At 41.8% G+C, this 72,089-nt stretch overlaps 4 protein-coding genes and 4 pseudogenes across 4 annotated transcripts; 5 read left to right on the top strand and 3 right to left on the bottom strand.

Annotated features, from left to right (window-relative positions):
* Positions 1 to 1,454: 1,454 nt before the first annotated feature.
* LOC113916092 (olfactory receptor-like protein OLF4) lies at positions 1,455 to 2,413 on the top strand. Its single transcript, XM_035726495.1, is given in 3 exon segments — positions 1,455 to 1,792; positions 1,794 to 1,814; positions 1,816 to 2,413. Coding segments are annotated over 3 exon segments (864 nt in total). The 5' UTR covers positions 1,455 to 1,547.
* Positions 2,414 to 3,375: 962 nt separating this feature from the next.
* On the bottom strand, positions 3,376 to 4,301 carry LOC113916093 (annotated as a pseudogene).
* A 5,349-nt stretch (positions 4,302 to 9,650) lies between these two features.
* On the top strand, positions 9,651 to 10,582 carry LOC113933903 (annotated as a pseudogene).
* Positions 10,583 to 25,285: 14,703 nt separating this feature from the next.
* LOC113917153 (olfactory receptor 7A17-like) lies at positions 25,286 to 26,218 on the top strand. The gene has a single exon (XM_027584764.2). It carries the CDS (start codon positions 25,286 to 25,288, stop codon positions 26,216 to 26,218), a length of 933 nt encoding a protein of 310 aa, XP_027440565.2.
* Positions 26,219 to 42,034: 15,816 nt separating this feature from the next.
* LOC113917110 (olfactory receptor 7A17-like) lies at positions 42,035 to 42,967 on the bottom strand. The gene has a single exon (XM_027584653.2). It carries the CDS (start codon positions 42,965 to 42,967, stop codon positions 42,035 to 42,037), a length of 933 nt encoding a protein of 310 aa, XP_027440454.1.
* A 1,542-nt stretch (positions 42,968 to 44,509) lies between these two features.
* Positions 44,510 to 46,603, top strand: LOC113916094 (annotated as a pseudogene).
* A 4,777-nt stretch (positions 46,604 to 51,380) lies between these two features.
* LOC113917261 lies at positions 51,381 to 56,328 on the top strand (annotated as a pseudogene).
* Positions 56,329 to 67,604: 11,276 nt separating this feature from the next.
* On the bottom strand, positions 67,605 to 68,438 carry LOC118356781 (olfactory receptor-like protein OLF4). The gene is made up of 2 exons (XM_035726439.1): positions 68,091 to 68,438; positions 67,605 to 67,805 (listed from the first exon to the last, which is right to left on the bottom strand). Exons 1-2 carry the CDS (start codon positions 68,436 to 68,438, stop codon positions 67,605 to 67,607), a joined length of 549 nt encoding a protein of 182 aa, XP_035582332.1.
* Between the last annotated feature and the right edge of the window lie 3,651 nt (positions 68,439 to 72,089).

Here is a 72,089-nt window from a genome sequence, read left to right as displayed (position 1 = left end):
CCTCAGATGAAGCGTAGAACGGGGCTTCTTGTGCACTGCATTACTGCATGGCCAATTTTCAAAGGCCAGCTCTTCCCAGTCAAACGAAGACAGAAGCTGAAGGTGGATACAGTCAATGGGAAAATCGGGACCCTCTCCCTTATTTTCCCTGTGAATGTAGTTTCAATATCAATAGTTTTACAGTCTCGTTTCAGAAAGCAAAATGAAAATGAATCTGATGCATTCTTTTTAGTTCACTTCTTACCAACAACATCCGATTTAAAGGATTTTATATGTTGACTCTATGGCCACTAACATTTAATAAAAATGTTTAACCTCATTAGTAATCAAAGAAATGAAAATTAGAATAGCCTTTATTTTTATTTATTTTAATTTTTTAATTTAGATTCAATTAGCCAACATAGAGTACATCATTAGTTTCAGATGCAGAGTTCAACAATTCATCAGTTGTGTAACACCCAGTGCTCCTCACCCTATGTGCCCTCCTTAATGTCCATTACCTGGTTATGGCATCCCCCCACCCACTGCCCCTCCAGCAACCCTCAGTTTGTTTCCTATAATTAAGAGTGTCTCATGATTTGTCTCTCTCTTTGATGTATGGGAACTGACCAGGGAACTTGGTAAATCTCTTGTCAATATCATGGAGGATTTGAGAATATCGGGTCTCTATTTAGAACAAAATGGTGGACTTGTAACTATCATCAGAACAAACAAGGTGCTTTTGTAAATATCAAGTCTATTTTTCCACATCTGGGAATCTTTGTGAGCCTGATTATATAGACCCCTGGGTGACCCTAGTCATGTAGCTCCCTGCCTAACCTCACCTGTCCTTACTCAAAAGCACCGTTAAGTTTGTACCCCAGGCTGTTGGGTGAAAGAGACATTTCTTTTTGTTTTCTCGAACTATATCGCAGTATTAGCAAACTTCATATTTGCGATGACCACTTTGATTGGCCTTTATTATTATTAAATGCCCATATATTACTCCCCTTCCACTGCCTTTTAATTCTTTTTCTTTCCTTTCCTTTCCTGTCCTTTTTCTTTCTTTCTTTTTCTTTCTCTTTCTTTCTTTTCTTTATTTCCTTTCTTTTCTTTCTTTCTCTCTCTTTCCTTCTCTCTCTCAATCTCTCCCTTCCTTCCTTCCTTCCTCAGGTCCCAATGCCTAAAACATGGCCCACACTCAATTTATATTTTGGAAATTTGGAAACATTTTTAAATGAAAATTATAGAACACATGGCCTTTTGGGCAAAAAAATGGTTGGAACAAAAATTCCATCACTATGGTGGTACATGGGATTCCCTGAAGGAGACCAGATGCATACCCCACATATTAAAATGAATTTCTAGACTACAAAATACAAAGTAACATTTCAAATCTGTGAGTAATGCAACTTTGTGTGAAAATCAGTCATGTTGTTTCTCTCTTTCCCAGAAATCACCTCCACCACCTGGGACCAGGCAATGATACACAAATTTCAAAGTTTCTTCTTCTGGGATTTTCAGAGGAACCACAACTGCAGCCCCTCATATTTGGGCTTTTTCTCTCCATGTACCTGATCACTGTGTTTGGGAACCTGCTCATCGTCTTGGCTGTTGGCTCAGACTCCCATCTCCACATGCCCATGTACTTCTTCCTCTCCAACCTGTCCTTTGTAGACATCTGCTTCACCTCTACCACCATCCCCAAGATGCTGATGAATATACAGACAGAGAGCAAAGTCATCATGTATGCAGGCTGCGTTACTCAGATTTATTTCTTCATACTCTTTGCTGTGTTGGACGTCTTTTTACTGAGTGATGGCCTATGACCAGTTTGGCCATCTGTCACCCCCTGCACTACATGATCATCATGAACCCTGGGCTCTGTGGACTGCTGGTTCTGGTGTCCTGGGTCATGTGTATCCTGAATTCCTTATTACAAAGTTTAATGCTGTTGTGGTTTTCCTTCTCTACACACTTCCAGATCCCCCACTTTTTTTGTGAATTCCATCAGATGATCCAACTTGCTTGTTCTGACACCTTTCTAAATAACTTGGTGATGTATTTTGCAGCTGTCCTGCTGGGTGGAGGTCCTTTTGCTGGGATCCTTTACTCTTATTCTAAGATAGTTTCCTCCATACTTGGGATCTCATCAGCTCACGGCAAGTATAATGCATTTTCCACCTGTGCATCTCACCTCTTTGTTGTCTCCTTATTTTATTGTACGAGCCTAGGAGTGTACCTTAGCTCTGCTGCTCCCCAGAGCTCCCACTCAAGTGCAGTAGCCTCGGTGATGTACATGGTGGTGACGCCCATGCTGAACCCCTTCATCTACAGCCCGAGGAACAGAGACATAAAGAGGGCTCTGAAAGGAATCATTGGGGTTCCAGTGATGCGAGGGCCAATCTTGCTGGGGCAGAAGAAGTGCCCATGATTGCAGGGCTCAGAGCCTCAGAGCCAGAAACTGCTATTCTTCTATCAAATTGGAAGTAAAATTTCCTCCTTCTATTTATTTCCTAGAATTTCCGTTTGTTTGAATTCAACTTCTCCATACATTTAAGTAATTCACTTTATTAATCTTCTGCTCTGAGAAACTTCAATAGCAGCGTAATCATGAATTCTGTTCCCAAATATCAATACAAATGCCTAGAATGGGAAGAAGCAGGTTTTTATAATTTCTCTCAGTTCTGATTGCTTTTATAAGTGTATCTGTTCACTAGGACTGTATAAAAAGCCATTCTGAAAACACGTGTCTTCATATAATGCTTTTATAATCGAATGACATTGTCTGGTGGGGAGTTGTTCTGATGTATTGTGTACTAGTCAGTCTCTACTTTGTATTTCTAAAGGTCATCCACGATGTTTTGTGGAGCTGTAGTTCACATCTTTCTTCAACTGCTACATGATATTTATGCCATTTAAATATGTAGGTTCGTCTTACAGTTTATTCAAAAAGTAATTTACCAAATATAAATTGTCTTAATTGAATTTTGCCATTTCTATATACATATGTGACACTTTGCCTTCTTCCCAGTTATAACACATTTCTCCCACCTCTGTCAAGTGTGACTCAGCTACAGGTGCTTTTGATCCGGTGTGAGACATACACCATTAGAATTTTAAATTCTAACTGAACTATTGGAGTTTAATTACATACAATAAGCTACATGTATGGTAAAGGTACAGTTTTCTGAATTAAAGGCATTATACTTGAACATATATACTGTATGGGACCATTTGTAACAACTCAAGAAGATGCACAGGAAGTCTAATCTGCATTTTTTTTAAATTACCATGCTACAAAAATATTTAATAAAATCTTTAAGAAACTTAGAAATGACTGATGATTGATAATTCTCTTAAGTAAACAGACTACAATAACATTATAGTCACTGGCTAAGTTCCATCATTTTTTTTAATTCTCTTTGATTTTTTCTCTTGGTCTTCTGTTATCCTTTCTGCAGGTCGCTTCTTCAACCCCTTCATTTGCCTGGTTTGTAGTTTGCTTAGGTCTTGCTTCCTCATATGAATCCTTCCATAAGTTGTACCAAAAGTATCATGGGAGACATTTTTCTTCTTCTTTGCCTTGAGCGCTTTTGGCATTTTCATAGATAATTTATAAAGATCATCTGATGCCAGATGTGTCCTCCTCAGAACCAGATCCAATGAGGGCCCTATGTCTTCCAATTCAATCCTTGGTGTTCTACAACCAGATTTCTTCAACAGCAACTTATAGCTTCGAAAGTAAATCTTCCCATTCAATGCAGTGAAGTGCAGAACATACTCTAAACCAGCCAGGCGGATATTTGGTACTGTGGGGCCTCTGAAGAAATCACTAAGACTTTTTAGCCTTCTGTAGTCTTCTGTTACATCAAAATCTCACCAGCAAAGATTAACATGGGTTTTGTTCCCTCGGGACATTTACTATTCTTAATATCTTTTAGAGAGACAATCTTCTCGATACCCAACTCAATCATAGCCAGCACATGGTAGTCATACATACGACCTATTACTAGATTATTTGGCCGCGTCTTATTATGGGAGCCAAACATAAGTAAAGAACAATCTGACTTCTTTGAAAAGAATTCCAATGATGTCTCATCCTCAAATGGTCTTGTAATGTTTTTCTTTTTATACAGAACTCCATACGGTTTTTTCAGTGCATACACATCTTTAAGTACTTGTGTCACCATGGAATTTGCATTTCCCCCTTTAATCAGCATAGCATTTTTAATATTTTCACTGAGTTTCAGTTCTCTCTTCTCAAGGAATCTCTTGGCTCTTTTCGTTTTGGGCTTTACAACTCGATCCAAAGCGTCCATGGCTACCGCAACGCGAATCCCGGGAACGCACGTGCACTTAATCTGCATTTTTATGTTGTTAAAAATGTAATTCACCTGGACATCTGTTTCCTCATTGCTGAAGGTAATGTGGAAATTGAAATGCATGTTGTGAGGAATAAAGGGTTGGATACACTTTGTCATGTCCAAAGAAAACATTTGAGGGTGTGGAGTGTGGGTATGTATGTAAGTGTGTGCACTCATGCACATCTTTCTTTCAAATAAACATGCTTACACAAATGTGTGCAAACATACACACACTGGTTTATAATTCCATCTATTATGTTGAAAGAAAATCTGGGAGAAATTTGCAGAATATTGAAATGAAAAGGAATGTTTGCATGAACGTGAAATAGGAAGAATCTAGTAATTTTTTTTTTTTATTTGAGAGAGAGAGAATGAGAGAGAGAGAGCACGAGAGGGAAGAGGGTCAGAGGGAGAAGCAGACTCCCTGCCGAGCAGGGAGCCCGATGTGGGACTCGATCCCGGGACTCCAGGATCATGACCTGAGCCAAAGGCAGTCGCTTAACCAACTGAGCCACCCAGGCGCCCAGAATCTAGTAATTTTGACACAAGTTAGTTGAACATAATATAAAATAAAATTTAAAGTAGAATGAGTGACTTAATGTAAAAAAAAAAATTAGGGTGGGGCGCCTGGGTGGCACAGTCCTTTGAGTGCCATACTCTATGTTTAGGCTCAGGTCACGACCTCAGGGTCATGAGATCCAACCTTGTGTCAGGCCCTGTGCTCAGTGTGGAGTCTGCTTGAGTTTCCCTCTCCCTCTCTCTGCCCGTTCCCTCCCCCCATCAAATAAATAAATAAATCTTTTTTTAAATTTTATTTTATTATGTTATGTTAGTCACCATACAATCATCACCAGTTTTCAATGCAGTGATCCATGATTCATTGTTTTCGTACAACCCCCAGTGCTCCATGCAGTACGTGCCTTCCTTAATACCCATCACTGGGCTAACCCATCCTCCCACCCCCTCCCCTCTGAAACCCACAGATTGTTTCCCTGAGTCCATAGTCTTTCAGGGTTTGTCTCCCCTGCTGATTCCCCCCCTTCAGTTTTCCCTTCCTTCTCCTAATGTCCTCTGTGCTATTCCTTATGTTCCACAAATAAGTGAAACCATATGGTAATTGACTTTCTCTGCTTGACTTATTTCACTTAGCATCATCTCCTCCAGTTTGATCCATGTAAATGCAAATGGTGGCTATTCATCCTTTCTGACGGCTGAGTAATATTCCACTGTCTATATGGACCACATCTTCTTTATCCATTCATCTGATGAAGGGCTTCTCGGCTCTTTCCACAGTTTGGCTATTGCGGACATTGCTGCTATGAACATTGGGGTGAATATGGCCCTTCTTTTCACTACATCTGTGTCTTTGGGGTAAATACCCAGTAGTGCAATTGCTGGGTCATAGGGTAGCCCTATTTTTAGTTTTTTGAGGAACCTCCATACTGTTTTCCAAAGTGGCTATATCAACTTGCTTTCCCACCAACAGTGTAAGAGGGTTCTCCTTTTTCCACAACCTCTCCAACATTTGTTGTTTTCTGCCTTGTCCATTTTTGTCATTCTAACTTGTGTAAGGTCATATCTCAAAGTGGTTTTGATTTGAATTTCCCTGATGGCTAATGATGTTGAAATATTTTCATGTGTTTGTAAGCCATTTGTATATCTTCTTTGGAGAAGTGTCTGTTCATGCCTTCTGCCCATTTTTTGACTTAATTATTTGTTTTTTGGGTGTTGAGTTTGAGAACTTCTTTATAAATCTTGGAAATCAATGCTTTGTCTGTAGTGTCATTTGCAAATATCTTCTTCCATTCTATGGGTTGCCTTTTAGTTGTGTTGACTGTTTGCTTTGCTGTGCAGAAGTTTTTTACCTTGATGAAGTCCCAAAAGTTCATTTTTGCTTTTGTTCCCCTTGCCTTTGGAGATGTGTTTTGAAAGAAGTTGCTGTAGTCAATGTCGAGAAGGTTACTGTCTATGTTATCCTCTAGATTTTCATGGATTCCTGTCTCACACTGAATTCTTTCATCCCTTTAGAGTTTATCTTTGGGTATGGGGTAAGTAAATGGTAGCGTTTCATTCTTCTGTATATAGCTGTCCAATTTTCCTAGCACCATTTATTGAAGAGGCTGTCTTTTTTACATTGCATGTTTTTCCTGCTTTGTCGAAATTTAGTTGACCACAGAGTTGAGGGTCCATAGCTGGGCACTCTATTCTGTTCCATTGATCTATGTGTCTGTTTTTGTGCCAATACCATGCTGTCTTGGTGATCACAGCTTTGTAATATAGCATGAAATCAGGCAACGTGATGCCCCCAGCTTTGTTTTTCTTTTTCAACATTTCCTTGATGATTCGGGGTCTTTTCTGGTTCCATACAAAATTTAGCATTGTTTGTTCCAGCTCTTTGAAAAATGCCATTGGCATTTTGATTGGGATGGTGTTGAAACTGTAGATTGCTCTGGGCAGCATAGACATTTTAACAATGTTTATTTTTCTAATCCATGAGCATGGGATATTTTTCCATCTTTTTGCATCTTCTGCAAATTCTTTCATAAGTGTTCTGTAGTTTCTAGAGTACAGACCTTTTACCTCTTCGGTTAGGTTTATTCCTAGGTATCTTATGGTTTTTTTGTGCTATTGTAAATGGAATTGATTTCCTGATTTCTCTTTCTACGTTTACATTGTTCTTTGCATTGATTTTATATCCTGCCACATTACAGAATTGCTGTATGAGTTCTAGTAATTTGGGGGTGGAGTCTTTTGGATTTTCCACATAAAGTATCATGTCATCTGCAAAGAGAGAGAGTTTTACTTCTTCTTTGCCAGTTTGAATACCTCTTATTTCTTTTTGTTGTCTGATTGCTGATGCTAAGACTTCTAGTACCATGTTGAGCAATAGTGGCGAGAGTGGGCCTCCTTGTCGTGTTCCTGATCTTAAGGGAAAAGCTCTCAGCTTTTCTCCATTGAGAATGATATTCGCTGTGGGCTTTTCATAGATGGTTTTTATGAGCTTGAAGAATGTTCCTCTATCCCTATACTCTGAAGAGTTTTAATCTGGAAAGAATGCTGTATTTTGTCAAATGCTTTTTCTGCATCAGTTGAGAAGACCATATGGTTCTTCTCTCTCCTCTTGTTAATTATTCTGCCGACTAAAGTGTTTTTCCGAGGTATATTTAATGTCAACTCAGGGGCCCTTCTTTGGAGAATCAAACACAACTGATCTCAACTCTAGGGTGAGTACTGAGTCTTTCTCTCCAAACCACACAGGAAGAGGATCACATGGCTTATTTACTAAAATCACCCTAAAGCTGTAAATGGTAAAGTAAACCATCAACAAAAGAAATTCAGTATCATCTCAAAGTTAAGGTAAAGTCAAGGAGGTTAGAACTCTGGAAGACAGGTAAATTCATGAGAAAGAGGATTAAAAAAAAATGGATTCACTTGACTTCTACTCTGGCTCCCAGGAACCAAGTATCAGCAGGAAAAGTTGCCTTTCTGTCCAGACCAGTTGCCCACAGGGAATGGAGTGCTCTGAAGTGGGAGTAACAATGGAAACAGTGCCTAATGAGCAGACACAGAGCTGTAAATATCGTATCTCCTCTGCTGCAGAGCTTCAGCATGTGAAACCTTGGACTGGCCACAACATGGTTGTTATTTCTGGGTTCCTAAGTCTGGCTGGGGGACCCATGCCTCTCTGCTTCCTGCTGTCCTGTCTGGGAACAGAGCTGCGGTCTCGAGCATCAACCATCCGGGGAGGAATTCAGACCTCCACATGGAGACTTTCATCTTAGAGACCCCAAACAGGTGAGCCTGAGAGCTCAGCAGGTATTTCAGGAAAGGAGCAGAGAGAATGGAAGCTGAGAACTTTGACCTGAGGTCACCTGAGACTAGGTACACTCATTTATAATTAATTTACGTAGTGTGTTAAAGAGAAGTGTCCATAGGACCCAGCAATACAGGCATCGTTGATGATACATGGTGGGAATGGAAGTCCAGTTGGATGAGACAGGGGAAGGAATGGGGGACCTAAAATGGTTCCAGTGGAATTAGAACATATCCGAGGAGTTTTGCAGCTAAGGGGAGCAGGAAATCAGAGTATTTGGCTTGGAGCACGGGTGGTGAACTGTTTAGGGTGTGGTGGGTTTTGAACATGTTCTGTATTTATTGAAAGACCCAGACCCATGCAGGTAACTATTCCCTTGCGACAGCAGTTCCTGAGATGCACATTTCTCAGAACCTTCTCTCACACTGAGTATTCACATGGAAAAGTGTGTTTCATATGCAACAAGGGGTATGCTAACTAGCTTTACTTTGTAATGTTTCATGACCAAAAAGTGTGTAAACGATGGAGGCATTTGTGAAACGTAGAGAAAACGCTCCCAAATCTGTTCAATGGTGAAAATAACTCATTTACTCACAGGAAGGAACGGTGCTATAAGCATCCTACATGTGGTGACCAATGCTGTATCCACCCTAGGACGATGGGTACTGCTGTCCCCACTCTCTGAGTGAGGATATTCCCATTTGGAATGAATTGATTGTTCCTCCCATGTTCCAACATTGTATATGTGGTAGATCTGATGTTCAAACCTGGTTTTCTGATTCAAAAATTTGGCACTTAAAATCATTTGGAAAAGTCTTTTTTTATTTCATCTTTAAAAATCCCCTTCTATTGTCCTACATTGAGTACTACAGTGTGTATTTTCTGTTGTAAATTGCAGGTTTATTCCCTTTGCACATTTTTCTAGAGGGATATTCAATCAGTAAAATGTCTGACATCATAAAAAGCCCACTCTTTTCTTGTTTGAATACATTGTTCTTTTTCTGCTTTGTTAATTTTCTGGGCAGCAAGGGCATGTGGCAGGGGCTGGAAGGCTGCCAGAACCTGGGAAGCTTTCTGCTCATCACAGTCTCTCAGGAATCCCCTGAGTTTATTAGATCTCCTTTACCACTCATGTCCATTTCTTTCCTGCATTTTATGAACCTCCTTTTTGTTTTTTTAAACATTGTATTTATTTATTTGACATAGAGAGACACAGCGAGAGAGGGAACACAAGCAGGGGGAATGGGAGAGGGAGAAGCAGGCTTCCCGCCAAGCAGGGAGCCCGATGCGGGGCTCGAACCAAGGACCCTGGGCTCATGACCTGAGTCAAAGGCAGACGCTTGATGACTGAACCACCCAGGCGCCCCAATAACTGACATTTAAAGAAAAACTTTAAAAAAAGAAAAAAAAGTATTAAATAAATAAATGAAGCCCATAAAATTCAACACTTTTATGCTTTTTTTTTCTTTCCTTGTAGGCAGCACCACCACATGGAATCAGACAATGACACAGGAATTTCAGAGTTTCTTCTTTGGGGATTATCAGAGGAACCAGAATTACAGCCCATCATATTTGGGCTTTTCCTCTGCATGTACCTAATCACTGTACTGGGGAACCTGCTCATCGTCCTGGCCGTCAGCTCAGACTCCCATCTCCACACCCCCATGTACTTCTTCCTCGCCAGCCTGTCCTTTGCAGACATCTGCTTCACCTCCACCACCATCCCCATGATGCTGTGGAACATCCAGACTCAGAGCCAAGTCATCACCTATGCTGGCTGCCTCACACAGATGTACTTTTTCATACTCTTTGGAAGTTGGGACGACTTTCTCCTGACTGTGATGGCCTATGACCACTTCGTGGCCATCTGTCACCCCCTGCACTACACGGTCATCATGAACCCTCGGCTCTGTGGACTGCTGGTTCTGGTGTCCTGGGTCATCAGTGTTCTCAATTCCTTGTTACAGAGTTTAAAGGTGTTGCGGCTGTCCTTCCATACAAAGGTGGAAATCCCCCATTTTTTCTGTGAATTCAATCAAGTAGTTGGGCAGGCCTGTTCCGACACTTTCCTTAATGATATGGTTATGTATTTCGGGATTGTGCTGCTTGGTGGCGCTCCCCTGGCTGGGATTCTTTATTCCTACTCGAAGATTGTTTCCTCCATACGTAGGATATCCTCAGCTCAGGGCAAGTATAAAGCATTTTCCACCTGTGCATCTCACCTCTCCGTTGTCTCCTTGTTTATTGTACAATTCTAGGAGTGTACCTTAGCTCTGCTGCTCCCCAGAGCTCCCACTCAAGTGCAGTAGCCTCGGTGATGTACAAGGTGGTGACGCCCATGCTGAACCCCTTCATCTACAGCCCGAGGAACAGAGACATAAAGAGGGCTCTGAAAAGAATCACTGGGGTTCCAGTGATGTAAATGCCAATGGTCCTGCGGTTGAAGAGGTGCCCATGATTGCAGGGCTCAGAGTCTGAGAGCCTGGAACTGCCGTTCTTAGATCAGGCTGTGGAACTAGAACCTGCTCCTTCCACATGTTTCCTTGAATTTTCATTTCTTTGAATAATTCCACTTCTCAATACATTTAAGTAACTCACTTTACTAAGCTTTGCCTCTGGCTGATATACAGACAGCTTCCCCTTTGTCCATTGCATACACTCCCTAAATTTTCCCCAACCTTGGACACAAATGCCTGGAAATTTCTGTATCTTACATGGGGCAAGGTGGATTTCTTAAAAATAAATTTATTTCATAGACTTCTACCATGCCAAGTAAATTTTTCATAGCTTTTCCAGAAGAATAGTGTTGAGTTGTGTTCTCCATTTGGGAGTAAATACACTTGGCCACTAAACCCTTCACCTAATTTTATTGTAGATGAAAATAGAAAAGCCCAGGGTTCACCTAGAGTCTGTGTATCTTTTTACATCGCTTCCTTCACTCCTCTTCCTGATGATGTGGACTCTAACATTGTTCTATTGAAGTCTCAGGTTGTGACAGGGATGCTCAGGCTAGGAAAGCCTGGGCACTCCCCTGCACCCCTGTGCTTCTGGACATTCCCACAGATGCTTCTCTGACCAGAGCCTCTGCTGGGGCTACACTGGCCCTTGGGTTCTTACTGTGATTGCAAGACACACCTCAGCAATGCCCATCAGGGAACTGTAACAAAACCAGGTTTATCCTCACAGGTCCTGGCGAGCACCTGGGATCCCAAAGCCATTCAGGGAGCTGTCAGAGAGGGAGAGTGGCATTGAGAGGGAGACAGAATTCCCCTGAGGGATCTGCCTTTACTAGGGCCCATGGCCAGAGTGGTTAGGGGTTTGTGGGTTCACACTTTATTGGAGATTTTTAAATGATTAGAATTTGGGTGCTCAATGAGAAAATCAGCGTCACTCTTGTGTCAGTATGGAGGTTACCCAGGATTTTTTGAAGAGGTACTTCATAGGTGGGGCAGCCTGAGCGCTTATCTGGTAATTGTGTCCCTCACCCAATTGTGTGTTTACTCAACCTGACTACCTTAGAAATGCATGCCTCAGAGATCAAAAGCTTAATGTCAGGTCATTACATTACAATCAAAATGCTTAATGTCAGGCAGTTACTCTGGAAACATGCTCCTGTGTTTCTGAACTGGTCTCCTGCTTTTATTCTGTGATGCAGCTCCCTGTCCAGAAAGCCTACCATAGCCACTGGCAAACACTGAGTAGCAAACCTGTACCTCCCAGTGCAGTCTACATGGAAAGACAAATTTGAACAAATAGATTGACCAGGTATATTCTTCGTGTCAGGATAATCACAAATATGATGATGCAAAATTTCAAAAATTTTATTCCTATACAAAATGTTTCTTTTTTATGATTTCCTTTGTTCTACTCACTTTGGGCCTTCTTTTTTCATTAGGAAAGAGTACTTTTAATATAAAATCAGTACCAGGGACTGATTTAGAGCAGGCATACCAAATGTGAATTACCTTAATTTAATTTCTTTTTCCCATATCCCTAGAGACACTGCTTTCTTCCTAGTTAGGAGTGATATCTTCCATCCCTGTTCATTGTGAATCAGCTACACCAGTGCGCTAGATCTTACCCTCAGCTATGGTCCACTAGACTTTTTCCATCAACTATATCCCTGAAGTATAATTATATTTAATAAACTGCACCTATTTAAACTACATAGCTTCACATTTGTGGTGAGCCCAGCATAGCCTAAAGAGTTGGCGGTTGAACCACTATGTTGCACACTGGAAACTAAAGAACTTTGTGTGTCAACTACACTTTGAAAAAATTTTTAAATAAACTATACAGTTTGATGCATAGAGCAGTTGGGCAATATTTAGGAGGACATTCTGAATGATTCTGTTTCTATAAATTCCAGAAAGTGCACAATAAGCTTTAACTAATTTGTTCTGTAAATTATTAAATTTTCATGCCCCTGACCCTCAGTTTTCTTTTTTTTTTTTTTTGGAATCTTTTTTATAATTTTTTATTGTTATGTTAATCTCCATACATTACATCATTTCTTTTGGATGTAGTGTTCCATGATTCATTGTTAGTGCATAACACCCAGTACTTCATGCAGAATGGGCCCTCTTTAATATCCATCACCAGGCTAACAAATCCACCGATGCTCCTCCCCTCTAGAACCCTCAGTTTGTTTTTCAGAGTCCATCATCTCTCATGGTTCATCTCCCCCTCCATTTTCCTGCTTCAGTCTTCCCCTCCTGCTGTCTTCTACTTTTTTTGTTTTTTTTTTTTTTTTGAACATGTATTGCATCATTTGTTTCAGAGGTACAGATCGGGGTGATTCAACAGTCTTGCACAATTCACAGCACTCGCCATAGCACATACCCTCCCCAAATTCTATCACCCAGCCACCCCATCCCTCCCAAACCCACCACTCCAGCAACACTCAGTTTGTTTCCTGAGATTAAGAATTCCTCATATTGGGGGCGGAGCAAGATGGCAGAGGAGTAGGAGACTTAGATTTCGTCTGGTCTCAGGAATTCAGCTGAATAGGGATCAAACCATTCTGAACACCTACGAACTCAACAGGAGATCAAAGAGGAGAGTAGCAACAACTCTCTGAACAGAGAAGCGACCACTTTCTGGAAGGTAGGACGTGCGGAGAAGTGAATCCGAGGCGATATTCGGGAGGATAGACGGCGAGGGAGGGGCCTCCGCCGGCCGCTTCTGGCAAGTGCTAGAGCCACGGACCACAAAAGCGGAAATGTTATAAGTCGGCTCCGCTGAGGGACGTCGCTGCAGTGGCTAAGCAGGGGGTGGAATCCTCCTGGGACAGTGTGGTCTCAGGACCCTTGGGGTCACAGAAAGACTGGGGGTGCCTGAGTGCGGCAGAGCTCCCAGGGATCGGAGTGGGGAAGCCGGCTGCAGAGACGGAGCCGAGGCGCGGGCTCTCAGCTTGGGGTTGCAATAAACTGTGATCCGCGGCCCAGTTGGGGCACTGCTCCTGCAGCAGGGACCCAACAGGCGGCAGATCCGGGGGCACTCCCCTTCCTTCCTGGGGAGGAGCAGCGCGGGAACGCACCGCAGGGATCTGCTGGGTTTGGAGACTCCACACGGGGTCAGGTGCCACAGATAGCAATGCTCGGTCACAGGCCGGTTGAGCAGGGAGTGCGGCCGGAGACCGGGGACAAGGGAGTGACTGCTTTTGTCTGGGGGCACACTGAGGAGTGGGGCCCCGAGTTCTCAGCTCCTCTGGGAGGAGATTGGGAGGCCACCATTTTTGCCATGGTCCTCCAAGGCTGTATGGAGAGCTTGCAGGGAACAAAAGCTCCTGAGATCAAACCCGAGCAGCTTGCTTAGCCCGGAGCGACAAGGGCGGGGCAATTCAGCCTCCGGCAAAGACATTTGGAAACCACAGCAACAGGTCCCTCCCCCAGAAGATCAGCACGAACAGCCAGCAAGCCAAGACCGAGTTTACTGATCAAGGAGAACGGGAGAACTCCAGCGCTAGGGGAATACTGCACATAGAATTCATGGCTTTTTTTTACCATGATTCATTAGTTCATCAAAGTTAAATTTTGTTAACTGTTTTTTTTTCTTTTTTCATTTTCAACCAACATCTTATCAATCTCTTTAAAAAAAAAAATTTTTTATTTTTCATTTCTAGAATCATATTTTATCCCTTCATAGTAGTTACCCTTATTTTTGGCATATATCTATAAGTTGTTCTCTCTTTAAAATTTTGAGATACAGTTTCTTCTAACAGATCAAAATATACCCTAAATAACTAGTGTACGGCTCTGTTCTAGTCTCCTGCCTGATCACATTCTCTTCTTTTTTCTTTTTTTTTAAATCTTCTTTCTTTTTTCAAACAACTTCTTATCTTATCAAGTCCTTTTATAAAATCTTTTATAATTTTCATCTTTACAGTCATCTTCTATCCCTTCATTGTATCAACCCTTATTTTGTACATATATGTCTTTCTTCCTGTAAAATTTTAGGAGCCACTTCTTTCTAGCAGACCAAAATACGCCCAAAATCTAGTGTGTGGCACTGATCTATGCACTAGCCTGATCATATTTCATCACATTCTGCTTTTTTTGTATTGTTCTGTTTTTGTTTTTATCTTTCTTTTTCTTTTTTTTTTTCTCTTTCTTTTTTCTTTCTTTCACTTTCTCTTCCCCTGGTTTCAGGTCTTTTCTGATTTGTATACAGTATATTTGCTGGGGATGTTTTAAACCTGTTAGCATTTTGTTCTCTCATTCATCTATTCTCCCCTGGACAAAATGAGAAGACGAAAAAAATCACCTCAGCAAAAAGACAAGAGGTACTACCGTCAGCCAGGGACCTACCAATACGGACATTAGTACGATGTCGGACCTAGAGTTCAGAATCATGATTTTAAAGATACTAGCTGGGCTTGAAAAAAGAGTTGAAGTTATTAGAGAAACTCTTTTTGGAGAAATAAAAGAACTAAAATCTAACCAAGTCGAAATCAAAAAGACTATTGATGAGGTGCAATCAAAAATGGGGGCACTAAATGCTAGGATAAATGAGGCAGAAGAGAGAATCAGTGATATAGAAGACCAAATGATGGAAAATAAAGAGGCTGAGAAAAAGAGGGAGAAACAACTACAGGATCACGAAGGCAGAATTCGAGAGATAAGTGATTCGATAAGACGAAACAACATTAGAATAATTGGGATCCCAGAAGAAGAAGAAAGAGAGAGAGGGGCAGAAGGTATATTGGAGCAAATAATAGCAGAGAACTTCCCTAATGTGAGGAAGGAAACAGGCATCAAAATCCAGGACGCAAAGAGAACCCCTCTCAAAATCAATAATAATAGGTCAACACCCCGACATCTAATAGTAAAACTTACGAGTCTCAGAGACAAAGAGAAAATCCTGAAAGCAGCTCGGGAGAAGAGGTATGTAACCTAAAATGGTAAAAATATTAGATTGGCAACAGACCTATCCACAGAGACCTGGCGGGCCAGAAAGGACTGGCAAGTTATCTTCAGAGCACTAAATGAGACAAATATGCAGCCAAGAATACTATATCCAGCTAGGCTGTCATTGAAAATAGAAGGAGAGATCAAAAGCTTCCAGAACAAACAAAAACTAAAGGAATTTGCAAACACGAAACCAGCCCTCCAAGAAATATTGAAAGGGGTCCTGTAAGCAAAGAGAGAGCCTAAAAGCAGCAAAGATCAGAAAGGAACACAGACAACATACACTAACAGTCACCTTACCGGCAATACAATGGCACTAAATTCATACCTTTCCATAGTTATCCTGAATGTAAATGGGCTAAATGCCCCAATCAAAACACACAGGCTATCAGATTGGATTCAAAAACAAGACCCATCCATATGCTGTCTGCCAGAGACTCATTTTAGACCGAAAGACACCCCCAGATTGAAAGTGAGGGGGTGGAAAACCACTTACCATGCCAATGGACACCAAAAGAAAGCTGGGGTGGCAATCCTTATATCAGACAAACTAGATTTTAAAACAAAGACTGTAATAAGAGATGAGGAAGGACACTCTATCCTACTTAAAGGGTCTATCCAACAAGAAAATCTAACAATTGTAAATATCTATGCCCCGAACATGGGAGCAGACAATTATATAAGGCAATTAATAACAAAAGCAAAGAAACACATTGACAACAATACTATAATACTGGGGGACTTTAACACCCCCCTGACTGACATGGAGAGATCATCTAAGCAAAAGATCAACAAGGAAATAAAGACTTTAAATGACACACTGGACCAAATGGACTTCACAGACATATTCAGAACATTCCATCCCAAAGCAACAGAATACACATTCTTCTCTAGTGCCCATGGAACATTCTCCAGAATTGATCACATCCTAGGTCACAAATCAGGTCTCAACCACTACCAAAAGCTTGGGATCATTCCCTGCATATTTTCAGACCACAATGCTTTGAAACTGGAACTCAATCACAAGAGGAAAGTCGGAAAGAACTCAAATACATGGAGGCTAAAGAGCATCCTACTAAAGAATGAATGGGTCAACCAGGAAATTAAAGAAGAATTAAAAAAATTCATGGAAACCAATGAAAATAGAAACACAACTGTCCAAAATCTTTGGGATACAGCAAAGGCAGTCCTGAGAGGAAAGTATATAGCAATACAAGCCTTTCTCAAGGAACAAGAAAGGTCTCAAATACACAACCTAACCCTACACCTAAAGGAGCTGGAGAAAGAACAGCAAATAGAGCCTAAACCCAGCAGGAGAAGAGAAATAATAAAATTCAGAGCAGAAATCAATGAAATAGAAACCAAAACAACACTAGAACAAATCAACGAAACTAGGAGCTGGTTCTTTGAAAGAATTAACAAGATTGATAAACCCCTGGCCAGACTGATCAAAAAGAAAAGAGAAACGCCCCAAATCAACAAAATCATGAATGAAAGAGGAGAGATCACAACCAACACCAAAGAAATACAAACAATTATAAGAACATATTATGAGCAACTCTATGCCAGCAAATTAGATAACCTGGAAGAAATGGGTGCATTCCTAGAGAGGTATCAACTACCAAAATTGAAGCAGGAAGAAATAGAAAACCTGAACAGACCTATAATCACTAAGGAAATTGAAGCACTCATCCAAAATCTCCCAAGAAACAAAAGCCCAGGGCCAGATGGCTTCCCAGGGGAATTCTATCAGACATTTAAAGAAGAATTAATACCTATTCTCCTGAAACTGTTCCAAAAAATAGAAACGGAAGGAAAACTTCCAAACTCATTTTATGAGGCCACCATTACCTTGATCCCAAAACCAGACAAAGATCCCATCAAAAAGGAGAATTACAGACCAATTTTCTTGATGAACATGGATGCAAAAATTCTCCGCAAAATACTAGCCAATAGGATCCAGCAGTACATTAAAAGGATTATTCACCACGACCAAGTGGGATTTATCCCTGGGCTGCAAGGCTCGTTCAACATCCGCAAATCAATCATCGTGATAGAATACATTAAAAAAAGAAAGAACAAGAATCATATGATCCTCTCAATAGATGCAGAAAAAGTATTTGACAAAGTACAGCATCCTTTCTTGATCAAAACTCTTCAGTGTATAGGGATAGAGGGTACATACCTCAATATCATAAAAGCCATCTATGAAAAACCTACAGCGAATATCATTCTCAATGGGGAAAAGTTGAGAGCTTTTCCCCTAAGGTCAGGAACACGGCAGGGATGTCGACTCTCACCACTGCTATTCAACATAGTATTAGAAGTCCTAGCCACAGCAATCAGACAACAAAAAGAAATCAAAGGCATCCAAATCGGCAGAGAGGAAGTCCAACTCTCACTCTTTGCAGATGATATGATACTTTATGTGGAAAACCCAAAAGACTCCACCCCAAAACTGCTAGAACTCATACAGGAATTCAGTCAAGTGGCAGGATATAAAATCAATGCACAGAAATCAGTGGCATTCCTATACACCAACAACAAGATAGAAGAGAGACAAATCAAGGAGTCGATCCCATTCATAATTGCACCCAAAACCAGAAGATACCTAGGAATAAATTAAACCAAAGAAGAAAAGGCTCTGTACTCACAAAACTATAAAATACTCATGAAAGAAATTGAAGAAGACACAAAGAAATGGAAAAACGTTCCATGCTCATGGATTGGGAGAACCAACATTGTGAAGATGTCAATGCTACCTAGAGCTATCTACACATTCAATGCAATCCCCATCAAAATACCGTGCACTTTTTTCAAAGAAATGGAACAAATAATCCTAAAATTTGTATGGAACCAGAAGAGACCCCGAATACCCAGAGGAATATTGAAAAAGAAAAGCAAAGGTGGCGGCATCACAATTCCGGACTTCTGGCTCTATTACAAAGCTGCCATCATCAAGACAGTATGGTACTGGCACAAAAACAGACATATAGATCAATGGAACAGAATCGAGAGCCCAGAAATGGACCCTCAACTCTATGGTCAACTTACCATTGACAAAGCAGGAAAGAATGTCCAATGGCAAAAAGACAGTCTCTTCAACAAATGGTGTTGGGAAAATTGGACAGCCACATGCAGAAGAATGAAACTGGACCATTTCCTGACACCACACACAAAAATAGACTCCAAATGGTTGAAAGACCTAAACGTGAGACAGGATTCCATCAAAATCCTAAAGGAGAACACAGGTAGCAAACTCTTCGACCTCAGCCGCAGCAACTTCTTCCTAGAAACATCGCCAAAGGCACGGGACGCCAGGGCAAAAATGAACTATTGGGATTTCATCAAGATAAAAAGCTTTTGCACAGCCAAAGAAACAGTCCACAAAACCAACAGGCAACCGACAGAATGGGAGAAAATATTTGCAAATGACATATCAGATAAAGGGCTAGTATGCAAAATCTAGAAAGAACTTATCAAACTCAAAACCCAAAGAACAAATAATCCAATCAAGAAATGGGCAGAAGACATGAACAGACATTTTTCCAAAGAAGACATCCAAATGCCCAACAGGCACATGAAAAAGTGCTCAACATCGCTCGGCATCAAGGAAATCCAAATCAAAACCTCAATGAGAAACCACCTCACACCAGTCAGAATGGCTAAAATTAACAAGTCAGGGAACGACAGATGTTGGCGGGGATGTGGAGAAAGGGGAACCCTCCTACACTGTTGGTGGGAATGCAAGCTGGTGCAACCACTCTGGAAAACAGTATGGAGGTTCCTCAAACAGTTGTAATTAGAGCTACCATTCGATCCAGCAATTGCACTACTGAGTATTTACCCCAAAGATACAAATGTAGGGACCCGAAGGGGTACGTGTAACCCAATGTTTATAGCAGCAATGTCCACAATAGCAAAACTGTGGAAAGAGCCAAGATGTCCATCGACAGATGAATGGATAAAGAAGAGGTGGTATATATACACAATGGAATATTATGCAGCCATCAAAAGGAATGAGATCTTGCCTTTTTCAACGATGTGGGTGGAACTGGAGGGTGTTATGCTTAGTGAAATAAGTCAATCAGAGAAAGACATGTATCATATGACCTCACTGATATGAGGAATTCTTAATCTCAGGAACAAACTGAGGTTTGCTGGAGTGGTCAGGGGTGGGAGGGATGGGGTGGCTGGGTGATAGACATTGGGGAGGGTATGTGCTACGGTGAGCACTGTGAATTGTGCAAGACTGTTGAATCACAGATCTGTACTTCTAAAACAAATAACGCAACATATTTTAAGAAAAAAGAAAAAGAAGATAGCAGGAGAGGAAGAATGAAGGGGAGTAAGTCAGAGGGGGAGACGAACCAGGAGAGATGATGGACTCTGAAAAACAAACTGAGGGTTCTAGAGGGGAGGAGGGAAGGGGGATGGGTTACTCTGGTGATGGGTATTGAAGAGGGCACATTCTGCATGGAGCACTGGGTGTTATGAACAAACAATGAATCATGGAATACTACACCAAAACAAATGATGTAATATATGGTGATTAACATAACAATAAAAAATTAAAAAAAAAGAATTCCTCATATCAGTGAGGTCATATGATACATGTATTTCTCTGATTGACTTATTTAACTCAGCATAAAACCCTCCAGTTCCAACCATGTCGCTGCAAATGGCAAGATCTCATTCCTTTTGATGGCTGCATAATATTCCATTGTGTATAAATACCACCTCTTCTTTATCCATTCATCTGTTGATGGACATCTTGGCTCTTTCCCCAGTATGGCTATTATGGACATTGCTGCTGTAAACATTGGGGTGCACGTACCCCTTCGGATCCCTACATTTGTATTTTTGTGGTAAATACCCAGTAGTGCAGTTGCTGGATCGTATGGTAGCTCTATTTTCAACTGTTGAGGAACCTCCATACTGTTTCCCAGAGTGTTTGCACCAGCTTGCATTCCCACCAACAGTGTAGGAGGGTTCCCCTTTCTCCGCATCCCCACCAACATCTATCATTTCCTGACTTGTTATTTTAGGCATTTGACTGGTGTGAGGTGGTATCTCATTGAGGTTTTGATTTGGATTTCCCTGATGCCGAGCAATGTTGAGCACTTTTTCATGTGTCTGTTGGACATTTGGAAGTCTTCTTTGGAAAAATGTCTGTTCATGTCTTCTGCCCATTTCTTGATTGGATTATTTGTTCTTTGGGTGTTGAGTTTGATAAGTTCTTTATAGATTTTGGATACTACCCCTTTATCTGCTATGTCATTGGCAAATATTTTCTCCCATTCTGTTGGTCGTCTTTTGTTTTTCTTGACTGTTTCTTTTGCTCTCCAAAAGCTTTTTATCTTGATGAAATCCCAATAGTTCATTTTTGCCCTTGCTTCCCTTGCCTTTGGAAATGTTTCTAGGAAGAAGTTGCTGCGGTTGAGGTCAAAGAGGTTGCTATATGTGTTCTCCTTTAGGATTTGGATGGACTCCTTTAGGAGCTGGATGGACTCCTGTCTCACGTTTAGGTCTTTCAACCTAATTTGGAGTCTATTTTCGTGTGTGGTGTAAGGAAATGATCCAGTTTCATTTTTCTGCATGTGGGTGTCCAATTTTCCCAACACCACTTGTTGAAGGGACTGTCTTGTTGCCATTGGACATTTTTTCCTGCTTTGTCAAAGGTGAGTTGAGCATAGAGTTGAGGTTCCTTTTCTGAGCTCTCTATTCTGTTCCATTGATCTATGTGTCTGGTTTTGTGCCAGTACCATAGTGCCTTGATGATGGCAGCTTTGTAATAGAGCCGGAAGTCCTGAGTTGTGATGCTGCCAGTTTTGCTTTTCTTTTTCAACATTCCTCTGGCTATTCGGGCTCTCTTCTGATTCCATACAAATTTTAGGATTATTTGTTCCATTTCTTTGAAAAGAGTGGTTGGTATTTTGATGGGGATTGCATTGAATGTGTAGATTGCTCTAGGTAGCATTGACATCTTCACAATGTTTTTTCTTCCAATTCTTAAGCATGGAAGGTTTTTCCATTTCTTTGTGTCTTCCTCAATTTCTTTCATGAGTATTTTATAGTTTTCTGAGTACAGATCCTTTATCTCTTTGGTTAGATTTATTCCTAGGTATCTTATAGTTTTGGGTGCAATTCTAAATGGGATCGACTCCTTAATTTGTCTCTCTTCCGTCTTGTTGTTGGTGTATAGGAATGCCACTGATTTCTGTGCATTGATTTTTATATCCTGTCACTTTAGTGAATTCCTGTAGGAGTTCTAGCAGTTTTGGGGTGGAGTCTTTTGGGTTTTCCAGATAAAGTATCATATCATCTGAAAAGAGTGAGAGTTTGACTTCCTCTTTGCCAATTTGGATGCCTCTGATTTCTTTTTGTTGTCTGATTGCTGTGGCTAGGACTTCTAATACTATGTTGAATAGCAGTGGTGAGAGTGGACATCCCTGACGTGTTCCTGACCTTAGGAGGAAAGCTCTCAGCTTGAGGCTCCATATTCTTATTTCTGAAGATATCATGGGGATAATAAAATCAATTTCAGAGTGATATTGTGGCTAATAAACAAAGCTGTGGGCACATTTTGTAGATCCCTAAGAAAATGTTCAAAGGTGAGGGGTATGATATTTGTGTGTGCGTGTGTTTATTCACATTTTCTTTGAAGTAAACCTGGGTGCTCATGTGCACACACACAGAATCATTATTAGGTGATCTTTCCTGTCACAAGTAAACTTGAGAGAAAGTGGGAGAGGATAAGAATGAAAAGAATGAATATTTAGATTAGCGTGAAAGCTAAAATATGTAAAAATTTGGACACAAAGATTTAAGATAGAACAAATCGCCTTAAGGATTCAGCTTTTCTAGGTTAGTACCTGCAAGTCAGCATGGCTCATGGCATGGGAGATCTTCTGTACCAGCTCGTGGGGCTGAACAACTCCACAGTGACTTCAGACTCCATTGTCTACTTGAAGTAGGGCACCAACACGGTATATCCTTATCCAAGAGAATGTAAATGAATAAAATCCAAGGCTGCTTTCACTTCCCTTGGACAAAGTGTTATTGGATAAATGTCTGGATTATTTTTTCACTGTGGTTGCAAGAAATCCATGCTGCTCCCTTAAAACAAATCAATTTATTTTCTGATAGTTCTGGAAGTCAGAAGACTGAAATAGGTCCCCCTGGGCTAAAATCACTCTGTCTTCAGAGAAGAGTTCATGTGGAGATCTGGGGAGAAAAGGTTTTCTTCCCTATTTCAGCTTTAGGGCCACCTGTACTCCCTGGTTTATGTCCCTTCCCTTTACCATCAAAGCCAACAAAATAGCATCTCAAAATCTCTCTCTGACTCCAAGATTTCTGCCTCCCTCTTCCACCACTGCAGGACTCTTGTCATCTATTGAGCCCAGCTGGATAATCAGAATAACTTTATCCTGGGCCAGCTGACTAGCAATGTTAATCCCATTTGCAACCTTAATTCTTCCTTCCCATGACACAAGACATATCCAAAACTTCTGTAGTTTAAGATGTGGAAATATTCGGGGGACATTATTCTGCCGACTAAAGTGTTTTCCGAGGTATATTTAATGTCAACTCAGGGACCCTTCTTTGGAGAATCAAACACAATTGCTCTCAACTCTAGGGTGAGTACTGAGTCTTTTCTCTCCAAACCACACAGGAAGAGGATCACATGGCTTATTTACTAAAATCACCCTAAAGCTGTAAATGGTAAAGTAAACCATCAAGTAAAGAAATTCAGTATCATCTCAAAGTTAAGGTAAAGTCAAGGACGTTAGAACTCTGGAAGGCAGGTAAATTCATGACAAAGAAGATTAAAAAAAAATGGATTCACTTGACTTCTAATCTGGCCTCCCAGGAACCAAGTATCAGCAGGAAAAGTTGCCTTTCTGTCCAGACCAGTTGCCCACTGGGAATGGAGTGCTCTGAGGTGGGAGTAACAATGGAAACAGTGCCTAATGAGCAGACACAGAGCTGTAAATATCTCCTCTGCTGCAGAGCTTCAGCATGGGAAACCTTGGACTGGCCACAACATGGTTGTTATTTCTGGGTTCCTAAGTCTGGCTGGGGGACCCATGCCTCTCTGCTTCCTGCTGTCCCGTCTGGGAACAGAGCTGCGGTCTCAAGCATCAACCATCCGGGGAGGAATTCAGACCTCCACATGGAGACTTTCATCTTAGAGACCCCAACCAGGTGAGCCTGAGAGCTCAGCAGGTACTTCAGGAAAGGAGCAGAGAGAATGGAAGCTGAGAACTTTGACCTGAGGTCACCTGAGACTAGGTACACTCATTTATAATTAATTTACGTAGTGTGTTCAAAAGAGAAGTGTCCATAGGACCCAGCAATACAGGCATCGTTGATGATACATGGTGGGAATGGAAGTCCAGTTGGATGACACAGGGGAAGGAATGGGGGGCCTAAAATGGTTTCAGTGAAATTAGAACATATCCGAGGAGTTTTGCAGCTAAGGGGAGCAGGAAATCAGAGTATTTGGCTTGGAGCATGGGTGGTGAACTGTTTAGGGTGTGATGGGTTTTGCACATGTTCTGTATTTATTGAAAGACCCAGACCCATGCAGGTAACTATTCCCTTGCAACAACAGTTCCTGAGATACACATTTCTCAGAACCTTCTCTCACACTGAGTATTCACATGGAAAAGTGTGTTTAATGTGCAACAAAGTGTATGCTAACTAGCTTTACTTTGTAATACTTCATTGCCAAAAAGTGTGTAAATGATGGAGACATTTTTGAAAAGCAGAGAAAACGCACCCAAATCTGTTCAATGGTGAAAATAACTCATTTACTCACAGGAAGGAACAGTGCTATAAGCTTCCTACATGTAGTGACCCATGCTGTATCCACCCTAGGAGGATGGGTACTGCTGTCCCCACTCTCTGAGGGAGGATAGTCCCATTTGGAATGGATTGATTGTCTCTCCCAAGTTCCAACATTGTATATGTGGTAGATCTGATGTTCAAAACCTGGTTTTCTGATTCAAAAATTTGACACTTAAAATCATTCAGAAAAGTCCTTTGTTAATTCATCTTTAAAAATCCCCTTCTATTGTCCTACATTGAGTACTACAGTGTGTATTTTCTGTTGTAAATTGCAGATTTATTTCCTTTGCACATTTTTCTAGAGGGATATTCAATCAGTAAAATGTCTGACATCATAAATAGCCCACTCTTTTCTTGTTTGGATACACTGTTCTTTTTCTGCTTTGTTAATTATTCTGGGCAGCAAGGGCATGTGGCAGGGGCTGGAAGGCTGCCAGACCGGGGAAGCTTTCTGCTTATCAGAGTCTCTCAGGAATCCCCTGAGTTTATTAGATCTCCTTTACCACTCGTGTCCATTTTTTCCCTGTGTTATATGAACAATCTTTTATTTTAAAGATTTTATTTATTATTTGACACAGAGAGACACATCGAGAGAGGGAACACAAGCAGGGGGAGCAGCAGGCAGAGGGAGAATCTGCCTCCCCACTGATCAGGCAGCCCGATTTGGGGCTCAGTCCCAGGACCCTGGGATCATGACCTGAGTCGAAAGCAGGCGCTTGACCACTGAACCACCCAGGCACTCCACTGACATTTAAAGAAAAACTTTAAAAAAAAGAAAAAAAAGTAATAAATAAATAAATGAAGCCCATATAATTCAACACTTTTAAGCTTTTTTTTTCTTTCCTTGTAGTCACCACCACCACATGGAAGCAGACAATGACACAGGAATTTCAGAGTTTCTTCTTCTGGGATTATCAGAGGAACCAGAATTACAGCCCATCATATTTGGGCTTTTCCTCTGCCTGTACCTAATCACTGTGCTTGGGAACCTGCTCATCATCCTGGCCGTCAGCTCAGACTCCCATCTCCACACCCCCATGTACTTCTTCCTCGCAAGCCTGTCCTTTGTAGACATCTGCTTCACCTCCACCACAGTCCCCAAGATGCTGTGGAACATCCAGACTCAGAGCCAAGTCATCACCTATGCCGGCTGCCTCACACAGATATACTTTTTCATAATCTTTGGAGCCTGGGACGACTTTCTCCTGACTGTGATGGCCTATGACCGCTTCGTGGCCATCTGTCACCCCCTGCACTACACGGTCATCATGAACTCTCGGCTCTGTGGACTGCTGGTTCTGGTGTCCTGGGTCATCAGTGTTCTCAATTCCTTGTTACAGAGTTTAAAGGTGTTGCGGCTGTCCTTCCGTACAAAGGTGGAAATCCCCCATTTTTTCTGTGAACTCAATCAAGTAGTTGGGCAGGCCTGTTCTGACACCTTCCTTAACGACATGCTGATGTACTTCGGAATTGTGCTGCTTGGTGGCGCTCCCCTGGCTGGGATCCTTTATTCCTACTCGAAGATTGTTTTCTCCGTACGTAGGATATCCTCAGCTCAGGGCAAGTATAAAGCATTTTCCACCTGTGCATCTCACCTCTCTGTTGTCTCCTTATTTTTTTGTACCAGCCTAGGAGTGTACCTTAGCTCTGCTGCTCCCCAGATCTCCCACTCAAATGCAGTAGCCTCGGTGATGTACACGGTGGTGACGCCCATGCTGAACCCCTTCATCTACAGCCTGAGGAACAGAGACATAAAGAGGACTCTGAAAAGAATCACTGGGGTTACAGTGATATAAATGCCAATGGTCCTGCGGTTGAGGAGGTGCCCATGATTGCAGGGCTCAGCGTCTGAGAGCCTGGAACTGCCATTCTTAGATCAGGCTGTGGAACTAGAACCTGCTCCTTCCACGTTTCCTGGAATTTTCATTTTTTGAATAATTCCACTTCTCGATACATTTAAGTAACTCACTTTACTAAGCTTCGGCTCTGGCTGATATACAGACAGCTTCCCCTTTGTCCATTTGCATACAATCCCAAAATTTTCCCCAACCTTGGTCGCAAATACCTGGAAATTTCTGTATCTTACATGGGGCAAGTTGGATTTCTTAAAAATAAATTTATTTCATAGACTTCTACCATGCCAAATAAATTTTCCCTAGCTTTTCCAGAAGGATAGTGTTGAGTCGTGTTCTTCATTTAGAAGTGACTACACTTGGCCACTAAACCCTTCACCTAATTTTATTGTAGATGAAAATAGAAAAGCCCAGGGTTCCCCTAGAGTCTGTATATCTTTTTACATCGCTTCCTTCACTCCTCTTCCTGATGATGTGGACTCTAACATTGTTCTATTGAGGTCTCAGGTTGTGACAGGGATGCTCAGGCTAGGAAAGCCTGGGCACTCCCCTGCACCCCTGTGCTTCTGGACATTCCCACAGATGCTTCTCTGACCAGAGCCTCTGCTGGGGCCACACTGGCCCTTGGGTTCTTACTGTGATTGCAAGACACACCTCAGCAATGCCCATCAGGGAGCTCTAACAAAACCAGGTTTATCCTCACAGGTCCTGGCGAGCACCTCGGATCCCAAAGCCATTCAGGGAGCTGTCAGAGAGGGAGAGTGGCATTGAGAGGGAGACAGAATTCCCCTGAGGGATCTGCCTTTATTGGTTAGGTTAGGGGTTTGTGGGTTCACACTTTATTCGAGATTTTTATATGATTAGAATTTGGGTGTTCAGTGGGAAAATCATGGTCACTCTTGTGTCAGTATGGAGGTTACCCAGGGCTTTTTGAAGAGGTACTTTATAGCTGGGGCAGCCTGAACACTTAACTGGTAATTGTGATCCTCACCTAATAGTGTGTTTAATCAACCTGACTGCTTTAAAAATGCATGCCTCAGAGATCAAAAGCTTAATCAGGTAATTACATTACAATCAAGGTTCTTAAAGTCAGACAGTTACTCTGGAAACATGCTCCTGTGTTTCTGAACTGGTCTCCTGCTTTTATTCTGTGATGCAGCTCCCTGTCCAGAAAGCCTACCATAGCCACTGGCAAACACTGAGTAGCAAACATGTACCTCCCAGTGCAGTCTACATGGAAAAACAAATTTGAACAAATAGATTGACCAGGTATATTCTTCGTGTCAGGATAATCACAAATATGATGATGCAAAATTTCAAAGATTTTATTCCTATACAAAATGTTTCTTTTTTATGATTTCCTTTGTTCTACTCACTTTGGGCCTTCTTTTTTCTTTAGGAAAGAGTACTTTGAATATAAAATCAGTACCAGGGACTGATTTAGAGCAGGCATACCAAATGTGAATTACCTTAATTTAATTTCCTTTTTCCCATATCCCTAGAGACACTGCTTTCTTCCTAGTTAGGAGTGATACCTTCCATCCCTGTTCATTGTGAATCAGCTACACCAGTGCACTAGATCTTACCCTCAGCTACGGTCCACTAGACTTTTTCCTTCAAGTATATCCCTGAAGTATAATTATATGTAAGAAACTGCACCTATTTAAACTACATAGCTTCACATTTGTGGTGAGCCCAGCATAACCTAAAGAATTGGCGGTTGAACCACTATGTTGCACACTGGAAACTAAAGAACTTTGTGTGTCAACTACACTTTGAAAAAATTTTTAAATAAACTATACAGTTTGATGCATAGAGGAGTTGGGCAACATTTAGGAGGACATTCTGAATGATCCTGTTTCTATAAATTCCAGAAAGTGCACAATAAGCTTTAACTACTTTGTTCTGTAACTTATTAAAATTTCATGCCCCTGACCCTCAGTTTTCTTTTTTTTTTTTGTGGAATCTTTTTTATTGTTATGTTAATCACCATACATTATATCATTTGTTTTGGATGTACTGTTCCATGATACATTGTTAGTGCAAAACACCCAGTGCTTCATGCAGAACGGGCCCTCTTTTATATCCATCACAAGGCTAACCAATCCACCCACGCTCCTCCCCTCTAGAACCCTCAGTTTGTTTTTCAGAGTCCATCATCTCTCATGGTTCATCTCCCCCTCCGATTTCCCTGCTTCATTCTTCCCCTCCTGCTGTCTTCTTCTTTTTTTTTTTTTTTGGACATGTATTGCATCATTTGTTTCAGAGGTACAGATCGGTGATTCAACAGTCTTGCACAATTCACAGCACTCGCCATAGCACATAGCCTCCCCAATGTCTATCACCCAGCCACCCCATCCCTCCCACACACCCACCACTCTAGCAACACTCAGTTTGTATCCTGAGATTAAGAATTCCTCATATCAGTGAGGTCTTATGATACATGTCTTTCTCTGATTGACTTATTTAACTCAGCATAAAACCCTCCAGTTCCAACCATGTCGCTGCAAATGGCAAGATCTCATTCCTTTTGATGGCTGCATAATACTCCATTGTGTATATATACCACCTCTTCTTTATCCAGTCATCTGTTAATGGACATCTTGGCTCTTTCCACAGTTTGGGTATTATGGACATTGCTGCTATACACATTGGGGTGCACGTACCCCTTTGGATCCCTACATTTGTATCTTTGTGGTAAATACCCAGTAGTGCAATTGCTGGATCGTATGGTAGCTGTATTTTCAACTGTTGAGGAACCTCCATACTGTTTCCAAGAGTGTTTTCACCAGCTTGCATTCCCACCAACATTGTAGGAGGGTTCCCCTTTCTCCGCAACCCCACCAACATCTATCATTTCCTGACTTCTTAATTTTAGGCATTTGACTGGTGTGAGGTGGTATCTCATGGAGGATTTGATTTGGATTTCCCTGATGCCGAGCGATGTTGAGCACTTTTTCATGTGTCTGTTGGCCATTTGGAAGTCTTCTTTGGAAAAATGTCTGTTCATGTCTTCTGCCCATTTCTTGATTGGATTATTTGTTCTTTGGGTGTTGAGTTTGATAAGTTCTTTATAGATTTTGGATACTAGCCCTTTAACTGATATGTCATTTGCAAATATTTTCTCCCATTCTGTTGGTCGTCTTTTGCTTTTCTTGACTGTTTCTTTTGCTCACCAAAAGCTTTTTATCTTGATGAAATCCCAATAGTTCATTTTTGCCCTTGCTTCCCTTGCCTTTGGAGATGTTTCTAGGAAGAAGTTGCTGCGGTTGAGGTCAAAGAGGTTGCTACATGTGTTCTCCTTTAGGATTTGGATGGACTCCTGTCTCACGTTTAGGTCTTTCAACCTAATTTGGAGTCTATTTTTGTGTGTGGTGTAAGGAAATGATCCAGTTTCATTCTTCTGCATGTGGCTGTCCAATTTCCCAACACCACTTGTTGAAGAGACTGTCTTGCTGCCATTGGACATTTTTTCCTGCTTTGTCAAAGATGAGTTGACCATAGAGTTGAGGTTCCATTTCTGGGCTCTCGATTCTGTTCCTTTGATCTATGTGTCTGTTTTTGTGCCAGTACCATACTGTCTTGATGATGGCAGCTTTGTAATAGAGCTGGAAGTCCAGAGTTGTGATGTTGCCAGCTTTGCTTTTCTTTTTCAACATTCCTCTGGCTTTTCAGGGTCTCTTCTGGTTCCATACAAATTTTAGGATTATTTGTTCCATTTCTTTGAAAAGAGTGGTTGGTATTTTGATGGAGATTGCATTGAATGTGTAGATTGCTCTAGGTAGCATTGACATCTTCAGAATGTTCGTTCTTCCAATCCATAAGCATGGAACGTTTTTCCATTTCTTTGTGTCTTCCTCAATTTCTTTCATGAGTATTTTATAGTTTTCTGAGTACAGATCCTTTATCTCTTTGGTTAGATTTATTCCTAGGTATCTTATTGTTTTGGGTGCAATTCTAAATGAGATCGACTCCTTAATTTGTCTCTCTTCTGTCTTGTTGTTGGTGTATAGGAATGCCACTGATTTCTGTGCATTGATTTTTATATCCTGTCACTTTAGTGAATTCCTGTAGGAGTTCTAGCAGTTTTGGGGTGGAGTCTTTTGGGTTTTCCACATAAAGTATCATATCATCTGCAAAGAGTGAGAGTTTGACTTCCTCTTTGCCAATTTGATGTCTTTGATTTCTTTTTGTTGTGTCATTGCTGTGGCTAGGACTTCTAATAATATGTGGAATAGCAGTGGTGATAGTGGACATCCCTGCCGTGTTCCTGACCTTAGGGGGAAAGCTCTCAGCTTGAGCCTCAGTTTTCTTATTTTTGAAGATAACATGGGGATAATAAAATCAATTTCAGAGTGATATTGTGGCTAATAAACAAAGCTGTGGGCATATTTTGTAGATCCTAACAAAATTTTCAAAGGTGAGGGGTATGATATTTGTGTGTGCGTGTGTTTATTCACACTTTTCTTTGAAGTAAACCTGGGTGCTCATGTGCACACACACAGAATCGTTATTAGGTGATCTTTCCTGTCACAATAAACTTGAAAGAAAGTGGGAGAGGATAAGAATGAAAAGAATGAATATTTAGATTAGCGTGAAAGTTAAACTATGTAAAAATTTGGACACAAAGATTTAAGATAGAAAAAATCGCCTTAAGGATTTTTTTCTACGATAGTACCTGCAAGTCAGCATGGCTCATGGCATGGGAGATCTTCTGTACCAGCTCGTGGGGCTGAACAACTCCAAAGTGACTTCAGACTCCTTTGTCTACTTGAAGTAGGGCACCAACACGGTATATCCTTATCCAAGAGAATGTAAATGAATAAAATCCAAGGCTGCTTTCACTTCCCTTGAAGAAAGTGTTATTGGATAAATATCTGGATTATTTTTTCATTGTGGTTGTAAGAAATGACCACGCTGCTCCCTTTAAACAAATCAGTTTATTTTCCGATAGTCCTGGAAGTCAGAAGACTGAAATAGGTCCCCCTGGGCTAAAATCATTCTGTCTGCAGAGAAGAGTTCATTGTGGAGGTCTGGGGAGAATAGGTTTTCTTGCCTATTTCAGCTTTAGGGCCACCTGTACTCCCTGGTTTTGTCCCTTCCCTTTACCTTGAAAGCCAACAAAATAGCATCTCGAAATCTCTCTCTGACTCCAAGACTGCTGCCTCCCCCTTCCACCACTGCAGGACGCTTGTCATCTATTGAGCCCAGCTGTATAATCAGAATAACTTTATCCTGGATCAGCTGACTAGCAATGTTAATCCCATTTGCAACCTTAATTCTCCCTTGCCATGACACAAGACATATCCAAAGATTCTGTAGATTAAGATGTGGAAATATTCGGGGGACATTATCCTGCCTACTAAAGTATTTTTCCTAGGTATATTTGATGTCAACTCAGAGGCCTTTCTTTGGAGAATCAAACACAATTGATCTCAACTCTAGGGTGAGTACTGAGTCTTTTCTCTCCAAACCACACAGGAAGAGGATCACATGGCTTATTTACTAAAATCACCCTAACGCTGTAAATGGTAAAGTAAACTATCAACTAAAGAAATTCAGTATCATCTCAAAGTTAAGGTAAAGTCAAGGAGGTTAAAACTCTGGAAGGCAGGTAAATTCATGAGAAAGAGGATTAAAAAAAAAATGGATTCACCTGACTTCTAATCTGGCCTCCCAGGAACAAAATATCAGCAGGAAAAGTTGCCTTTCTGTCCAGACCAGTTGTCCACTGGGAATGCAGTGCTCTGAGGTGGGAGTAACAATGGAAACAGTGCCTAATGAGCAGACACAGAGCTGTAAATATCTCCTCTGCTGCAGAGCTTCAGCATGTGAAACCTTGGATTGGCCACAACATGGTTGTTATTTCTGGGTTCCTAAGTCTGGCTGGGGGACCCATGCCTATCTGCTTCCTGCTGTCCTGTCTGGGAACAGAGCTGCGGTCTCGAGCATCAACCATCCGGGGAGGAATTCAGACCTCCACATGGAGACTTTCATCTTAGAGACCCCAACCAGGTGAACCTGAGAGCTCAGCAGGTACTTCAGGAAAGGAGCAGAGAGAATGGAAGCTGAGAACTTTGACCTGAGGTCACCTGAGACTAGGTACACTCATTTATAATTAATTTACGTAGTGTGTTCAAAAGAGAAGTGTCCATAGGACCCAGGATACAGGCATCACTGTTGACGATACATGGTGGGAATGGAAGTCCAGTTGGATGAGAAAGGGGAAGGAGTGGGCAACCTAAAGTGATACCAGTGAAATTAGAACATTAAAACAAGGAGTTTTGCAGCTAAGGGGAGCAGGAAATCAGAGTATTTGATTGTTTAGAATGTGGTGGTTTTGGGGGGGGCGGAGCAAGATGGCGGAGGAGTAGGAGACCTAGATTTTGTCTGGTCTCAGGAATTCAGCTGAATAGGGATCAAACCATTCTGAACACCTACGAACTCAACAGGAGATCGAACAGGAGAGTAGCAACAACTCTCTGAACAGAGAAGCGACCACTTACTGGAAGGTAGGGCGTGCGGAGAAGTGAATCCGAGGCGATATTCGGGAGGATAGACGGCGGGGGAGGGGCTCCGCCGGCCGCTTCTGGCAAGTGCTAGAGCCGCGGAGCACAAAATCGGACCTTTTAAAAATTGGCTCGGCGGAGGGACGTCGCTGCAGTGGCTAAGCGGGGGGTGGAATCCTCCCGGGACAGTGTGGTCTCAGGACCCTTGGGGTCACAGAGAGACCGGGGGTGCCTGAGTGCAGCAGAGCTCCCAGGTATCAGAGCAGGGAAGCCGGCTGCAGAGACGGAGCAGAGTCGCGGGCTCTCAGCTCTGGGTTGCCACAAACTGTGATCTGCGGCCCAGTCGGGGCACGGCTCCTCCAGCAGGGACCCAACAAGCAGCAGATCCGGGGAGACTCCCATTCCTTCCTGGGGAGGAGCGGTGCGGGAACGCACTGCAGGGATCTGCTGGGTTTGGAGACTCCGAGCGGGGTCGGGTGCCAGAGATAGCAACGCTCGATCACAGGCCGGGTGAGCACGGAGTGCGGCCGGAGACCGGGGAGATGGGAGTGACTGCTTTTCTCTGGGGGCGCACTGAGGAGTGGGGCCCCGAGTTCTCGGCTCCTCCGGGCGGAGACTGGGAGGCCGCCATTTTCGCCCTGGGCCTCCAAAGCTGTACCGAGAGCTTGCAGGGAACAAAAACTCCTGAGAGCAAACCGGAGCAGCTTCCTTAGCCCGGACCCACAAGGGCGGGGTAATTCCGCCTCCGGCAAAGACATTTGGAAACCACAGCAACAGGCCCCTCCCCCAGAAGATCAGCACAAACAGCCAGCAAGCCAAGACCAAGTTGATCGATCAAGGAGAATAGGAGAACTCCAGCGCTAGGGGAATACTGCACATAGATTCATGGCTTCTTTTTTTTTTTTTTTTTTTTTTTTACCATGATTCATTATTTCATCAAAGTTAATTTTTGTTGACTTTTTTTTATTTTTCTTTTTCCCTTTTTCAACCAACATCTTATAAATCCCTTTTTTTAAAAAAAAAACATTTTTTATTTTTTTTTTTTTCATTTTTAGAGTCATATTTTATCCCTTCATAGTAGTTATCCTTGTTTTTGGCATATATATATAAGTTGTTCTCTCTTTAAAATTTTGAGGTACAGTTTCTTCTAACAGATCAAAATATACCCTAAACCACTAGTGTATGGCTTTGTTCTAGTCTCCTGCCTGATCACATTCTCTCCCTTTTTCCTTTTTTTTTTTTCCTTAAATCTTCTTTCTTTTTTCAAACAACTTATCTTACCAAGTCCTTTTATAAAATCTTTTATAATTTTCATCTTTACAGTCATCTTCCATCCCTTCATTGTATCAACCCTTATTTTGTACATATGTCTTTCTTCCTTTAAAATTTTACGAGGCACTTTTTTCTAACAGACCAAAATATGCCCAAAATCTAGTGTGTGGCACTGATCTATGCACTAGCCTGATCATATTTGATCATATTCTGCCTTTTCTGAATTGTTTTGTTTTTATCTTTTTTTTTCTTTTTTTTTTTCTTTTTCTCTTTCTTTTTTCTTTCTTTCCCTTTCTTTTCCCCTGGTTTCAGGTCTTTTCTGATTTGTATACAGTATATTTGCTGGGGACGTTGTAAACCTGTTAGCCTTTTGTTCTCTCATTCATCTATTCTCCTCTGGACAAAATGACAAGACGAAAGAAATCACCTCAGCAAAAAGAACAAGAGGTAGTACCGTCAGCCAGGGACCTACTCAATACGGACATTAGTATGATGTCGGACCTAGAGTTCAGAATCATGACTTTAAAGATACTAGCTGGGCTTGAAAAAAGCGTGGAAGTTATTAGAGAAACCCTTTCTGGAGAAATAAAAGAACTAAAATCTAACCAAATCGAAATCAAAAAGGCTATTGATGAGGTGCAATCAAAAATGGGGGCACTAAATGCTAGGATAAATGAGGCAGAAGAGAGAATCAGCGATATAGAAGACCAAATGATGGAAAATAAAGAGGCTGAGAAAAAGAGAGAGAAACAACTACAAGATCACGAGGGCAGAATTCGAGAGATAAGTGATACGATAAGACGAAACAACATTAGAATAATTGGGATCCCAGAAGAAGAAGAGAGAGAGAGAGGGGCAGAAGGTATATTGGAGCAAATTATAGCAGAGAACTTCCCTAATGTGAGGAAGGAAACAGGCATTAAAACCCAGGAGGCACAGAGAACCCCTCTCAAAATCAATAAAAATAGGTCAACACCCCGACATCTAATAGTAAAACTTACGAGTCTCAGAGACAAAGAGAAAATCCTGAAAGCAGCTCGGGAGAAGAGATATGTAACCTACAATGGTAGAAACATTAGATTGGCAACAGACCTATCCACAGAGACCTGGCAGGCCAGAAAGGACTGGCAAGATATCTTCAGAGCACTAAACGAGAAAAATATGCAGCCAAGAATACTATATCCAGCTAGGCTATCATTGAAAATAGAAGGAGAGATAAAAAGCTTCCAGAACAAACAAAAACTAAAGGAATTTGCAAACACGAAACCAGCCCTCCAAGAAATATTGAGAGGGGTCCTCTAAGCAAAGAGAGAACCTAAAAACAGCAAAGAGCAGAAACGAACACAGACAACAGACAGTTAACAGTCACCTTACAGGTAATACAATGGCACTAAATTCATACCTTTCAATAGTAACCCTGAATGTAAATGGGCTAAATGCCCCAATCAAAAGACACAGGCTATCAGATTGGATTAAAAAACAAGACCCATCAATATGCTGTCTGCAAGAGACTCATTTTACACCCAAAGACACCCCCAGATTGAAAGTGAGGGGGTGGAAAACCATTTACCATGCTAATGGACATCAAAAGAAAGCTGGGGTGGCAATCCTTATATCAGAGAAACTAGATTTTAAAACAAAGACTGTAATAAGAGATGAGGAAGGACACTATATCCTACAAAAGGGTCTATCCAACAAGAAGATCTAACAATTGTAAATATTTATGCCCCGAACATGGGAGCAGCCAATTATATAAGGCAATTAATAACAAAAGCAAAGAAACACATTGACAACAATACAATAATAGTGGGGGACTTTAACACCCCCCTGACTGAAATGGACAGATCATCTAAGCAAAAGATCAACAAGGAAATAAAGACTTTAAATGACACACTGGACCAAATGGACTTCACAGACATATTCAGAACATTCCATCCCAAAGCAACGGAATACACATTCTTCTCTAGTGCCCATGGAACATTCTCCAGAATTGATCACATCCTAGGTCACAAATCAGGTCTCAATCGGTACCAAAAGATTGGGATCATTCCCTGCATATTTTCAGACCACAATGCTTTGAAACTAGAACTCAACCACAAGAGGAAAGTCGGAAAGAACTCAAATACATGGAGGCTAAAGAGCATCCTACTAAAGAATGAATGGGTCAACCAAGAAATTAAAGAAGAATTAAAAAAATTCATGGAAACCAATGAAAATGAAAACACAACTGTTCAAAATCTTTGGGATACAGCAAAGGCAGTCCTGAGAGGAAAGTATATAGCAATACAAGCCTTTCTCAAGAAACAAGAAAGGTCTCAAATACACAACCTAACCCTACACCTAAAGGAGCTGGAGAAAGAACAGCAAAGAAAGCCTAAACCCAGCAGGAGAAGAGAAATCATAAAGATCAGAGCAGAAATCAATGAACTAGAAACCAAAAGAACAGTAGAACAGATCAACGAAACTAGGAGCTGGTTCTTTGAAAGAATTAACAAGATTGATAAACCCCTGGCCAGACTGATCAAAAAGAAAAGAGAAATGACCCAAATCAACAAAATCATGAATGAAAGAGGAGAGATCACAAGCAACACCAAAGAAATACAAACAATTATAAGAACATATTATGAGCAACTCTATGCCAGCAAATTAGATAACCTGGAAGAAATGGGTGCATTCCTAGAGATGTATAAACTACCAAAATTGAACCAGGAAGAAATAGAAAACCTGAACAGACCTATAACCACTAAGGAAATTGAAACAGTCATCAAAAATCTCCCAAGAAACAAAAGCCCAGGGCCAGATGGCTTCCCAGGGGAATTCTATCAGACATTTCAAGAAGAATTAATACCTATTCTCCTGAAACTGTTCCAAAAAATAGAAATGGAAGGGAAACTTCCAAACTCATTTTATGAGGCCAGCATTACCTTGATCCCAAAACCAGACAAAGACCCCACCAAAAAAGAGAATTACAGACCAATATCCTTGATGAACATGGATGCAAAAATTCTCACCAAAATACTAGCCAATAGGATCCAACAGTACATTAAAAGGATTATTCACCACGACCAAGTGGGATTTATTCCTGGGCTGCAAGGCTGGTTCAACATCCGCAAATCAATCAACGTGATACAATACATTAACAAAAGAAAGAACAAGAATCATATGATCCTCTCAATAGATGCAGAAAAAGCATTTGACAAAGTACAACATCCTTTCTTGATCAAAACTCTTCAGAGTATAGGGATAGAGGGTACATACTTCAATATCATAAAAGCCATCTATGAAAAACCTACAGCGAATATCATTCTCAATGGGGAAAGGCTGAGAGCTTTTCCCCTAAGGTCAGGAACGCGGCAGGGATGTCCACTCTCACCACTGCTATTCAACATAGTATTAGAAGTCCTAGCCACAGCAATCAGACAACAAAAAGAAATCAAAGGCATCCAAATCGGCAAAGAGGAAGTCAAACTCTCACTCTTTGCAGATGATATGATACTGTATGTGGAAAACCCAAAAGACTCCACCCCAAAACTGCTAGAACTCATACAGGAATTCAGTAAAGTAGCAGGATATAAAATCAATGCACAGAAATCAGTGGCATTCCTATACACCAACAACAAGACAGAAGGGAGACAAATCAAGGAGTCTATCCCATTTACAATTGCACCCAAAACCATTAGATACCTAGGAATAAATCTAACCAAAGAGGCAAAGGATCTGTACTCAGAAAACTATAAAATACTCAGGAAAGAAATTGTAGAAGACACAAAGAAATGGAAAAACGTTCCATGCTCATGGATTGGGAGAATCAACATTGTGAAGATGTCAATACTACCTAGAGCAATCTACACATTCAATGCAATCCCCATCAAAATACCATCCACTTTTTTCAAAGAAATGGAACAAATAATCCTAAAATTTGTATGGAACCAGAAGAGACCCAGAATAGCCAGAGGAATACTGAAAAAGAAAAGCAAAGCTGGCGGCATCACAGTTCCGGACTTCCAGCTCTATTACAAAGCTGTCATCATCAAGACAGTATGATACTGGCACAAAAACAGACACATAGATCAATGGAACAGAATTGAGAGCCCAGAAATGGACCCTCAACTCTATGGTCAACTTATTTTTGACAAAGCAGGAAAGAATGTCCAATGGCAAAAAGACAGTCTCTTCAACAAATGGTGTTGGGAAAATTGGACAGCCACATGCAGAAGAATGAAACTGGACCATTTCCTTACACCACACACAAAAATAGACTCCAAATGGTTGAAAGACCTAAACGTGAGACAGGAGTCCATCCAAATCCTAAAGGAGAACACAGGTAGCAACCTTTTTGACCTTAGCCGCAGCAACTTCTTCCTAGAAACATCGCCAAAGGCACGGGAAGCCAGGGCAAAAATGAACTATTGGGATTTCATCAAGATAAAAAGCTTCTGCACAGCAAAAGAAACAGTCCACAAAACCAAAAGACAACCGACAGAATGGGAGAAAATATTTGCAAATGACATATCAGATAAAGGGCTAGTATCCAAAATCTATAAAGAACTTATCCAACTCAACACCCAAAGAACAAATAATCCAATCAAGAAATGGGCAGAAGACATGAACAGACATTTCTCCAAAGAAGACATCCAAATGGCCAACAGGGACATGAAAAAGTGCTCGACATCGCTTGGCATCAGGGAAATCCAAATCAAAACCTCAATGAGATACCACCTCACACCCGTCAGAATGGCTAAAATTAACAAGTCAGGGAACGACAGATGTTGGCGGGGATGTGGAGAAAGGGGAACCCTCCTACACTGTTGGTGGGAATGCAAGCTGGTGCAACCCCTCTGGAAAACAGTATGGAGATTCCTCAAACAGTTGAAATTAGAGCTACCGTTCGATCCAGCAATTGCACTACTGGGTATTTACCACAAAGATACAAATGTAGGGACCCGAAGGGGTACGTGTACCCCAATGTTTATAGCAGCAATGTCCACCATAGCCAAACTGTGGAAAGAGCCAAGATGCCCATCGACAGATGAATGGATAAAGAAGAGGTGGTATATATACACAATGGAATATTATGCAGCCATCAAAAGGAATGAGATCTTGCCATTTGCAACGACGTGGATGGAACTGGAGGGTGTTATGCTGAGTGAAATAAGTCAATCAGAGAAAGACATGTATCACATGACCTCACTGATATGAGGAATTCTTAATCTCAGGAAAGATACTGAGTGTTACTGGAGTGGTTGGGGGTGGGAGGGATGGGGTGGCTGGGTGATAGACATTGGGGAGGGTATGTGCTATGGTGAGCGCTGTGAATTGTGCAAGACTGTTGAATCACAGATCTGTACTTCTGAAACAAATAACGCAACATATTTTAAGAAAAAAGAAAAAGAAGAAGATAACAGGAGAGGAAGAAAAGGGGAGTATGTCAGAGGGGGAGACGAACCATGAGAGATGATGGACTCTGAAAAACAAACTGAGGGTTCTAGAGGGGAGGGGGGTAGGGGGATGGGTTAGCCTGGTGATGGGTATTGAGGAGGGCACGTTCTGCATGGAGCACTGGGTGTTATGAACAAACAATGAATCATGGAACACTGCACCAAAAACTAATGATGTAATATATGGTGATTAACATAACAATAAAAAATTAAAAAAAAAAAAAGAAAAAGAAAAAACAGTTGTTTCTTGTTCCACTGGCTGAGACAGCCAGGTGCCCTGTACCTTTATGTTTAAATATGAATTCTTTTTTATCTTATTTATCTTATTTTATTTTATTTTACTTTAGTTAGTTTGTTAGTTGTTATATGTTTATTCATTTTATTTAAATTTAATTAGCTAACATATAGTACATCATTAGTTTTCAATGTAGCTCTGTTCCAAATACTGATATTCTTTAACTCTGGGTTTCTCTGTCTCCTCAACATGGACATTCTGCTCACAGCCTGCCCTGGGGTGGGGTGTATCCTGTGCATTGTAGGGTGTTTAGAGCATCTCTGGCCTCCATGCACCCCTCTCCAGTGTGACAGGCAAAGCTGGCTCCAGACAGTGATCAGTGACCCCCATGGGACAAAATCACATCCAGTTAGAACCACACATTGAATGTAACAATCTCAAACTATTTTTTCCAGCATTGTTATAATAGCAATTTAATGATAAAGAATATGAAAGACCATCAACAATGTGAGTAGCAGTTACTCTGTGATATTGATATTAGCACTAATAATACATTAATTACTTAATCAAGCAAACAAACACAAGGATCTCCTGCTCTGGGCTAAGCTGAATTGGCTCCCACATGGTGACGGGTCAATGTTCTTGGCTTCCATTCTCTCTGACCCTGTCATCCATGGTCCACTGGGGTATTGGACTCACCTGGCTGGGGCATCTTGACAGGAAGCTGTCCTTGTAGATGTTTGAATTCCTCCCTGGACAGCAGATGATAGGGACTAAAGCTCTGTCCTCAGCTGAGACAGCAGGAAGGACCAAGCACTGGCCTCCAACCAGAATTAGGACTTGGAACAAACAGACAAGAAACATGGCCTTTCCCGTCCAAGGTCGCACAGGTTGATGGACTGGAGATGAGGAGGTCTTCACAGCTCCCTGTATTTGCTTATTAGGCACACTTGGCTCTTGTGACTCAGCCTCTAAGCACATGATTCCCAAGTGGAGAAGTCCTCTGGACAGAAAGGATGCTTTCCTAATGAATCTGTTCCCAAAAGACTAGGTTAGAGATTAAGTGAATCAGGTTCTGTTGTTTGTTTTACTCCTTTCCTTGACCTTGCCCCCTTCCTGATGTGTGAATCTCCTAGCACTGTATCTAAGCTTTGAGTTATAATTTTCTCCAAGTCTACAATGGACTGAGGAACAAACCTGGGTTAGGTCTCTTTATCTTCAAAGCATTGACATGTGGTGGGGACCCAGCCCTGCTGTCTCCAGATGGGGTCTATCATTCTAGTCAATAAGGTAGACAAGTGGGTCCTTCTGATAATAAACCTTGGCCGCTACAGACATTGGCTTCAAGACACGTTTGCCATTACAATTAGGAATTTCTTACTTTTTTTTTAGATTTTCTAATTTATGTATTTATTTGGCAGAAAGAGAGAGAAATCGAGCACAAGCAGGGGGAGCATCAGGCAGAGGGAGAGGGAAAAGCAGGCTCCCCTCTCTGACACCTGCCTGAATGGCCTTTGGGATCCCAGGTGCTCTCCAGGACCTGTGAGGATAAACCTGGTTTTGTTAGAGCTCCCTGATGGGCATTGCTGAGGTGTGTCTTGCAATCACAGTAAGAACCAATGGGCCAGTGTGGCCCCAGCAGAGGCTCTGGTCAGAGAAGCATCTGCGGGAATGTCCGGAAGCACAGGGGTGCAGGGGAGTGCCCAGGCTTTCTGAGCCTGAGCATCCCTGTCACAACCTGAGACTTCAACAGAACAACGTTAGAGTCCACATCATCAGGAAGAGGAGTGAAGGAAGCGATGTAAAAAGATATACAGACTCTAGGTGAACCCTGGGCTTTTCTATTTTCATCTACAATAAAATTATGTAAAGGGATTAGTGGCCAAGTGTAGTTACCTCCAAATGAAGAACACAACTCAACACTATCCTTCTGGGAAAGCTAGGGAAAATTTACTTGGCATGGTAGAAGTCTATGAAATAAATTTATTTTTAAGAAATCCAACTTGCCCCATGTAAGATACAGAAATTTCCAGGCATTTGTGTCCAAGGTTGGGGAAAATTTTGGGATTGTATGCAAATGGACAAAGGGGAACCTGTGTGTATATCAGCCAGAGCCAAAATTTAGTAAAGTGAGTTACTTAAATGTATGGAGAAGTGGAATTATTCAAACAAATGAAAATTGCAGGAAACATGTGGAAGGAGCAGGTTCTAGTTCCACAGCCTGATCTAAGAATGGCAGTTCCAGGCTCTCAGACTCTGAGCCCTGCAATCATGGGCACCTCTTCAACCCCAGGACGATGGCCCCTTACATCACTGGAACCCCAGTGATTCTTTTCAGAGCCCTCTTTATGTCTCTGTTCCTCAGGCTGTAGATGAAGGGGTTCAGCATGGGCGTGACCACCGTGTACATCACCGAGGCTACTGCACTTGAGTGGGAGCTCTGGGGAGCAGCAGAGCTAAGGTACACTCCTAGAATTGTACAATAAAACAAGGAGACAATGGAGAGGTGAGATGCACAGGTGGAAAATGCTTTATACTTGCCCTGAGCTGAGGATATCCTACGTATGGAGGAAACAATCTTCGAGTAGGAATAAAGAATCCCAGCCAGGGGAGCGCCACCAAGCAGCACAATTCCGAAATACATAACCATATCATTAAGGAAGGTGTTGGAACAGGCCTGCCCAACTACTTGATTGAATTCACAGAAAAAATGGGGGATTTCCACCTTTGCACAGAAGGACAGCCGCAACACCATTAAACTCTGTAACAAGGAATTGAGAACACTGATGACCCAGGACACCAGAACCAGCAGTCCACAGAGCCGAGGGTTCATGATGACCGTGTAGTGCAAGGGGTGACAGATGGCCACGAAGCGGTCATAAGCCATCACAGTCAGGAGAAAGTCATCCCAGCCTCCAAAGATTAAGAAAAAGTACATCTGTGTGACGCAGCCGGCATAAGTGATGACTTGGCTCTGAGTCTGGATGTTCCACAGCATCTTGGGGATGGTGGTGGAGGTGAAGCAGATGTCTGCAAAGGACAGGGTGGCGAGGAAGAAGTACATGGGGGTGTGGAGATGGGAGTCTGAGCTGACGGCCAGGATGATGAGCAGGTTCCCCAGCACAGTGATTAGGTACATGCAGAGGAAAAGCCTAAATATGATGGGCTGTAATTCTGGTTCCTCTGATAATCCCAGAAGAAGAAACTCAGAAATTCCTGTGTCATTGTCTGCTTCCATGTGGTGGTGCTGCCTACAAGGAAAGAAAAAAAAAAGCATAAAAGTGTTGAATTTTATGGGCTTCATTTATTTATTTAATACTTTTTTTCTTTTTTTAAAGTTTTTCTTTAAATGTCAGTTATTGGGGCGCCTGGGTGGTCCAGTCGTCAAGCGTCTGCCTTTGACTCAAGGTCATGAGCCCAGGGTCCTTGGTTCGAGCCCCGCATCGGGCTCCCTGCTCGGCGGGAAGCCTGCTTCTCCCTCTCCCATTCCCCCTGCTTGTGTTCCCTCTCTCGCTGTGTCTCTCTCTGTCCAATAAATAAATACAATCTTTAAAAAAACAAAAAGGAGGTTCATAAAACACAGGAAAGAAATGGACACGAGTGGTAAAGGAGATCTAATAAACTCAGGGGATTCCTGAGAGACTGTGATGGGCAGAAAGCTTCCCCGGTTCTGGCAGCCTTCCAGCCCCTGCCACATGCCCTTGCTGCCCAGAATAATTAACAAAGCAGAAAAAGAACAGTGTATCCAAACAAGAAAACAGTGGGCTTTTTATGATGTCAGACATTTTACTGATTGAATATCCCTCTAGAAAAATGTGCAAAGGGAATAAACCTGCAATTTAGAACAGAAAATACACACTGTAGTACTCAATGTAGGACAATAGAAGGGGATTTTTAAAGATGAAATAAAAAAAGACGTTTCCAAATGATTTTAAGTGCCAAATTTTTGAATCAGAAAACCAGGTTTTGAACATCAGATCTACCACATATACAATGTTGGAACTTGGGAGAGACAATCAATCCATTCCAAATGGGACTATCCTCACTCAGAGAGTGGGGACAGCAGTACCCATCCTCCTAGGGTGGATACAGCATTGGCCACCACATGTAGGAAGCTTATAGCACTGTTCCTTCCTGTGAGTAAATGAGTTATTTTCACCATTGAACAGATTTGGGAGCGTTTTCTCTGCGTTTCACAAATGCCTCCATCGTTTACACACTTTTTGGTCATGAAGTATTACAAAGTAAAGCTAGTTAGCTTACCCCTTGTTGCATATGAAACACACTTTTCCATGTGAATACTCAGTGTGAGAGAAGGTTCTGAGAAATGTGCATCTCAGGAACTGCTGTCGCAAGGGAATAGTTACCTGCATGGGTCTGGGTCTTTCAATAAATACAGAATATGTTCAAAACCCACCACACCCTAAACAGTTCACCACCCATGCTTCAAGCCAAATACTCTGATTTCCTGCTCCCCTTAGCTGCAAAACTCCTCGGATGTGTTCTAATTCCACTGGAACCATTTTAGGTCCCCCATTCCTTCCCCTGTGTCATCCAACTGGACTTCCATTCCCACCATGTATCATCAACGATGCCTGTATTGCTGGGTCCTACGGACACTTCTCTTTAACACACCATGTAAATTAATTATAAATGAGTGTACCTAGTCTCAGGTGACCTCAGGTCAAAGTTCTCAGCTTCCATTCTCTCTGCTCCTTTCCTGAAATACCTGCTGAGCTCTCAGGCTCACCTGGTTGGGGTCTCTAAGATGAAAGTCTCCATGTGGAGGTCTGAATTCCTCCCCGGATGGTTGATGCTGGAGACCGCAGCTCTGTTCCCAGACAGGACAGCAGGAAGCAGAGAGGCATGGGTCCCCCAGCCAGACTTAGGAACCCAGAAATAACAACCATGTTGTGGCCAGTCCAAGGTTTCCCATGCTGAAGCTCTGCAGCAGAGGAGATATTTACAGCTCTGTGTCTGCTCATTAGGCACTGTTTCCATTGTTACTCCCACCTCAGAGCACTCCATTCCCAGTGGGCAACTGGTCTGGACAGAAAGGCAACTTTTCCTGCTGATACTTGGTTCCTGGGAGGCCAGATTAGAAGTCAAGTGAATCCATTTTTTTTTTTAATCCTCTTTCTCATGAATTTACCTGCCTTCCAGAGTTCTAACCTCCTTGACTTTACCTTAACTTTGAAATCATACTGAATTTCTTTAGTTGATGGTTTACTTTACCATTTACAGCATTAGGGTAATTTTAGTAAATAAGCCATGTGATCCTCTTCCTGTGTGGTTTGGAGAGAAAAGACTCAGTATTCACCCTAGAGTTGAGATCAATTGTGTTTGATTCTCCAAAGAAGGGCCCCTGAGTTGAAATTAAATATACCTCGGAAAAACACTTTAGTCGGCAGAATAATATCCCCCGAATATTTCCACATCTTAAACTACAAAAGTTTTGGATATGTCTTGTGTCATGGCAAGGGAGAATTTCGGTTGCAAATGGATTAACATTGCTAGTCAGCTGACCCAGGATAAAGTTATTCTGATTATCCAGCTGGGCTCAATAGATGACAAGCATCCTGCAGTTGTGGAAGGGGGAGGAAGCAGTCTTGGAGTCAGAGAGAGATTTCGAGATGCTATTTTGTTGGCTTTGAAGGTAAAGGGAAGGGACATAAACCAGAGAGTACAGGTGGCCCTAAAGCTGAAATAGGCAAGAAAACCTATTCTCCCCAGACCTCCACAATGAACTCTTCTCTGCAGACAGAGTGATGTTAGCTCAGGGGGACCTATTTCAGTCTTCTGACTTCCAGAACTATCAGAAAATAAATTGATTTGTTTTAAGGGAGCAACATGGTCATTTCTTGCTCATCATCCTTGCCATCAGCTCTGACTCCCACCTCCATACTCCCATGTTCTTCTTTCTCTCCAACCTGTCCTTTGTAGACATCTGTTTCACCTCTACCACCATCCCTAAGATTCTGGTCAACATCCAGACTCACAGCAAAGCCATAACATATGAAGGATGCCTCAGCCAGATTTTTGTTTTTAAAGATTTTATTTATTTATTTGAGAGAGAGAATGAGAGACAGAGAGCATGAGAGGGAAGAGGGTGAGAGGGAGAAACAGACTCTCCGCCGAGCAGGGAGCCCGACGTGGTACTCGATCCCGGAACTCCAGGATCATGACCCAAGCCGAAGGCAGTCGCTTAACCAACTGAGCCACCCAGGCACCCCAGATATTTTTTTTTTATTGTGTTTGGATGCCTGGACAATTTAAAGCCTATGATCACTTTGTGGCCATCGGTCAACCCCTGTACTACTTGGTCATCATGAACCTCCAGCTCTGTGGGCCGCTGACCTTGGAGTCCTGGTGAATCAGTGTCATGGGCTCCCTGCTTGAGACCCTGACCCTTTTGAGGCTGTCCTTCTGCACAAACATGGAAATCCCACACTTTTTTGGGGGATCTTCTCAAAGACCTGAAGCTGTCCTGTTCTTACACCCTCATAAGTAACATAGTGGTGTATTCTGCAATTGGGCATCTAGCCATGATTCCTTTCCATGGAATACTTTCTTCTTACTATCAAATTGATTCTTCCATACCCAGCATTTCCTCAGCTGCGGGCAAGTACAAAGCCTTTTCCACATGTGGGTCTCCTTGTTCTATGGCACAGGCCTTGGGGTCGACCTCAGTTCTGCAGCAACTTCATCCACTAGGACGAGTCTGGTGGCCTTGGTGATGTACAACATCATTTTCACCCCCATGCTGAATCCCTTCATCTACAGTTTGAGGAACAGGGACATGAAGGGAGCCCTGAGCAGACTCCTTGGCAGGGTGGTGCCTCTCATTGTCAGGCCCATTACAGGACTCTCCTGAGTAGCTGGGCCCACAATATGGAGGCCCAGAGATCCCGGCTTCCTTCATCCAATATTTTTATTTTTTCCCCAGGTATACACATTTTAAAGCAGTTCTCTCCTTGGGTCTTCCTTGTCTTCTCTCCTTTCCTTCAGATTATATCTTGGGTTCCCCTTTCCTCTTTATAACCAGTCATTTACACTTGATGTATTTTCTTGGTATTACACCCTGGTATTTTCTTGGTAATCTTCGGTAATGGTTTGGATTTCTTAAAACAATAGGGCTAGCCTATGACCCCGCAATTGCACTCCTGGTATTTACCCCAAAGACAGAGATGTACTGAAAAGAAGGGGCATATGCACCCGAATGTTCATAGCAGCAATGTCCACAATAGCCAAACTGTGGAAAGAGCTTAGATGCCCTTCAACAGATGAATGGATAAAGAAGATGTGGTCCATATATACAATGGAATATTACTCAGCCATCAGAAAGGATGAATATCCAACATTTACATTAACATCAAATGTCTGGCTGAGGCATCCTTCATATGTTATGGCTTTGCTGTGAGTCTGGATGTTCAGCAGAATCTTGGGGACTTCTCCCAGGGATGAATGTGAGAGTGTGGGATGAGCGCCCAGTTTTTCAGGATGCTGCCAATGACACCCACTTCATTCCCAACCCAAGCAGAAAACTGTCCCAGAGGCAGAGTAATCCTGGACTCACTTCCTATCCTAACAGACCTTTTATGGTGTCCTCATGAGCTTAGGAAATGTGGAACTTAAATGGTCACAATTGTCTTCGTGGATGGAGCACCCGCTCTGTGCCAGGGAATTTTCTGTGAGCTCTAAAATATTACTAAGTTCTCTGACCAAATCCTTCGATGGAATTTCTCCATTTTATGGACAGGAAACAAAGACTTTACATGTTCAATTTCTGTCACAAGGGAAAAGAGACACTTGTTAACTTGTTTGAGCACCAAAAGTCAGACCTGAGGTGGATGGGGTATTCTGGGAGAAGAAGAACACAACTAACCCTGACACTGGACCACAGCCTTGACCTCAAATGTGTCTACACACCAAGATGAATGGGAGCTAGATACAAATGCAGACTGTCTCAGCCACCCTAAAAGTAGCAGTTCCCACACTATGACAGTCAAAAATTTCTCCAGATAATTTCAAGTGTCCTCTGGAGGCAAAAATCATCCCTGGTTGAGAACCCTTGGCCTATCTGGTTGCATTCCAATCAAAGTACATTATAATGACCCAGATCATAATTCTGGGTTGATCACTCGACCCTTCCAAGTACATTTCTGCAAATGTGGAATGAGGCTTATCACTTTATGTTCCTCATAGAATGGCTTTTGCACAAAATAAATGAGAGAATTCATATAAGAGTCTGAGTTCAGCCCATGATACCTTAAATGGTCTAAGTAGATTTCTTATAATATCAAATGTTTTAAAAGCTAAAGACTAAATATCAACTTTTAACCTGTATGAAACATACAAAGTTCCTAATTGATTTGTGAAAAGAATTATGAATCCAAGGATTGTTGTACCCGTGGTTTTATAGGAAAGGAACAGACTTTTACTTGTTGGAGTAGGAAGAACAATTTTCTGGAGCTATGAGGAGTTGTGCTCCCACCACAAGTCAATGTTTTGGAGACCCAAAGAATATGGTCAAAGCAGGTTCCTCAGTCTTAGTTTTGGAAAAAAACATTCACTCAGGCCTGTGGAAAGTTTCAGTGTTAGAGTTCTGGAAGCCAGGAGAGTTCAGGGAGGAGTAACAAACAGTGGATTCACCTGAATTTTATCTGGTCTCTTGGGAACCGAGAATCTACAGGGAAGAATTTCATTCAGTCCAGATAAGTTCCCATGGGGTGATGTACTCAGGGGTTGGAGTAATAACGGGAAATGTGTCGAATGAGCAGGTACAGGGAACAGATACAGCAAACATAAGGAGCTATAAATATCTCCTCTGCTGTAGGCTCTGAGCACGTTCAACCGTTTCAAGCTGGAGGAGACATGGTTTTTGCTTTTGGATTCCTAAGTCTGACTGTGGGACCCATGCTTCACTACTTCTTGCCATCCTGTCTGGGAACAGAGCTTCAGTCTCCACCATGAAACATCCAGGAAGGAGTTCGGACCCCCACATGGAGACCTTCCTCTCAGAGACCGCATCCCGGTGAGTCTCAGAGCTCAGCAGGTATTTCAGGAAAGGTTCAGAGGGAATGAAAGCTGAGAGCTTTTACCTGAGGTCACCTGGAAGCCTAACCAGCTGAGCCCAGGGCCAAGAGACCATTGTGTTTGTTGGTGGGTGAGCTCATTCATTTCTAGTCAATTTATTTATATGTAAAAAAAAGAAATGTCTGTTGAACTTACACGAAAATGATTTGCTATGCACCCTGACTACGTAGGATGCACTCTAATATTTCCTATTGTGCCTTATTTATTCTATTCTATTTTATTCTTACAAACCACAACCTGACCCACAAATGGTCCCAAGCTCAGAATATGGAAAATATTCCTCTCCCACATCCTCCCTTCCTGTTGCTAGTAACTCCCTACTTCTGTTCTCTCTCTCATCACTGGCAACTTCTGTGAGCACAGATTCTCTCATTCCTTTATGCAATATGTATTTATTCCTACTGTTCCTATCCAAACTGTGTCTGGGGGTAGAGGGCAGGGGTATTTATAACATGCCCCATGCACTCACATTCTAGCAGGAAAACGGACATAGAATTAAATAAAAATTACACCCTGATAACCCCTATATCTAAATTATTGCAAGAGAAAGTGTCCTTTTTTTTGAGGGAATGTTACAAAAGCCCAGCAAAACAAAAACTGGTTAGTGATGGAGATGAGTCCTTGGAGTCTGAAAGAGGAGATGGGATTGTGAAGATGGAGAGGAGGTGAATGATCCTAAACAGACCAGTGAGTGACTCCAAGCAGAGGGCAGCTGTGTATGGAGGCTCTGAGCCTTGGAGATTGGGGCTTCAGGTGAAGCTACAACTCAAGTTCAGTGTTTGTGACATCGATGTGGGCAAGACAGTGTGAGTGGGAAGCTGGAGGGTCAGTCAGGGGAGGCAAGCCAAGTGTTGGGAGCTACAGAATTTGGGGTTCAGTCTCCAGCAGGGAGTCACCAGGAAGGTGTTAAGGTGCGGAGTTGGACAGTAACTTAACTGCAATACAGAAAGATCTCTCTGGGTAAATGTGAGTACTCGCTAGAGGGCGCCACCCTGTGGTAGGTGGAGAGCCAACAAGGAGCTGAAAGAAGGCTGTGGAATTGGGGACCCAGAGGTGGGGAAGCAATCCGAGAAAACTCAGCCAAATCTCATCACCAATGATCAGCACTCGTTATCAACAGGAGGGACTATGTTAAGCTCTTTCCATATATTCACTAAATCTGTCAGCCACCTGAGGAGGTTGGACATCTCTAGCCCTACTAGTTAGGGGAGGATATTAACATTTGGAACAGTCTGGTTGTGCTCCAAGTTCAAATAGGAAATATGAGTAGATCCAAAATTCAAAACCTGAGTTTCTAATTAGAAGTTTTGCATTTTATGTCATTTAGAAAAGTTCTTTAAGCAAATCATCTTTTAAAATCCCCCACTTCTGTTGTACTGTGTGTAGTTCCTTTTGTGAATTGTGGGTGTCTTCCCTTTGCTTGTTATTCCAGGGCAACGTTCAATCAGTAAGATGTCTTGATAACCGTAAAGACATCCCTACTTTTTTCTTTTGGATACATTTTCCTTTGCTTCTTTATTAGTCTGGGCATCAAGGTGCTTCAACTGGGGTTGGAATATTGCCAGAACCAGGACATTTACTGCTCCTCACCATTTCTACGGGCCCCCTGAGCTTATTAGATCTTTCTCCCCACATTTCTTCCTCAAAATTTTGGGAATGATTTTTTTACGTTTCTTTAAATACTGGATACAAAATGAACATATTAAATTGGAGACTCATGATCACATGCTCATTGGAGACTTAACTATTGGAATTTGGATGAAGTTTTACATTTTTAGGGGAAAGACAATGCAATGTTGTCAGCTTACCTCATAGTATTGTTTGCCTAGTTATTGTGGTTGGGGTTGAGAACATCCTGGTAGTGCCATGGTCCCAGGAGGCCATAGTGTGTGTGTGTATGTGTCCTTGTGTGGGTAACATCAGAATTTCTCAAGGCAGGGGTTCTGGAACCCATTGCTCTTATGTGTGACCCTTAAAATACCGGTGCCAGATTATTACCTAATATATGAAAATAAGAAGGGAGACCATTTCCATGCAATAATTCCATGGAAACAAAATTGATCCTGTTTGAGGTACACCATGTGAAGGAGGGAGTTCCTTGTGTAATGAAGTTTCATCACTACCAGGGAGGCCACCCCATTCTTCAAAGTTCTCAGCCACCACTTCTCATCACTCTCTCACTTGATCATTCCCCTCTACGTACTGGCTTTCTTTTGAGCCTCCTTGATCTTTTATTTTTTAATTTTTTGGTTTTTCTTTTTATATAAATTCAATTAGCCAAAATATAGTACATCAGTAGTTCAGATGTAGTGTTCACAAATTCATCAGGTGCATATACAACCCAATGCTCATCACATCACGTGCCCTCCTTAATGCACATCACCCAGTTACTCCATTCCCCCACCCAGCTCTCCTTCAGAAACCTTCAGTTAGTTTCCCAGATTAAAGAGTCTCTCATGGTTTGTCTCCCTCTCTGACTTCTTCCCATTCAGTTTTCCCTCCCTTTCTTTATAATCCTCTGCACTATTTCTTATATTCCACATGAGTGAAACCATATGATAATTGTCTTTCTCTGGTTGACTTTTTTCACTTAGCTTATTGCCCTCCAATTCCATCCACGTGGATGTAAATGGTAGGTATGAATGGACATCACGGCTCTTTCCACAGGTTGGCTATTCTGGACTTTGCTGCTGCGAACATTGGGGTGCATGTGCCCCTTCATTTCACTATATTTGTATTGTTGTGATAAATACCAAGTAGTGCAATTACTGGGTCATAGTGTAGCTCTACTTTTAACTTCTTAAGGAACCTCCATACTGTTTTTCCAGAGTGGCTGTACCAGCTTGCATTCCCACCAACAGTGTAAGAGGGTTCCCTTTTCTCCATATCCTCGCCAATGTTTGTTGTTCCCTGTCTTGTTAATTTTAGCCATTCTAACTGGTGTAAGGTGGTATCGCAATCATGTTTTGATTTATATTTCCCTGATGAAAAGTGATGTTGAGCATTTTTTATGTGTCTCTTTGCCATTTGTATGTCTTCTTTAGAGAAATGTCTGTTCATGTCTTCTGCCCATTTCTTGATTGGATCATTTGTTCTTTGGGTGTTGAGTTTAAGAAGTTCTTTATAGATTTGGGATATTAGCCCTTTATCTGATATGTCATTTGCAGATATCTTCTCCCATTCTGTCAGTTGTCTTTTGGTTTTGTTGACTGTTTCTTTGGCTGTGCAAAAGATTTCTATCTTGATGAAGTCTCAATAGTTCATTTTTGCCCTTGCTTCCCAGCCTTTGACAGTGTTTCTAGGAAGAAGTTGCTGCAGCTGAGGTCGAAGAGGTGGCTGCCTGTGTTTTCCTCTAGGATTTTGATGGACTCTTGTCTCACATTTAGGTCTTTCAACCGTTTTGAGTTTATTTTTGTGTGTGGTATAAGGAAATGGTCCAGTTTCATTCTTCTGCATGTGGCTGTCCAATTTTCCCAACACCATTTGTTGAAGAGACTGTCTTTTTGCCATTGGACATTCTTTCCTGCTTTGTCAAAGATGAGTTGACCATAGAGTTGAGGGTCCATTTCTGGGCTGTCTCTTCTGTTCCATTGACCTATGTGTCTGTTTTTGTGCCAGTACCATGCTGTCTTGATGATCACAGCTTTCTAATAGAGCTTGATGTCAGGCATCGTGATGCCCGCAGGTTTGGTTTTCTTTTTCAACATTCCCCTGGTGATTCATGGTCTTTCTTTTTCCATACAAATTTTTGGATTGTTTGTTCCAGCTCCATGAAAAATGTTGATGGTATTTTGATAAGGATGGCATTGAATGTGTAGATTGCTCTGGGTAGCATGACCATTTTAAGAATATTTATTCTTCCAATCCATGAGCATGGAATGTTTTTCCATCTCTTTGTGTCTTTCTCAATTTCTTTCATAAGTGTTCTGTACTTTCTACAGTATAGATCATTTACCTCTTAGGTCGGGTTTATTCCTAGGTATCTTATCGTTTTTAGTGCAATTGTAAATGAGATCGATATCTTAATTTCCCTTTCTTCAATTTCATTCTTAGTGTATAGAAAAGCAACTGATTTCTGTGTATTAATTTTGTATCCTGCCATGTTGCTGAGTTGTTGTATGAGTTCTCGCAATTTGGGGGTGGAGTCTTTTGGGTTTTCCACATAAAGTATCATGTCATCTGCAAAGAGTGAGAGTTTGACTTCTTTGCTAGTTCAGATACCTTTTATTTCTTCGATTGCTGGGGCTAGGACTTCTAGTAATGTGAACAATAGTGGTGAGAGTGGGCATCCCTGTTGTCTTCCTGTCTTTAGGGGAAAAGCTCTCAGTTTTTCCCCATTGAGAATGATATTCACTGTGGTCTTTTCGTAGATGGCTTTTATGATATTGAGGTATGTTACCTCTAACCTACATTTGGAGAGTTTTAATCAAGAAAAGATGTTGTATTTTGTCAAATGCTTTTTCTGCATCAGTTGAGAGGATCATATGATTCCTGGCCTTTCTTTTATTAATGTGGTATGGCACTGAATAATTTGCCGATGTTGAACCACCCTTGCAGTCCAGGAATAAATTCCAGTTGGTCTTGGTGAATAATCCTTTTAATGTTCTGTTGGATCCTATTGACTAGTATCTTGGTGAGAAGTTTTGCCTCCATGTTCATCACCGTCCCACCCCTCCCTGGGATTGGTAGAGGGTCCCCACATGCCAGTCCTCTGCAGGGTCCGGAGTTGGAGAGCAGTCTCCCAGTTGGCCCCAGCTCACAGTTTATGACAAACCCAGCTGAGACCCCTCCTGGGCTTGCTGACTGTAACCAGTTTCCCCACTCTAATGCTTGGGAACTGTACCAGCTCAGGCACCCCCACTAATTCTGTGACTCTGGGAATCCTGAGACCACACAGTCCCACTTAGAATTCTGCCCATTTCTACCTGAGCACCTTTCAGGCAGGGACGTCTCTCACTGGAGCAGATTTCTAAGGGTTCCGATTTGGCCCTCTAGGGCTATATCACTTTCTGGTAGCTGGCTTAGAGAGGCTCCCTTCCCCCACTGTTTATCTTCTGATATCTCCCCTCAGATTCACTTCTCCGTACCTCCTACCTTGCAGAAAGTGGTCGCTTTTCTGCTCGTAGAGTTCCAGATATTCTTTTCTCACATCTTAGGTTGAATTCATGGGTGTTCAGAATGATTTGATACTTATCTAGCTAAATTCAAGGGACCAGATGAAACGAGGTCCCCTACTCTTCCACTCTCTTGCCTCCTCGTAGCTTAAGCCTTGATTTTTTAAAACAATAAACGAACAAACGAAAAAGCAGAATGCTGAAGGGGAGTGGGAGATACAGGCTTCCAGTTAAGAAATGAATGAGTCACAGGAATAAAAGGCAGAGCCTAGGGAATATAGTCAGCGATATCATAATAGCATCGTGTGGTGACAGATGGAAGCTCCACACGGTGCAATGTTTAAACGTGTTGAGTCACTGTGTTGTACACCCAAATTTAATGTAACATAGTGTGTCGACCACACTCAAGTTTTAAAAATTAATAAAAAAAGCCCAAATCTTTTCTTTTTTTTAAAAAGCTCATTTTATTTTATTTTTTTAAAGATTTTATTTATTTATTTGAGAGAGAGAATGAGATAGAGAGAGCATGAGAGAGGGGAGGGTCAGAGGGAGAAGCAGACTCACTGCTGAGCAGGGAGCCCGATGCGGGACTCGATCCCGGGACTCCAGGATCATGACCTGAGCCGAAGGCAGTCGCTTAACCAACTGAGCCACCCAGGTGCGCACCCCAAGTCTTTTCTTAAGGCCTTCGCAATGTTTGTTCCATCTGTTTGGCACACATTTCCCTGGATAACCTTGTGTTTCCTGCTGTTTCCCCCTTGGAGCCTCTGTGTAAATGTGTGCCTGTGTACCTGAGCAACCAGAAAAAAATAACACCTCCGTGCACTCTTTCCTTTCTACTGGCTTTTTCTTCATAGCACTTGTCACCTTCTGATATTCTATCTGATCCTTTCTTTGCTTATCTTCTCCATCCTTGAACTGTGCAGACTTGTTTCTTGACACCTACAGTCTTTGCCTGGAGGTTAGTCAGTACTCAAGTTTATTCCTTAAACATGTGACAGAATTTCTCATTGAACGTATAGAACACAGGAGTACTTAGTGAACAGGCCATGTGTGGGATTTGCATTTCTATTCAGAGCTGGCATGAGGGGGGCCATCCCCACAGGGGACAAGTTTCATACAAAAACTATGTATATTCACTTTTTTAAAATTATTATTCATTTGAGATACAGAGATACAGAGAGAAGAGAGAGCATGAGCAGGGGAGAGGCAGAGGGAGAGGAAGAAGCAGGCTCCCTGCTCATCAGGGAGCCCGTTGCGGGACTTGATCCCAGGACTCTGGGATCATGACCTGAGCCGAAGGCAGACGCTCAACCGTCTGAGCCACCCAGGCGCCCCTGTATATTCACAGTTGAATGTAAAATAGAAATTGTATACTTTCAATGATATTTATACTGTTAATTATTGAAAAAATTAGTCATGTTATTTTTTGTTCCCTGGTAGTCCCCTCGACCACATAGAACCAAGAAATGATACAGGAATTTCAGAGTTTCTTCGTCTGGGATTTTCAGAGAAACCAGAATTGCAGCCAGTCCTATTTGGGCTTTTCCTCTCCATGTACCTGATCACTGTGTTTGGGAACCTGCTCATCATCCTGGCCGTCAGCTCAGACTCCCACCTCCACACCCCCATGTACTTCTTCCTGGACAACCTGTCCTTTGTAGATATCTGCTTCACCTCCACCACCATCCCCAAGATGCTGTGGAACAATCAGACTCAGAGCAGAGTTATAACCTGTGAAGCCTGCATCACTCAAATATACTTATTTCCACTCTTTGCAGGATTGGATGCCTTTCTCCTGGCTGTGATGGCCTATGACCAATTCGTGGCCATCTGTCACCCCCTGCACTAAATGGTCATCACGAACCCCCAGCTCTGTGGACTGCTGGTTTTGGCGTCCTGGATCATGAGTGCCCTGAATTCCTTATTACAAAGCTTAATGGTGTCATGGCTGTCCTTCTGTATATTGGTGGAAATCTCCCACTTTTTCTGTGAAATCAATCAGGTGGTCTGACTTGCCTGTTCGGACACCTTTCTTAATGACATTGTGATGTATTTTGCAACTATGCTGCTGGCTGGCGGTCCCCTCACTGGGATCCTTTACTCTTACTCTAAGATAGTTTCTTCCATACTTGGGATCTCATCAGCTCAGGGCAAGTATAAAGTATTTTCCACCTGTGCATCTCACCTCTCCATTGTCTCCTTATTTTATTGTACAAGCCTAGGAGTGTACCTTAGCTCTGCTGCCCCCCAGAGCTCCCACTCAGGTGCAGTAGCCTCGGTGATGTACATGGTGGTAGCGCCCATGCTGAACCCCTTCATCTACAGCCTGAGGAACAGAGACATAAAGAGAGCTCTCAAAAGAATGTTTTGTGTTCCAGTGATGTAAGTGTCCATCATCTTGGGCTGAAGAAATGCCCATGATTGCAGGGCTTACAGCCTTATAACCAGGAACTCCTATTCTTTCTATCAGACTAGGGAAGTAGAATCTGCACCTTATATTTATTTCCTGGACTTTCCATTTGTTTGAATTCAATTTCTCCACACATTTAAGTAACTCGCTTATTAATCCTCTGTCTGATGTACGGACAGTATTCCACTTTGTCTATTTTCATGTGTTCCAATGTTTTCCCCAAACTTGGATCACAAGTGCCTGGAAATTTCTGTATCTTACTTGGGGCAAGTTGGATTTCCTCAAACTAATTTCATTTCAAATGACTTATACCATGCCAAGTAAATTTTCCCTAGATTTCCTAAAAGAACACACGTGAGTTTTATTTTTCATATGGAAGATACCACACTTGGCCACTAAGCCCTTTGCGTGACGTTATCGTAGAGGAGAATACAAAACCAGTTTTCACCTTGAGTCTGTCAGTATTTTTACGTCTCTAACTTTACTCCTCTTCCTGATAATGTGGACTATAACCTTGTTCTGTTTAAATCTCAGGCTCCTGACAGGGATGCTCAGACTAGGAAAGCCCGGGCACTCCCCTGCACCCCTGTGCCTGTGGACATTCCCACAGATGCTTCCCTGACCAGAGGCTCTGCTGTGGCTGCACCTACCCTTGGGTTCTCATTGTGATTGCAAGACATGCCTCAGCGATACCCATCAGAGAACTCTAACACAGGGCCTGGAGGACGGAGGCAGAAAGTGCCGAGGGTCAGAGATTCAAAACAAGAGAGAGAAAGCCCAGAACCGGGGGCCCTGCCTTTATTGGGGGTCCATGAGCAGAGTGGCTAGGGGTTCCAAGTTCACTCTTTATTGACCAGTTTAAAACATAAGGGTGAAATTCTGGCAGGGAAAGGGAAAGCAGGGTCACTACTCGTTCAGTATCGAGGTTGCCCCGATCTTTCTGAAGAGGTACTTCACAGCTGGGCACAGCCTGAGTGCTTAATCTGGTAATTGTGTCCTATCCCTAACAATATGTTTATTCAGCATGGTTGTCCTTGAAATGCATACTTCAGAAATAAAAAACCTAATGTCAGTCACTTTCTCTACAAACATGTTACTGTGCTTTAAAAATAGTCTCCTTGTTTTATTCTATTATTCACCTAGGTGTCTAGAATGCTGACCACAACCACCGGCAAGCACTGACTAGCAAACCTATATGTCCCAGTGGAGTCTACATAGAAAGAAAATTTGAATAAATAGATTGACCTGATATATTCTTAATGTCAGAGATGACCACAAATATGTGGATGCATTTTCTTTGGGCAAATACCCAGTAGTGTGATACCTGGGTCACAGGGTAGTTCTATTTTTAATTTTTTAAGGAACCTCCATACTCTTTTCTGAGTGGCTTCTCCAGTTTACATTCCCACCACCAGTGCAAGAGAGTTCCCCTTTCTCCACATCCTCACCAACATCTGTTGTTTCCTGTGTTGTTGATTTTAGCTCTGACTGGTGTGAGGTGACATCTCATTGTGATTTTGATTTGCATTTCCCTAGTGATGAGTGTTGTTGAGCATTTTTTCATGTGTCTGTTGTTCATCTGGATGTCTTCTTTGGAGAAATGTCTGTATATGCCTTCTGGCCATTTTTACATTGAATTATTATTAATTTTTTTGGTGTTAACTTGTATAAGTTCTTTATGTATTTGGGTATTAACCCCTTATTGGATATATCATTTGAAAATATCTTCTCCCATTAAGTAGGTTGTCTTTTTGTTTTGTTGACTGTTTATTTTGCTGTGCAGAAATGTTTTATTTTGATGTAGACTTTTACAATATGGATGGATCTAGAGGGTATAAAGCTAAGTGAAATAAGTCAGTCAGAGAAAGGCAAATACCATATAATTTCATTCATATGTGGAATTTAAGAAACAAAACAATGGGAAAAAAAGAGACAAACGACAAAACAGATTCTTCCGTATAGAGAACAAAGTGGTGGTTGCCAGAGGGGAGGTAGATGAGGGGATGGGTTATTAGGTGATGGGGATTAAGACTACAGACAAAGGACTGATATCCAAGAACTATAAAGAACTTCTCAAACTCAACAAACAAAAAAAACATATAATCAAGGCAATAAATGGGCAGAAAACATGAAAAGACAATTCTCCAAAGAAGACATACAAATGGCTAACAGACACAAGAAAAATGTTCATCATCATTAGCTGTCAGGGACATTCAAATCAAAACCACATTGAGATAGCACCTTACACCAGTTAGAATGGCAAAAAGGGACAGGGCAAGAAACAACAAATGTTGGAGAGGTTGTGGAGAAAGGGGAACCCTCTTACACTGTTGGTGGCAATGCAAGTTGGTACAGCCACTTTGGAAAACAGTGTGGAGGTGCCTCAAAAAACTAAAAATAGAGCTACTGTATGACCCAGCAATTGCACTCCTGGGTATTTACCCCAAAGACACAGATGTAGTGAAAAGAAGGGCCACATGCACCCCAATGTTCATAGCAGCAATGGCCACAATAGCCAAACTGTGGAAAGAGCCGAGATGCCCTTCAAGAGATGAATGGATAAAGAAGATGTGGTCCATATATACAATGGAATATTACTTAACCATCAGAAAGGATGAGTACCCAACTTTTGCATCAACATGGATGGGACTAGAGGAGATTATGCTAAGTGAAATAAGGCAAGCAGAGAAACTCAATTATCATATGGTTTCACTTATTTGTGGAACATAAAGAATAACATGGAGAACATTAGGAGAAGGAAGGGAAAAATGAAGGGGGGGAAATCAGAAGGGGAGATGAACCATGAGAGACTATGGACTCCAAGAAACAGACTGAGGGTTTTAGAGGGGAAGGGGGCGGGGGGATGGGTTAGCCCAGTGATGGGTATTAAGGAGGGCATGTATTGCATGGAGCACTGGGTGTTATACACAACCAATGAATTATGGAACACTACATCAAAAACTAATAATGTACTGTATGGTGACATAACATAATTTTTAAAAAGCACATGCTGTGAAAAAACAAAGAAATTGAAAAGATGATTGTTTTGTATATACAGATACATGATAGACAATAGATGTAACAGATAAATTGATACATGATAGGGGCCGGAACAAGATGGCGGAGGAGTAGGAGACCTGGATTTCGTCTGGTCCCAGGAATTCAGCTGGATAGGAATCAAAGCATTCTGAATACCTACGGACTCAACAGGAGATCGAAGAAAAGAATAGCAACAACTCTCTGAACAGAAAAGTGACCACTTTCTGGAAGGTAGGACGTGCGGAGAAGTGAATCCGAGGTGATATCCGGGAGAATAGACGGCAGGGGAGGGGGCCTCCATCGGCCGCTTCTGGCAAGTGGTAGAGCCCTGGAACACAAAATCGGAACTTTTAGAAGTCGGCTCTGCTGAGGGACGTCGCTCCAGTGGCTAAGCGGGGGGTGGAACCCTCGTGGGACAGTGTGGTCTCAGGACCCTCGGGGTCACAGAAAGACTGGGGGTGCCTGAGTGCAGCAGAGCTCCCGGGTATCAGAGTGGGGAAGCAGGCTGCAGAGATGGAGTCTAGGCGCGGGCTCTCAGCTTGGGGTTGCCATAAACTGTGATCGGCGACACAGTCGGGCCACTGCTCTTCCAGCAGGGACCCAACAAGCGGCAGATCCGGGGAGACTCACCTTCCTCCCCCAGGAGGAGTGGTGTGGGAGCACACCGCAGGGATCTGCTGGGTTTGGAGACTCCACATTGAGTGGGGTGCCAGAGATAGAAACACTCAGTCACAGGCTGGGTGAGCATGGAGTGCGGCCAGAGACTGGGGAGATGATGGGAGTGACTGCTTTTCTCTGGGGGCGCACTGAGGATTGGGGCTCCGAGTTCTCGGCTCCTCCGGGGCGGAGATTGGGAGGCCACCATCTTCACTCTCGTCCTCCAAATCTGTACCGAGAGCTTGCAGGGAACAAAAGCACCCAAGAGCAAACCCCGAGCAGATTGCTTAGCCCAGACTGACAAGGGCGGGCAATTCAGCCTCTGGCAAAGACATTTGGGAACCACAGCAACAGGCCCCTCCCCTAGAAGATCAGCACGAACAGCCAGCCAAGACCAAGTTTACCCATCAGTGAGAATGGGAGAACTCTAACCCTAGGGGAATACTGCACATAGAATTCATGGCTTTTTTACCATGATTCATTAGTCTTTCAAAGTTAATTTTTTAACTGTTTTTTTTTTTAATTTTTCTTTTTCTCGTTTTCAACCAACATCTTATCAATCCCTTTTTAAAAAAACCATTTTTATTTTTCATTTTTAGAGTCATATATTCTATCCCTTCATAGTAGTTACCCTTACTTTTGGCATATATATATATATAAGTTGTTCTCTCTTTAAAATTTTGAGATACAGTTTCTTCTAACAGATCAAAATATACCCTAAATTAGTAGTGTATGGCTTTGTTCTAGTCTCCTGTCTGATCACATTCTCTCCCTTTTTTTTCTTTTTTTTTCAAAAATCTTCTTCTTTCTTTTTTCAAACAACTTCTTATCTTATGAATTCCTTTTATAAAATCTTTTATATTTTCATCTTTACAGTCATCTTCCATCCCTTCATTGTATCAACCCTTATTTTGTACATATATAAGTCTTTCTTCCTTGAAAATTTTAGGAGGCACTTTCTTCTAACAGACCAAAAAACACCCAAAATCTAGTGTGTGGCACTGATCTATGCACTAGCCTGATCATTTATGATCATATTCTGTTTTTTTTTTGTTTTATTCTGCTTTTGTTTGCTTTTATCTTTTTCTTTTTCTTTTTTCTTCTCTTTCTTTTTTTTTTCTTTCCCTTTATTTTCCCCTGGTTTCAGGTCTTTTCTGATTTGTTTAGAGTATATTTGCTGGGGACGTTGTTAACCTGTTAGCATTTTGTTCTCATTCATCCATTCTCCTCTGGACAAAAAGAGAGACGAAAAAAATCAGCTCAACAAAAAGAACAAGAGGTACTACCGTCTGCCAGGGACCTACTCAATATAGACATTAGTACAATGTCAGACCTAGAGTTCAGAATCATGATTTTAAAGATACTAGCTGGCTTGAAAAAAGCATGGAAATTATTAGAGAAACCCTTCCTGGAGAAATAAAAGAACTAAAATCTAACCAAGTCGAAATCAAAAAGGCTATTAATAAGGTGCAATCAAAATTGGGAGCACTAACTGCTAGGATAAATGAGGCAGAAGAGAGAATTAGCGATATAGAAGACCAAATGATGGAAAATAAAGAAGCTGAGAAAAAGAGAGATAAACAACGACTGGATCACGAGGGCAGAATTCAAGAGATGAGCGATACTGTAAGACAAAACAACTTTAGAATAATTGGGATCCCAGAAGAAGAAGAAAGAGAGAGAGGAGCAGAAGGTATATTGGAGCAAATTATAGCGGAGAACTTCCCTAATGTGGGGAAGGAAACAGGCATCAAAATCCAGGAGGCACAGAGAACCCCTCTCAAAATCAGTAAAAATAGGTCAACACCCCGACATCTAATAGTAAAACTTATGAGTCTCAGAGACAAAGAGAAAATCTTGAAAGCAGCTCAGGAGAAGAGCTATGTAACCTATAATGGTAGAAACATTAGATTGGCAACAGACTTATCCACAGAGACCTGGCAGGCCAGAAAGGACTGGCATGATATCTTCAGAGCACTAAATGAGAAAAAACAAAATCATAAATGAAAGAGGAGAGATCACAAACAACACCAAAGAAATACAAACAATTATAAGAACATATTATGAGCAACTCTATGCCAGCAAATTACATAACCTGGAAGAAATGGATGCATTCCTAGAGATGTAACAACTACCAAAACTGAACCAGGAAGAAATAGAAAACCTGAACAGACCTATAACCACTAACGAAATTGAAGCAGTCATCAAATATCTCCCAACAAACAAAAGCCCAGGGCCAAATGGCATCCCAGGGGAATTCTACCAAACATTTAAAGAAGAATTAATACCTATTTTCCTGAAACTTTTCCAAAAAAATAGAAATGGAATGAAGACTTCCAAATTCATTTTATGAGGCCACCATTACCTTGATCCCCAAACCAGACAAAGACCCCATCAAAAAGGAGAATTACAGACCAATATCCTTGATGAACATGGATGCAAAAATTTCTCACCAAAATACTAGCCAATAGGATCCAACAGTACCTTAAAAGGATTATTCACCATGACCAAGTGGGATTTATCCCTGGGCTGCAAGACTGGTTCAACATCCGCAAATCAATCAACGTGATACAATACATTAACAAAAGAAAGAACAAGAATCATATGATCCTCTCAATAAATGCAGAAAAAGCATTTGACAAAGTACAGCATCCCTTCTTGATCAAACTCTTCAGAGTATAGGGATAGAGGGTACATACCTCAATATCATAAAAGCCGTCTATGAAAAACCTACAGAGCATATCATTCTCAATGCAGAAAAGCTGAGAGCTTTCCCCCTAAGTTTAGGAACGTGGCAGGGATGTCCACTGTCACCACTGCTATTCAACATAGTATTAGAAGTCCTAGCCACAGCAATCAGACCACAAAAAGAAATCAAAGGCATCCAAATTGGCAAAAAGGAAGTCAAACTCTCACTCTTTAAGATGATATGATACTTTATCTGGAAAACCCAAAAGACTGCACCCCCAAACTGCTAGAACTCATACAGGAATTCAGTAAAGTGACAGGATATAAAATCAATGCACAGAAATCAGTGGCATTCCTATACACCAACAACAAGACAGAAGAGAGACAAATTAAGGAGTCGATCCCATTTACAATTGCACCCAAAACCATAAGATACCTAGGAATAAATCTAACCAAAGAAGCAAAGGATCTGTACTCAGCAAACTATAAAACACTCATGAAAGAAATTGAGGAAGACACAAAGAAATGGAAAAACGTTCCATGCTCATGGACTGGAAGAACAAACATTGTGAAGATGTCAATGCTACCTAGAACAATCTACACATTCAATAAAAATCCCCATCAAAATACTATCCACTTTTTTCAAAGAGATGGAACAAATAATCCTCAAATTTGTATACAATCAGAAGAGACCCTGAATAGCCAGAGGAATGTTGAAAAAGAAAGGCAAAGCTGGCGGCATTACAATTCCGGACTTCTGGCTCTATTACAAGGCTATCATCATCAAGATAGTATGGTACTGGCACAAAAACAGACACATAGATCAATGGAACAGAATCGAGAGCCCAGAAATGGACCCTCAACTCTATGGTCAACTTATCTTTGACAAAGCAGGAAAGAATGTCCAATGGCAAAAAGACAGTCTCTTCAACAAATGGTGTTGGGAAACTTGGACAGCCACATGCAGAAGAATGAAACTGGACCATTTCCTTACACCACACACAAAAATAGACTCCAAATGGTTGAAAGACCTAAACGTGAGACAGGAGTCCATTAAAATCCTAAAGTAGAACACAGGCAGCAAACTCTTCGACCTCAGCTGCAGCAACTTCTTCCTAGAAACATCGCCAAAGGCAAGGGAAGAAAGGGCAAAAATGAACTATTGAGACTTCATCAAGATAAAAACTTTTGCACAGCAAAAGAAATAGTCAACAAAATCAAAAAACAACCAACAGAATGGGAGAAAATATTTGCAAATGACATACCAGATAAAGGACTAGTATCCAAAATCTATAAAGAACTTATCCAACTCAACACCCAAAGAACAAATAATCCAATCAAGAAGTGGGCAGAAGACATGAACAGACATTTTTCCAAGGAAGACATCCAAATGGCCAACAGGCACATGAAAAAGTGCTCAATATCGCTTGGCATCAGGGAAATCCAAATCAAAAGCTCCATGAGATACCACCTCACACCCGTCAGAATGGCTAAAATTAACAAGTCAGGAAACGACAGATGTTGGTGGGAATGCGGAGAAAGGGGAACCCTCCTACACTGTTGGTGGGAATGCAAGCTGGTGCAACCACTCTGGAAAACAGTATGGAGGTTCCTCCAAAAGCTGAAAATAGAGCTACCATTCGATCCAGCAATTGCACTACTGGGTATTTACCACAAAGATACAAATGTAGGGATCCGAAGGGGTACGTGCACCCCAATGTTTATAGCAACAATGTTCACAATAGCCAAACTGTGGAAAGAGCCAAGATGTCCATTGTCAGACGAATGGATAAAGAAGAAGTGGTATATATACACAATGGAATATTATGCAGTCATCAAAAGGAATCAGATCTTGCCATTTGCAATGATGTGGATGGAACTGGATGGTGTTATGCTGAGTGAAATAATTCAATCAGAGAAAGACATGTATCCTATGACCTCGCTGACATGAGGAATTCTTAATCTCAGGATACAAACTGAGGGTTACTGGAGTGGTTGGGGGTGGGAGGGATGGGGTGGCTGGGTGATAGACATTGGGGAGGGTATGTGCTACAGTGAGCGCTGTGAATTGTGCAAGACTGTTGAATCACAGATCTGTACCTCTGAAACAAATAATGTGATATATGTTAAGGATTAAAAAAAAGAAGAAGAAGAAGATAGCAGGGGGGGAAGAATGAAGGGGAGTAAGTCGGAGGGGGAGACGAACCATGAGAGACGATGGACTCTGGAAAACAAACTGAGGGTTTTAGAGGGGAGGGAGGTGGTGTGATGGGTTAGCCTGGTGATGAGTATTAAAGAGGGCACATACTGCGGGGAGCATTGGGTGTCATGCACAAACAATGAATCATGGAACACTACATCGAAAACTAATGATGTAATGTATGGTGATTAACAGAACAATAAAAAGTTAAAGAAAGAAAAAAAGAAGTGATACATGATAGACAATTCATGATAGACCATAGTTGTAACAGATAAATTGAAAGGTCTAGTGAGCAAGGATCTGAGAGAGAAGGTGTACAGAATTGAAGACACAACGTTTAGTTAGAATTTTCATAGAGGAACAGCTAGACATGATTATGATTAATATTCATTGTTTTCCTATGAAGCAAATAATGACTGACCTGATAATAGCATTAAGGAGAACTTCTGTGATCCCCCTATTTAAGTCATAGGTTTACTGTCTTTATGCATATTGCTTTCTAGAAAATTCGAATTCATGGTCCCCCACAAGCAAGCTCTCTCCACAGTGACACCTATGGTTCATGTGCTTTAATATGCTTTCATTACAAGAGGACATGAATTCGGCTATCTAAAGCAATCTACTGAAATTTCATAAAGTAATCTGTGTAAAATTCACCAATGTCCTTTAAACTATGAGGTTGCACAGATTAGGAAATGTAGGTATAAACACTTGTCCCTGTGAACGGTCGGTTCTGGGGTTTCCAAAATGACTATGGTACCTGGATTGATTACCTGTGGGGTCAAATCTGAACAACTTTCTTACAAATAAAAAACAAATAACCCCCCCCCAAAAAAAGTACACTTATTATGATGAACACTGAGTAGAAACAGGAAGATAATTCAGGGAGAAAACATTCAAGACACTAAGCTATCTTTCAGGTCAATGAATAAATCCCCTCATTTGTGGACAACAGTACTCCACGCTTCCACAAATACATGCACAGCATGAACTCTGATGTAAAAAGAAAAAAGAAAAAAAATCAGAAAAAAAGGAATATTTTGTGTAGTAACAAAATTAATGTTTTTAAATTTTGCTTCATCATATTTATGGTCATCCTGACACTAAGAAAATATCAGGTCTATCTGTTTATTCAAATTTGTCTTTCCATGTAGACTCCACTGGGAGAGATATATTTCTAATCAGTGTTTGCCAGGGACTATGGTGGGCACTCTGGACACCTAGCTGAATAACAGAGTAAAATCAGGAGACCAGTTAGGAAACACAGGAGCATGTTTATGGAGTAACTGCCTGACATTAAGCTTTTTGATTTTAATGTAAGTACCTGACATGAAGCTATTGACCCTGAGGCATCCATCTCAAAGACCATCAAGTTGAGTAAACACATTGTCAGGTGCTGGACACAATTACCAGATTAAACACTCAGGCTGCCCCAGCCATTAAGTACCTCCTCAGAAAGCTTTGGGTAACCTCCATACTGACACATGAGGGACTCTGCTTTCCCTTCAACACCCAATTTCTACACATATAAAATTGTCCTATAAAGTATGAATCCACAAATCACTAAACACTCTGGCCATGGACCCTAGTAAAGGCTGATCCCATAGCACCACTTGCTCTCTCTCCCTCTCAATGCCTTCTCTCCTTCTGAGACCTCCCCAAATGGTCTTTGGGATCCTATGGGCCCTCCAGGATCTGTGAGGAATAAACCTGGTTTTGTTAGAGTTCCCTGATGGGCATTGCTTAGGTGTGTCTTGCAATTACAGTAAGAACCCAAGGGCAGGTGCAGCCACAGCAGAACCTCTGGTCAGGGAAACATCTGTGGGAATGTCCACAAGTACAGGGGTGCAGGGGAGTGCCCAAGCTTTCCTAGCCTGAACATCCCTGTCAGTAGCCTGAGACTTAAAAGAAACAGTATTAGTGTCCATATTATCAGGAAGAGGAGTGAGGGTAGTGATTTTAAAAAGACTGACAGGGGCGCCTGGGTGGCTCAGTCGGTTAAGCGGCTGCCTTCGGCTCAGGTCATGATCCCAGGGTCCTGGGATCGAGCCCCACGTCCGGCTCCCTGCTCGGCGGAGAGCCTGCTTCTCCCTCTCCCTCTGCCTGCCACTCTGCCTGCTTGTGCTGTCTCTCTCTCTGTCGAATACATAAATAAAAAATCTTTAAAAAAAATTAAAAAAAATAAAAAGACTGACAGACCCAAGGTTTGTGTTTTCATTTACAATACATTTGTGTGAAAGGCTCAGAGCCAAATATAGTTTCTTCCATATGAAGAATAGCTCATGCTTAGTCTTTTGGGGAATCTAGAGAGAATTTATGTGGCATGATATAAATCATTTGAAATGAAATTATTTTTAAGAAATCCAACATGTCCCATGTAAGATACAGAAATTTCCAGGCATTTGTGATCCAAGATTGGGGAAAACATTACGAATCTATGAAAATGGACAAGGGCGAGGCTGTCTGTATATCAGACAGAGCAGAAGCTTAATATAACAAATTACTTAAATGTATGGGGAAGTTGAATTCAAACAAATGGAAATTCCAGAAAATATATAGAAGGAGCAAGTTCTACTTCCACAGTGTGATCTAAGAATGGCAGATCCTGGCTCTCAGGTTATGAGCCCTGCAGTCATAGACCCTTCTTCAGCCCCAGAACGATGGGCCCTTACGTCACTGGAATCCCAACAATTCTTTTCAAAGTCCTCTTTATGTCTCTGTTCCTCAGGCTGTAGATGAAGGGGTTCAGCATGGGCGTCACCACCGTGTACATCACCGAGGCTACTGCACCTGAGTGGGAGCTCTGGGGAGCAGCAGAGCTTAGGTACACTCCTAGGATTGTACAGTAAAATAAGGAGACAACGGAGAGGTGAGATGCACAGGTGGAAAATGCTTTATACTTGCCCTGAGCTGATGAGATCCCAACTATGGATGAAACTATCTTAGAATAAGAGTAAATAATACCAGCAAGGGGACTACCACCCAGCAGGACAGTTGCAAAATACATCACTATATCATTAAGAAAGCTGTCAGAACAGGCAAATCGGAGCACCTGATTGATTTCACAGAAAAAGTGGGAAATATCCACCTGTCTACAGAAGGACAGCCACAATACCATCAAGCTTTCTAACAAGGAATGCAGGGCACTCATCATCCAGGACACCAGAACCAACAGTCCACAGAAACATGGGTTCATGATAACTGTGTAGTGCAAGGGGTGACAGATGGCCACAAAGCGGTCATAGGCCATTACAGCCAGGAGAAAATCATCCATTCCAGCAAAGAGTAGGAAAAAGTATATCTGAGTGATGCAACCATCATAAGTTATGACTTTACTCTGAGTCTGGATGTTCTGAAGCATCTTGGGGTTGGTGGTGGAGGTGAAAGAAATGTCTACAGAGGACAGGTTGGCGAGGAAGAAGTACATAGGGGTGTGGAGGTGGGAGTCTGAGCTGATGGCCAGGGTGATGAGTAGGTTTCCAAACACAGTGATCAGGTACATGGAGAGGAAAAGCCCAAATAGGAGGGGCTGCAGTTCTGGTTCTTCTGATAATCCCAGAAGAAGAAACTCTGGAATTTGTGTGTCACTGCCTGGTTTCATGTAATGGTGGTGACTAAAAGGAAAGAAAAAAACACCATAATCATTTTCAAGCAAATGGGCTTCTTTCATTTATTTGTTACCTTTTATTTCTTCATTTTTATTTTATTTTATTTTATTTTTATTTTATTATGTTATATTAGTCACCATATAATACATCATTAGTGTTTGATGTGGTGATCCGCGATTCATTGTTTTCATTTAACACCCAATGCTCCATGCAGTACGTGCCCTCCTTAATACCCATCACCGGGGAAACCCATTCCCCTGCCCCCCTCCCCTCTAAAACCCTGTTTGTTTCTCAGAGTCCATAGTCTCTCATGGTTCATCTCTTCCTCCGATTCCCCCCCTTCATTTTTCCCTTCCTTCTCCTAATGTCCTCCATGCTATTCCGTATGTTCCACAAATAAGTGAAACCATATGATAATTGACTTCCTCTGCTTGACTTATTTCACTTAGCATAATCTCCTCCAGTCCCATCCATGTTGATGCAAAAGTTGGGTATTCATCCTTTCTGATGGTTAAGTAATATTCCATTGTATGTATGGACCACATCTTCTTTATCCATTCATCTGTTGAAGGGCATCTCGGCTCTTTCCACAGTTTGGCTATTGCGGACATTGCTGCTATGAACATTGGGGTGCATATGGCCGTTCTTTGCACTACATCTTTGTCTTTGGGGTAAATACCCAGGAGTGCAATTGCTGGGTCATACGGTAGCTCTATTTTTAGTTTTTTGAGGCACCTCCACACTGTTTTCCAAAGTGGCTGTACCAACTTGCATTGCCACCAACAGTGTAAGAGGGTTCCCCTTTCTCCACAACCTCTCCAACATTTGTTGTTTCTTGCCCTGTCCCTTTTTGCCATTCTAACTGGTGTAAGGTGCTATCTCAATGTGGTTTTGATTTGAATTTCCCTGATGGCTAATGATGATGAACATTTTTTCATGTGTCTGTTGGACATTTGTATGTCTTCTTTGCAGAAGTGTCTGTTCATGTCTTCTGCTTATTTACTGACTTGATTATGTGTTTTTTGGGTGTTGAGTTTGAGAAGTTCTTTATAGATCTTGGATACCAGCCCTTTATCTGTAGTGTCATTTGCAAATATCTTCTCCCATTCTGTGGGTTGCCTCTTTGTTTTGTTGACTGTTTCCTTTGCTGTGCAGAAGCTTTTTATCTAGATGAAGTCCCAAAAGTTCATTTTTGCTTTTGTTTCACTAGCCTTTGGAGATGTATCTTGAAAGAAGTTGCTGCAGCCGATGTCAAAGAGGTTACTGCCTATGTTCTCCTCTAGGATTTTGATGGATTCCTGTCTCACATGGAGGTCTTTCACCCATTTTGAGTTTATCTTTGTGTATGGTGTTAAGGAATGATCAAGTTTCAGTCTTCTGCATATGGCTGTCCAATTTTCCCAGCACCAATAATTGAAGAGACTGTCTTTTTTCTTTTTTTTTCCTAAAGATTTTTATTTATTTGACAGAGAGAAACACAGTGAGAGAGGGAACACAAGCAGAGGGAGTAGGAGAGGGAGAAGGAGGCTACCCACTGAGCAGGGAGCCCGATGTGGGGCTTGATCCCAGGACCCTGAGACCATGACCTGATCCGAAGGCAGACGCTTAACGACTGAGCCACCCAGGTGCCCCTAGACTGTCTTTTTTCTATTGCATATTTTTTCCTGCTTTGTCGAAGATTATTTGACCATAGAGTTGAGGGTCCATATCTGGGCTCTCTATTCTGCTTCATTGGTCTATACGTCTGTTTTTGTGCCAGTAGCATGCTGTCTTGATGATCACTGTTTTGATATAGCTTGAAATCGGGCAACGTGATGCCCCCAGCTTTGTTTTTCTTTTGCAACATTTCCTTGGTGATTCAGGGTTTTTTCTGATTCCATACAAATTTTAGGATTGTTTGTTCCAGCATTTTGAAAAATGTCATTGGAATTTCGATTGGGATGGCATTGAAGGTATAGATTGCTCTGGGTGACATAGACATTTTAACAATGTTTGTTCCCCAGGATGCAAGGGTGGCTCAACATTCGCAAATCAATCAATGTGATAGAACACATTAATAAGAGGAGAGAGAAGAACCATATGGTCCTCTCAATTGATACAGAAAAAGCATTTGACAAAATACAACATCCTTTCCTGAGTACAACTCTTCAGAGTGTAGGGATAGAGGAAACATTCCTCAAGTTCATGAAATCCATCTATGAAAAGCCCACAGCAAATATCATCCTCAATGGGGAAAAGCTGAGAGCCTTTCCCTTAAGATCAGGAATACGTCAAGGATGCCCACTCTCGCCACTATTGTTCAACATCGTACTAGAAGTCCTAGCAACAGCAATCAGATGACAAAAAGAAATAAAAGTATTCAAATTGGCAAGGAAGATGTCAAACTCTCCCTTTTCGCAGACTACATGATACTTTACGTGGAAAACCCAAAAGACTCCACCCCAAATTACTAGAACTCATACAGCAATTCAGTAATGTGACAGGATACAAAAATCAATGCACAGACATTTTTCTATGTGCAAAGGGAATAAACCTGCAATTTACAACAGAAAATATACAATGTATGACAATAGAAGGGAATTTTTAAATCTGAAATAATAAAAGAGTTTTCTGAATGATTTTAAAGGCAAAGCTTTTGGAATCAGAAAACCAGGTTTTGAATGTCAGATCTACCACATATAAGCTGTTTGATCTTAGGAGAGACAACCAATCCATTCCAAATGTGAATATCCTTACTCAAATAGTGGGGACAGCGGTACCCATCCTCCTAGGGTGGCAGACAGCATTAGTCAGCATATGTAAAAAGCTTACAATATAGTTCCTTCCTGTGACTAAGTGAGTGATTATAACCAGTGAAAAGATTTGGCTGAGTTTTTCTTCTACCTCACAAATCTCTCCATCATTTTCACCCCTTCTATAATGAAGTATTACAAAGTAAAGATAGTTCGCATACCACTATTTGCATATTAAATACAATTTTTCATGTGAATACTCACTGTGAGAGAAGATGCTGACAAATGTATGTCTCAAGAACTGCTGTTGCAAGGGAATAGTTACCTGCATGGGTCTGAGGCTTTCTATAAATACAGAACACTCTCAAAACCAACACATCTTAAACAGTTCACTTCACATGCCTCCAAGCTAATGCTCTGTTTTCCTGCTCCTCTTAGCTGCAAAACTCCTTGTGTATGTTCTAATTTTCCTGGAACCACATTAGGTCCCCCATTCCTTCCTCTGTCTCATCCAACTGACTTCTATTCCCACCACGTATTGTCAACAATGATGCTTGTATTGCTGAGTCCAATGGACACTTCTCTTATGAGTCTACATAGTCTCAGATGAGCTCAGGAAAAGTTCTCAGCATCCATTCTCTCTGCTCCTTTCCTGAAATACCTGCTGAGCTCTCAAACTCACCTGGGTGGAGTCTCTAAGATGAAAGTCTCCTTGTGGAGGTCCGAATTCCTCCCTGGTTGGTTGATGGTGGAGACCAAAGCTCTGTTCCCAGACAGGACAGCAGGAAGCAGTGAAGCATGGGTGCCCCTGCC

Source organism: Zalophus californianus, chromosome 1 (assembly GCF_009762305.2).
Source record: "Zalophus californianus isolate mZalCal1 chromosome 1, mZalCal1.pri.v2, whole genome shotgun sequence".
NCBI classification, from domain to species: domain Eukaryota; kingdom Metazoa; phylum Chordata; class Mammalia; order Carnivora; family Otariidae; genus Zalophus; species Zalophus californianus.
The sequence above is the reverse complement of the archived record's forward strand: the minus strand, read 5'-3'. Positions and strand labels throughout refer to the sequence as shown.

Coding starts and splice junctions, on each gene's coding strand:
- LOC113917110 (XM_027584653.2), bottom strand. CDS start 42,967: ATGGAAGCAGACAATGACACAGGAATTTCTGAGTTTCTTCTTCTGGGA.
- LOC118356781 (XM_035726439.1), bottom strand. CDS start 68,438: ATGTACCTGATCACTGTGTTTGGAAACCTACTCATCACCCTGGCCATC. Junction 67,806..68,090: donor TGTTGGTTCTGGTGTCCTGG/ATGATGAGTGCC, acceptor TGTGCATCTCAC/CTCTCCGTTGTCTCCTTATT.
- LOC113917153 (XM_027584764.2), top strand. CDS start 25,286: ATGGAAGCAGACAATGACACAGGAATTTCAGAGTTTCTTCTTCTGGGA.